At 44.0% G+C, this 72,089-nt stretch overlaps 1 protein-coding gene across 1 annotated transcript; it reads right to left on the reverse strand.

The window, feature by feature from the left end:
• Positions 1-18,423: 18,423 nt before the first annotated feature.
• Positions 18,424-39,378, reverse strand: CHRNA9 (cholinergic receptor nicotinic alpha 9 subunit). Its single transcript, XM_003898612.3, has 5 exons — positions 38,343-39,378; positions 37,903-38,048; positions 36,178-36,332; positions 24,203-24,735; positions 18,424-19,645 (listed from the first exon to the last, which is right to left on the reverse strand). Exons 1-5 carry the CDS (start codon positions 38,404-38,406, stop codon positions 19,104-19,106), a joined length of 1,440 nt encoding a protein of 479 aa, XP_003898661.1. The 5' UTR covers positions 38,407-39,378; the 3' UTR covers positions 18,424-19,103.
• Positions 39,379-72,089: the final 32,711 nt, after the last annotated feature.

The raw sequence follows: 72,089 nt of genomic DNA on the forward strand, positions 1-72,089 counted from the left end.
ACTTTTTTTTTCATTTTTTTATTGTGCTAGATGCTGTCTTGCTCTGTTGCCCAGGCTGGAGTGCAACGGTGTAATCTTGGCTCCCGGGTTCAAGCAATTCTCCTGCCTCAGCCTCCCAAGTAGCTGGGATTGCAGGTGTGTGCCACACACCTAGTTAATTTTTGTATTTTTAGTAGAGACAGGATTTCACCATATTGGCCAGGCTGGTCTCAAACTCCTGACCTCAGGTGATCTGCCTGCCTCAGCTTCCCAAAGTACTGGGATTATAGACATGAGCCACTATGTCCGGCCCATTTTAACCCCCTTTTTTTTTTTTGAGATGGAGTTACCCTCTGTGGCCCAGGCTGAAGTGCAGTGGCACGATCTTGGCTCAGTGCAACCTCTGCCTCCTGTGTTCAAGCAATTCTCCTGCGTCAGCCTCCCAAGTAGCTGAGATTACAGGCCTGCACCACCACTCCCAGCTAAATTTTTTTTTTTTTTTAAGTAGAGACGGGGTTTCTCCATGTTGGCCAGGCTGGTCTCGAACCCCTGACCTCAGGTGGTCTGCCCACCTCAGCCTCCCAAAGTGCTGAGATTACAGGCGTGAGCCACCACACCTGGCCCATTTTAATCATTTTTAAGGGTACAATTCAGTGGCATTAGGTACATTCACATGGTTGTGCAACTGTCACCACCATCCATCTCCAGAACTGTTTTCATCTTCTCAAGCTGAAACTCTTCACCCATTAAGCAATAACTCCCCATCCTCCATTCCCCCAAACCCCAGCAACAACCATTTTACTTTCTGTCTCTGTGAAGTTTACTCTAGGTACCACACATAAGTGGAATCATGCAGTATTTATCCTTTCAATGAATTACCTCTTAAATTTAAAAAAGAAAAAAAAAACCATTAGTATTTTAAAAATAAGATTAAGCTAATGAGAACCAGTTCAGCCTTGTTAAATCCCATGATGCACAACAATAAACCGTTCAGATGTGATTTAAGCAGCACACTGGATGTCTCAACATGACAAGACTTAGCAATGTCTTGGCAAAGACTGACTTTTTTACATCTTAGCATTCCCAAGTTTCCTCAAACCAGTTTGGATAGGAGTAGAGCAGAAGCTAGAGAACAGGAGGAAGGTTTAGGGATGTCAAAACATTGTGCCCGCCACCTCACCCGACTAGCCTTTGCCCTGGAAATGTTTATAGCAGAACAAGAACAACAATGAAACTACTAATGATTAATTATACCAGCTGCCATCTATTAAACACCTTCTGTGCGCTAGGTCCCATTTAAAGTCCATTATGTGTATTATCTCATTCAATCCTCGTAGCAGCGCTATGAGTTAGATATAACTATTATCCTCATTGGGCAGATGGGGAAATTGAGGCATGGGGAAGTTGGATAACTTTCTCAAGTTCACCCAGAGAGTGGGAAGGCAAGATGATTTGAACCCTTGGTGGTCTGGTTTATTGCCCACGTTCCTCACCAGTAGTTCTCAAACCTGAGTACATGTCAGAATCCCAGGAGGGCCTGTGAAAAACCTCCCTTTCGGGGTCTCTGATTCAGTGGTCTGGGGTGGAGCCCCAGAATGTGCAGCAGGGCATCCTAGCTATGCCGATGCTGCTGGTCCGGGGACCACACATTCAAAACCACTGCTCCCGACAAACTTAAAGATAGCTACTACGTCTTGAGGACCTACTGCAAATCAAGAACAGAAGGACTCTGAGAGAGGTTGCTTCCATTTTGCAACTGAGGATTTGAGAATTAACAAGACTGAGGACTCGTTCAAGTTCACAGCCTGTATTCCAGGCCAGCTTCCTGAGTGCCAAAGCCCGTCTCTTGCACCCCACTGCCACACTGATAGAACGAGGCCAGGTGCTCTAGGCAGGGTAGTAACAGGCCACCTCTTTAAAGCAATGTTCAGTAAATATTTGTTGTTATTTTAGTGGAGGCAAAAGAAATTGAATTTCTGTTAACAAAATTATATATCTCACACATATATCTTTATGTTCAAAAATAGAATGAGTGGGGGGCAGGAATGCTTGAGCCCAGTAGTTTGAGGCCAGTCTGGGCAACATAGTGAGACCCTGTCTCACTATGTTATAAAAAGAAAATAGAACTAATCACCAGCACTCAACATAGCCTAAGTTTTTAGCCTCTGTAGCAGTGTCTTTTGCTTTATTTTATTTCTGTCACTCATAGTTGAGTAGCATTTGGCCATTCACAGTCATTAAGTTTCAAAGTTTTGTTCAACATTTACTAAGTTTGCTTTGTCCTTTCTGATTCTGATGTTGGCGTAATAGCTCCTTGACTTTTTTTTTTCTTCTTCTTTCTTTTAAACAGATTCTCTGCCTCCCAGGCTTGAGTGTAGTGGCGCGATCTCGGCTCATTGCAATGTCTGCCTCCCGGGTTCAAGAAATTCTCATGCCTCAGCCTCCCAAGAAGCTGGAATTACAGGCGCCCACCACCACGCCCAGCTAATTTTTGTATTTTTTGTAAAGGCGGAGGTTCGCCATGTTGGCCAGGCAGGTCTCAAACTCCGGGCCTCAAGCAATCTGCCCACCTCAGCTTCCCAAAGTGCTGGGATTACAGGCGTGAGCCACTGCACTGGCCAACATCTCCTTGATTTCTAAAGTTCTTTTTCTGCCTTCTGTGCTGTTTTACAATTTATCAAACCAGACAAATTCTGAGAAAAACCAGTAAAGGATTTAAGTTTGAGACTTTCAGCCAGCTCTAGGAACCGACCGTATGTTACTGTTGGCCGCTTGACCTCAGAGTTGATGATGGGGCCTGCTACTTGCAGCATACATGGACCTAGAGAAGAGTTTTTACTCCCCATTCAAGGTTGATGTCTACTTTGGCAAGATGGGGACAAATTTGTATTTGTTCTGTTACATAAAGAGTCAGGTACAGATACCTGAATTAAATGGTCCCCTATTTTCTGCTTTTTTTTTTTTTTTTTCCAGTGTTGTTGCGGTCCATTCTGTTGCTACCTATCCAAAGTCTTCCTTGCCTACAGAGCCCTGCTGTTATTTAGGTATTGGGAGTGCAGCAATGTGGTAAGGCAAAGCAGAACCCTTAATCAATTTGATTGTTCTCAAGCGAGTCATGGTAGTCTACACCTTTGTCAGTGATTGATCTAGGAGTGCACATGTGACCAAACTTTGGCCAATGAGATACAGAAGGAATACTACTGGGGCCTCTGGGGAAGATTTTGCGCCCTGATAAAAGTAACAGAAGTTTAATCTACTTCTTAATTCTTCTTATTGCTGATCTTTTTTTTAATAGCACTGGTTTCTTTTGCAGAACATTGTTCAGGATACTATAAGTTACTACCTAATTCTTCTAGAAAGGATTGAAATAAATGTTAGAACTGTCCCCATGAAAAGAAAAAACTCCTGTAACTTTAACCCTATAGCAGTTGCCCAAGATGGGGCCAGAATTGGAATGCTCAGAGTCCATTCTTGGGGACAAGAACACCTGGATATCAGCCATCTCTCTCCTACGAGCTGGTCTCTGGACCTTGGCCCAGTTATCTAATGTGAGAATCTCAATTGCTATATGTTCTACAGCTATATTACCTACGAAGGCTCAGATAGTCTTACAGCTTAAATTACTTCCTGCAAAACCACCCATTCAGAATTCAATATAGCTGGTGCAGAACAAGACAAATCCCTTTCTGTAGGTAGGGATTTTCTGGGTTACAGGGACACCTGTGGGCTGTATCTGAGCCTTTGCAACTGTCCAATTATTACCAGTCATGTACCACTTATTAATTGAATTAACAAAAACATGGATGATAGCATCGACTTTGGTCTGGAATTCATTTCAACCTGGCCCAAGACTCTCAGGGGTAGAGACAGAGAGCCCTGCTTCAAATCTCCAAGATCAGAAACCAAGGCCATTTACTCACTTTGGGTTTATGTATCAACCTTTGAACCTTGGGACCTGCAAGAATAGTCACTATTCTGTAAATGACTAAACCCAGAAGGCTCTAACCATAGTCTTTGGGCCAGAGACGGAGTGAAGAAAACCCTTCTTTGGTTTGTAGCCAGAAAGGGGACCCTCCCACCGCCCAGCCAGTATTTGTCAAAATGCTTTTTTTCAGACCCAAAGAAGAATCAGGCTTTCATTCTTTCTATGAAAATATTGAATTGTTTTACAGTTCACCTTTCTGAATTACACCATTGTCTCTTCTTCCTGACTAGAATTTCTCAATTTTTTAAAAACTCAAGTCCCCTTCAAAGCTTTCTCACACTAAAGTCTATATATTCCTACCAGTCAAGATTGATGCAGCTTCATTTGCTGCAGTTTGGTTAATGTAGAATTTATTTTTTGAATCAAAGGCACTTCTTTGGTCTGCTGGGTCCCCTAGACATAGTGACCCTTCCATGATTTGAGAATGTGTGTTCTAGTCCTGAATAATCCTAATCTTTGCACTTTCAACCTGTGGTGCGTCATTTATTTCTAAATGCAATTAAGGTACAAACTGTGTAAAGCGAGAATTTTATTTTATTTGAGTTTCTGTAATCTGGATAAGGAAACGTAAAAAGAAATGAGATCTTCTATTTCATCTCTCATAACTCCCATATTTACTTATTTTATTTTATTTTATTTTATTTTATTATCTATATATATTTTTCGAGACAGAGTCTCAGTCTGTCACCCAGCCTGGAGTGCCGTGGCATGATCTCAGCTCACCTCAACCTCCACCTCCTGGGTTCAAGCAATTCTCCTGCCTCAACCTCCCAAGTAACTGGGATTACAGGTGCCCACCACCATGCCCAGCTAATTTTTTGTATTTTTAGTGGAGATGGGGTTTCACCATGTTGTCCAGACTCATTGCAAACTCCTGACCTCAGGTGATTCACCCGCCTCGGCCTCCCAAAAGTGCTAGGATTACAGGCGTGAGCCACCGGGCCCAGCCTACTTATTTTATTACTATTACTTCACTCCCTGTAATTGACATGAATTGTTGGCTACATAATTGGTGTCCATTTTGCTTTTAGTATACTTTCTCTTAGATCACCAAAATTTTATAGCTTGTTACAAGTTCTACAAATTTTTCTTTTTTCTTTTTTTTTTTTGAGACAGGGTCTCCCTCTGTCACTCATGCTGGAGTGCAGTGGCACAAGCATGGCTCATTGCAGCATCATGCTCCCCAGATTCAGGGGATCCTCCCACCTCAGCATCCCAAGTGGCTGGGACTACAGGCACGTGCCATCACGTCCCGCTGATTTTTGGTCTTTTTTTTTTTTTTTTTTTTGAGATGGAGTCTCGCTCTGTCTCCCAGACTGGAGTGCAGTGGCCCGATCTCGGCTCACTGCAAGCTCCTCCTCCGGGGTTCACGCCATTCTCCACACCGGGCTAATTTTTCTTTTTTTTTTGTACTTTTAGTAGAGATGGGGTTTCACCATGTTAGCCAGGATGATATCGAGCTCCTGACCTCATGATCTGCCCGCCTCAGTCTCCCAAAGTGTTGGGATTACAGGCGTGAGCCACCGCGCCCGGCCTTTGTATTTTTTGTAGAGACAGGGTTTTGCCATGTTGCCCAGACTGGTCTCACACCCCTGGGCTCAAGCAATCCACCCACCTCGGCCTCTCAAATTGCTGGAATTACAGGTATGAGCCACCATGCCTGACCTTAAATTTGCAGGTGTATTCAAGTTAAAATGAGGTCATGCTGTATTAGGGTGGGCCTTATTCAATCCTAATTAGGATTATTCAGGACTAGAACACACATTCTCAAATCAGGGAAGAGGCACTATGTCTAGGGGACCCAGCAGACCAGAGAAGCACCTTCAGTTGAAAAAGTAACATTCCATATGGCGATTGCTTTCGTTAACCAAACTGTAGGAAATGAAGCTTAGTCAATCTTGACTGGTAGAAATATACAGACTTATGAGAAGAGAGAGATTTGAACACATAGAGAAATACACACAGGGAAACCCCATGTGGAGACAGAGGCAGAGATTAGAATGTGGAGGAACACCAAGGATTTCAGGCGTCCCCTGGAAGCTGGAAAAGGCAAGGAGGGATTCTCCCCTAGAAACTTTAGAGAGAACACGTCCCTCCCAACAACTTCATTTTGGATTTCTAGCCTCTAGAACTGTGAAGCAATATGTTTCAGTTGTTTCGAGCCACTTTGTTTGTGGTACTTGGTTGCTGCAGCCCTTGGACAATGTCCACCGTGATGATGGAATGTGAAGATAAATAAGACACAATTCCTGTCATCACAGTGGCCACAATCTACAAAGCACAGCTGTGGACATTTTTAAATGACAGATTTTTAGTGTGTCATAAGTGTGAATATACAACTCTGTCCACAATTTAGAGACAATGCAAAGGAGGGGGTAACTAACACACTGGAAGTATACAGGAGAAGCTTTGTGGAAAAAGATAATTTTTTTTTTTTTTTTAAGACAGAGTCTCACTGTCACCCAGGCTGGACTGCAATAACCCAATCTCGGCTCACTGCAACCTCTACCTCCCAGGTTCAAGAGATTCTCCTGCCTCAGCCTCCCGAGTAGCTGGGACTACAGGAGTACGCCACCACGCCCAACTAATTTTTGTATTTTTAGTAGCCTGGGGTTTCCCCATGTTGGCCAGGCTGGTCTCAAACTGCTCACCTCAGGTGATCCACCCACCTCGGCCTCCCAAAGTGGTGGAATTATAGGCATGAGCCAACGTGCCTAGTCAAAAGATGAATTTTTCCAATTTTTTAATTTTTTTATTTTATTATTATTATTTTTTAGAAACAGGGTCTCACTCTCTCACCCAGGCTGGAGTGCAGTAGTGCCGTCATAGCTCACTGTAATCTTGAACTCCAGGGCTCAAGTGATTGGAACTACAGGCATGTGCCACCATGCCCAGCTAACTTTTTAAAATTTTTTTGTAGAGACGAGGTCTCACTATGTTGCCCAGACTGGTCTTGAACTACTGGCCTCAAGTGATTCTTCCACCTCAGCCTCCCGAAGTGCCATGATTACAGGCATGAACCTTTACCTCATTGTGAACTACCTTTTTTTAATGTTTGCTGATTATTCTTGATGAGGTTGTTTACTCTTTTGGATCAGTTTGTAGGAGTGTTTTGAATATTACCAGTATTTATGGTATATTTAAGTCTATCAATTTTCATTTGACTTTTTCATTGACTTTTTTTTTTTTTTAAAGAGACAGGGTCTCACCATGTTGGCCAGGCTGGTCTCAACTCCTGGCCTCAAATGATCCTCCCACCTCAGCCTCCCAAATTGCTGGGATTACAGGTGTGAGCCACCAGACCCAACTGATCATTTTAAATTATATCTTTTGTCACATGACATTTTGGGTTTTCATGTAGTCAAATATGTCTATCTCTCTTTTTAATAGTGTCTGGTTTCTGGTATTTGATAAGGGAAACTCCTCCGCCTCTTACATGTAGTCTCCTAGATTTTCTCATAGAATTTATATATTATTATTTTGTTTTTTACATTTCAGTTTTGATCTATCTTGAATTAATTTTTATATCTTATATAAAACAGGGGCCTGAAATTATTTTATTTTGTAATAGATAGCCTTTCCTCACTGATTTCAGCTACTCCCATGGCCATATATTAAATTCTCACATGCGCTGTGAGCCATTTCTGGATTCTCTATTTTCTCTATTCATTTCCACTGTTTTTTTCGCTTTTTTTCTTTTCTTTCTTTCTTTTTTTATTTTGATGGTGATGGTGAGTCTATTCCTAGCCCAGTCCCAACTTGATTCGCTTACCATGACCTCCAGTTTCCTCTCAAGCAAGAACTCCTCGCAGCCTTCTTTTGCATATTTTTCTAGGCTATTGGCATTTGGTATTCATCTTTCCATATAAACCTCAAGGCTTAGGGCCTCAGGTGAAGGTCCATGTCCAGCTCAGCAGGAGTTGAGTCACATGCCCAGAGAGGCAAGTCAGCTTTGCTTCTCCTTTCTAAACCATTAAACACCGAAGTTCTTATTTCCATACCCCCTTCCATGCTGAAGACGCTGACTGCTCTCGGGGCGTCTCAGACCCTTGCAACAGAACAGGTCTGATTACTTCACCTGAAAGAGGTTGAAGTGTGATTACTCTCTAAGCCAAGAACGTGATTTACACTCCTGGGGTGAACAGGGAGTGAAATACGCAAAGGCATCCTAGAACAGCAGAAAAGAAAACACACACACACATTTTTAATCTCTACTATATCATATTAAGGAAGTTGGATTTCATCCTGTAGGTATTTAGCCATTTAAAAGTTTTAGGCAAAAGAGTCACAAGATCAGTTTGGCAACGGCGACTAGGATGGAGTCAAGGGGGAGGCAGCTGGAGGCCCAGTTAGGCTGGGGGCTGCAACAGGCCAGGCAGAGAGGATAAAGATCTAGAATAAGGCAATTGTCAGAGACAAAATTGGACAGATTTGAAAACTTCTTAACAAGTAGAATTGTCAGGATTGGTGAGAGGTTTGATTTTAGGTTAGATAATAATCTAGGAAGACTACCCGATTTCTAGCCTGGTTGATGGAGGTGACAGTAATACAGCTAAATGACACGGAAAACACAGGAGGAGAAGGAGACCTGGGTGGCAATATAGATAACAAACTTAGTTTGGGATGTGTTGGGTTTGAAGGCCTGTGAGACATTCAAGTGGAGATACTCAGAGAACATGAAGATTCTATTGGGTTTGGAGCTAAGGGGAGTTCAAGATTGGACAAATGGTTTTGAGAACATACGTAATCATCAGGAGAGCTGAGGATGCAACACGGAGGGACACCAATCTTGACCAGAAGAGAAGGAGTCGAAGCCAGCCAGGGGTTCTGAGAACGTGCCACTGAAGAAGCAGAAAGGGGTAACACAGGCCAGGCGCAGTGGTTCCTGCCTATTCCTCCTCGGTAGCAGAGGTGGGTAGAACACTTGAGGTCAAGAATTCGAGACCATCCTGGCCAACATGGTGAAACCCCATCTCTACTAAAAATACAAAAATTAGCCAGACGTGGTGGCGGGCACCTGTAATCCCAGCTACTCGGGAGGCTGAGGCAGGAGAATTGCTTGAACCCAAGAGGCGGAGGTTGCAGTGAGCCAAGATCGCATCACTGCACTCCAGCCTGGGTGACAGAGTGAGACTCTGTCTCAAACAAAAAAAAGCGGGGGAAGGGGTAACACAGAAGATAAGACAGAAGTGTTTCAGGAAAGAGAAAGCAGTCAGCTGTGCTGAAGGCAGCAGAGAGGCCTCAGAGGTACCCAGTGGATTTGCAGTTACCAAGTCCGTGGTGAACTTGGTCAGAGCAGTTCCAGTTGACTGTGGAGAAAATAAATCAGGTTTTAAACACAGAGTGAGGACAAAGAATGAGGGAATGTGCCAGATGTCTCCCTTTTGTCCCTCCAGATTCACACTAAATGCTTTGCCGCTCTGCTCTCTGTCCTGGGCACACAGGCAGCACCAACAGATTCCCATGGCTGTTGAGTTTGGCCAACGGTGAGCCCTAGGAGGAGACTGGAGGGAAGGAGAGTGAGATGGGGATATACATATATCCCCCAACTCCTTCCCTAAGGCGTCTGCCACATTTGCTCAACCAGAGGTCATGACTCTCCTCCTGGGTCCAGGTAACCACTCCCTCCCACCTCCTCTCAGGCCTAGAGTGGTCACAGCTCTGCTTTGCTAGGCCTGGGATTTTCTGCCACCCCTGGTGTTTCTCTGCAACCTGCCCACACCTTTGCAGACAGTCCTTTATTACACCTTTCTCAAATTCTCTTCATATGAACACACCATCTGTGTCCTGCTGGAACCCTGAATGATCCAGGAGGGAACCTTGACTGAGAAGAGTAGAGAGACAGAAACACACCAAGGCAAAAGAGTTTTCGTCATGGGGTTTTATTTTTTGAGGGTTGGAGTGGCTTGGATATATTGACAAGCTCATGAAGTTTTAACAGTCAGGTCCTATTTCAAAGGCGTAATCTGAGAGGAAGGAAGAAATAGGTAGAGAGCTCTTTGCTCTCTGGAGTTGGTGATTTGACAAGTGGCCTCACCACAATTGCTTCAGATGTCCTAGAACTTGTGTTTCCAGTTTGTCCAAGACAGTCCATTTGCCAGTTTTGCCCCTGGCTGCATTGGTAAAGCATTGGTCTGAGCCCTAAGCTGACGGAAAAGGAGATACAGAGGGTAAAGAAGGAGAAAGAACAAAGGTCAGGACTTCAACAAACCCAGACACACCTCAGCACACTGCGGCAGTCAGACAATAAACAAAGTAGCTGGTGTTTCCTTAAACTTCACAAGGCTCTGGATCACCCAGCCCTACTCACCTTGCCAGTCTCGACTCTTACGTCCCCTGTGTCACCGATTTGATTTCACTGCTCTGCCTCAGGGGCCTCCTTTCCCTTTCTCCAATGTCAGGAGCCCTGTTCTGCCCTTGAGCCTGAGCTCCTACCTGCAACCTGGCACTTTACGCACCTCTAACCCCGGCCAGCTCCTTCTCATCCTCAGGTCTCATCTGAAACACCACTTTCTCCGCAGGCTGCCCACCCAACCCAAAGCAGTTCCTTGCTTTATCTCCACAGCGCCCTGATTCCTCTTCCATAGTGGCTACCACTTCTTAAAATGCATGGAGGTGAAGAATTTTATTTAGAAAGTCTAATTTTTGGCCAGACGTGGTGGCTCACACCTGTAATCCCAGCACTTTGGGAGGCCGAGGTGGGTGCATCACCTGAGGTTGGGAGTTCAAGACCAGCCTGACCAACATGGAGAAATCCCCTCTCTACTAAAAATACAAAATTAGCTGGGCCTGGTGGCGCATGCCTGTAATCCCAGCTACTTGGGAGGCTGAGGCAGGAGAATTGCTTGAACCCAGCGGGAGGCAGAGGTGGCAGTGAACCAAGATCGTGCCATTACACTCCAGCCTGGGCAACAAGAGTGAAACTCCATCTCAAAAAAAAGAGTCTAATTTTCTTACAAGCCTTTTATGGTTGTTTCTTTTGTTTTGACATCTATGTCTTTTACCTGTCTGAAACTTACTTTTGTATACAGTAGTCTGATTGCCTCAATAGCTATACAACATTTACCTTCCCGCTTTGCTGTAGTATTTTGTATTTTGTGTTTGTATTTTTACCTGCATTGCTTCTCCAGGGAACTCCATACCAAAGCATGGCTAAGAGCAGTCGAATGAAGCATCTCTTTTATTTCCCCCTTTTTCTGTCTTCTTTTGTGTTGGAAATAGTTTACTTTTCCTCTTATTTCCTTTTTCAATTTAGAAGACACAACTAATATTTCTATACTTTTAAGACCGTTCCTTAAATTTTTGGCATCTATTCAAATATGATATATTTTACTGATATTCAAAGTAATTTGTGGCTGGACACGATGGCTCATGCTTGTAATCCCAGCACTTTGGGAGGCTGAGGCAGGCAGGTCACTTGAGGTCAGGAGTTCAAGACCAGCCTGGCCAACATGCCGAAACCCCATCTCTAGGAAAAATGCAAAAATTAGCCAGGAATGGTGGCGGACGCCTGTAATCCCAGCTACTCAGGAGGCTGAGGCAAGAGAATTTCTTGAACCCAAGCGGTGGAGGTTGCAGTGAGCCAAGATTACGCTACTGTACTCCAGCCTGGGTGACAGAGTAAGACCCTATCTCAAAAAAGAAAAAAAAAAGTAATTTGTTATCTAGACAAAGACCTTAGTGTGGTTTAGGTTCCATCTTACCTTCCTCTTCTTAATTTCCACATCATTACGTAGTTTTTGTTCTACCTTATATGAAACATGTATTTTTATTATTAATAATACTATTACAATAATTACACTATATATGTATATGTGTGTATATATGTGTATATATATATAGTGTAATTATTGCAATAGTAGGTATATGTGTGTATATATATATATTTGAGATGGGGTCTTGCTCTGTCACCCAGGCTGGAGTGCAGTGGCACAATCTCAGCTCATTGCAGCCTCCGCCTCCTGGGTTCAAGCAGTTCTCCCACCTCAACCTCTCGGGTAGCTGGGATTACAGGGGCGTGCCACCATTCCTGGATATCTTTTGCATTTTTAGTAGAGACAAGGTTTCATCATGTTGGCCAGGCTGGTCTCAAACTCCTGACCTCAGGTGATCCACCCGCCTTGGCCTCCCAAAGTGCTGGAATTACAGGCATGAGCCACTGCGCCCTGCCACAAATTATACTTTATTGATGTTTTTCTCATTGTTGCTTTCTCTATTTTTCTTCTTTCCATTAAGTTCACTTTTGTCTTGTTGAAGTTATTTAAATTAAGCGTCAAGGGTGAGGGCAAGGTAAGTATTGTTATTTTTTTGTATGTCTACGTTTTTTCTGCAACTGTGAATAGTTCAGCTGGGTGTTTGAATTTTATGTTAACAGTCACTTTTCTTTGGCATTTTGAAGATGTTACTCCATGTTACTTGGCTTCTGTAGTTGCAGATGAGAAGTCTGTTGCCAACTCAATTGCTGTTATTTTGAAGGCAGTCTGTTGCATGAAATAGGAGCCTTTTCATGGTCAGCATTTCTGTAGTGATTTGTTGGACTCTCTAACAGCTCTTCTTTTTACCTGGTCATTCACTTAACAATTGTTTACTGGCTAATGATCAGGTACTAGGCCTGTTATTGTGCACAATGACTGAGAGAATAATGACAGAGCTTCTGGGTCCCAGGCCTGGAGAGGGTCTGAATATACTTGGGGAAGCAGACATGAAAATAAAGAAATGACCACATAACAAGATGAAGCGTTAATGATACAGGCTGATTGTGAGTTTCTAGAATTCTGGCAAGGAATGTGTTTTTATTCAATTGACTTTCTCACAGTTTGTAGCACTATGTCTTACCCACTGAAATCACTTAAAAATACTTTAACAATTAACCTGAGTATAACATCTCTTTAATACTTTTCATTTTAAAATTATTTTAGCTTTCACTTTTCTCCAGTTTCAAATGCATGGTCAACTACTTACTAGCTATCTCTGCCAAGATTTCCTGTGAGAATTTCCAGCTCAAGTTGCCCTACAAAGAATTCTTTCCTCCAATACCTGGTTCTCTTTTACTCTTCACCTCAATTGTCTGCATTATTCTCAATGCTGTCCTCTCCCTAAGCCCATATCCAACTAGCCTGTCTATTCTAGGTCCTAAATATTTTGTGATCTGTAATCTTTTCCATTTTCTTATTCCCACCGTCTTGGGTCAAGCCTTCATTATCACTTCCCTAAATGGGTGAAAAAAAAAAAAATCCCAACAGATCTCCCTGCCTCTTACCACTTTTCTCTACAGTCTTTTAATTGCCACCACAGTCTTATTTCTTACACATTGGATACTGAATTGGTTTTCTATTGCTGCTGTAACAAATTACCATACACTTAGTATCTTAACCCACGTTTGTTATCTTAGAGTTCAGGAGGGTCAGAAGTCTGGAATGGATCTCACTGGGCTCGAATTAAGATTTCAGCAGGGCTGCTTTCCTTTTGGAGGCTCTAGAGGACAATCTACTTCTTTGACTTTTTCGATTTCTAGAGGCTGCTTCTCACACTGTTGGTTCATAGCTTTTTTCCTCCATTTTTCAAAGTCAGCAGCATTGACTGAGTCCTTCTCACAATACCGTCTCTTTGGTTCTCTCTCTTCTGCCTCCCTTTCCTACTTAAAAGGATCTTTATCCACCTGGATAATTTAAAATTATCTCCCTACCTCAAGGTCAGTTGATTAGCAACCTTAACTCCTCATTGCCTGGTAACTTAGCACATTCACCAGTCCTTCACATTAGCACTTGGACATCTTTGGGGGACCACTATTCTGCCTACCACAGGTTCAGTACAAATTGAAGAACTCATACTTGTAATTCCAGAGTCTTTGGGAGGCTAAGGTGGAAGGATCACTTGAGGTCAACCACGGCAACAAAGTGAGACCCCACCTCTATAAAAAATTATTTAAAAATTGAATGCTGGCTGGGCAGGGGGCTCACACCTGTAATCCCAGCACTTTGGGAGACTGAGTGGGAGGACTGCTTGAGCCTAGGAGTTTGAGACCAACCTAAGCAACATAGTAAAACCCCATCTCTATAAAATATATTAAAAAAAGTAGCCAGGCATGGTGGTGCATGCATGTAGTTCCAGCTACTCAGGAGGCTGAGATGGAAGGATGACGTGAGTCCAGGAAGTCCAGGCTTCTGTGAGCCATGATTGCGTTACTGCACTCCAGCCTGGATGACAGAACAAGACCCCAACTCAAAAATAAAAATAAGGCTGGGCGCAGTGGCTCACGTCTGTAATCCCAGCACTTTGGGAGGCCAAGGCAGGCAGATCACCTGAGGTCGGGAGTTCAAGACCAGTCTGACCAACATGGAGAAACCCCATCTCTACTAAAAATACAAAATTAACAAGGCATGGTGGTGCATGCCTGTAATCCCAGCTACTTGGGAGGCTGAGGTAGGAGAATCGCTTGAACCCAGGAGGTAGAGTTTGCAGTAAGCCTAGAGAGAACCACTGCACTCCAGCCTGGGCGACAGAGCAAGACTCTGTGTCAATAAATAAATAAATGAATAAACAAATATAAATAGCAGGACAAAATAGTAAATACATAATGATTATAATTATAGCAAATAAACTAGACATATAAATATGATTTAAGGAAAATAATAGTAAATGAATAGTTGTTATTGCTATGATTGTGGAATTTGAGTAATTGTTATTCTTTTTTTTGTTTTGTTTTTTGTTTTTGCTTTGAGACAGAGTTTCACTCTTATTGCCCAGGCTGGAGTGCAATGGAGCAATCTCGGCTCACCACAACCTCTGCTTCCTGAGTTCAAGTGATTTTCCTGCCTCAGCCTCCCACGTAGCTGGGATTACAGGCATGTGCCACCACACCTGGTTAATTTTGTATTTTTAGTAGAGATGGGATTTCTCCATGTTGGTCAGGCTGGTCTCGAACTCTTGACCTCAGGTGACCCACCCACCTCGACTCCCCAAAGTGCTGGGATTACAAGCGTGAGCCACCATGCCCAGTCTGTTATTCTTTTATATCCTGCCCTTACTATAGTGTGACTGTATAACTGAGGCAGGAACTGCTTGCTATCTACCCAACATGTACTCTCTCCTTCCTTCCTATAAAGATAGCATTGATTGTCTTTGCGAAAACCATTCCAAGATTTTCTTGTATGTGATTCATTTCTAGGTAATGAGTTACAAAAGAAAGTCATGGATATGCTTCTGCTTCTAGAATTTTCATTTATTTATTTTATGTATTTATTTATTTATTTTGATAGAATATCTCGCTGTGTCACGGAAGCTGGAGTGGAATGCAGTGGTGCGATCTCAGCTCACTGCAACCTCCGCCTCCTGGGTTCAAGCAGTTCTCATGTCTCAGCCTCCCGAGTAGCTGGAATTACAGGCGCCCACCACCACACCTGGCTAATTTTTGTATTTTTCATAGAGCCGGAGTTTTGCCATGTTGGGCAGGCTGGTGTCAAACTCCCAACCTAAAGTTGATCTGTCCACCTCGGCCTCCCGAAGTGCTGCTGGGATTATAGGCATGAGCCACTGCGCCCAGCCTAGAATTTTTAAAAATTTTTATTATTGTTTTTTATTTTAAGAGGGAAGTTCAGCTGATATGTCCCTTTGGACTTCCATACTTTTTTCTTCATTTGGAATGTGGCTGCAAAGCCTACAGATGCAACCGCCTTTCTGTGACCATGAAGCACCAAGCCTCAGGCTGTTGGACTTCACTTCCAAATGAAGGAGAGGAAAGATGGGAAGATCCCCGGGCTTTGCAGCTCTGGATTTATTTTTGTGTGAGATGAGTAACCTCTGTTTGCTTAAGTTATGGCTCATTGGGTTTTCTGTTATTCACAGCCAAATACAACTCTAACTGATAACATTACTTCTATAATCAAAATAAAATTAAAGAAAAAAACTTGTCTGATTCCATTCTGTGACTAAACAAGGTTTCTTCCTTTGTTTTTTTTTTTCTTGTTTTTTTTTGAGATGGAGTTTTGCTCTCGTTGCCCAGGCTGGAGTGCGATGACGCGATCTCGGCTCACTGCAACCTCTGCCTCCCAGATTCAAGCACTCCTCCCAGCTAATTTTGTGTTTTTAGTACATACGGGGTTTCTCCATGTTGCTCAGGCTGGTCTCAAACTCCTGACCTCAGGTGATCCACCCACCTCAGCCTCCCAAAGTGCTGGGATTACAGGGCTGAGCCACTGCGCCCAGCCTGGTTTCTGTTCTTCTAAGCTCTGCTCACACTCTCCTTTCACCAATCCTTTCTAATCCTTACCCTCATTTCTTTCTTTGTCTAGCAAACTACACTCAACCTTCAAAAGTCCGCTTAAGACCGGAAACAGAGGCTCACGCCTGTATCCCAGCACTTTGGGAGGCCGAGGTGGGCAGATCATCTGAGGTCAGAAGTTCGAGACCAGCCTGGGCAACAGGGTGAAACCTCATCGCTACAAAAATACAAAAATTAGCCAGGAGAGGTGGCACGTGTCTGTAGTCCCAGCTACTAAGGAGGCTGAGGCAGGAGAATCGCTTGAACCTGAGAGGTGGAGGTTGCAGTGAGCCAAGATTGCACCATTGTACTCTAGCCTGGGTGACAGAGCAAGATTCCCTCTTAAAAGCAAACAACAACAACAACAACAAAAAACTTCAACTCAAATGTTGATGTTACACTCTGCAAAGTCTTTCCGAAACTTTCCCTCAAACAGATTCATCATGATTGTACCCCTGGTGTTTTGTCCGTGATTCTGTGATAGCACGTTTTACACCTGACTATGTTTGCCTATTTCCTTGGTATCTCTTCCACTGAACTGTGAGCAACATGTGAGCAACTGGAGGGTAGAAGCCACGTTTCACACTTGCTCCCTTCAAGGCAGCTGGCATACCACTAAGTGTAAGTCGGTGCACAATAAATGTTTTCTGGAATGAGTAAACACAAGAATTAAAAAACAATGCCAGCCGGAAGCGTTGACTCACACCTGTAATCCCAGCACTTTGGGAGGCTGAGGCAGGTGGATCACGAGGTCAGGAGTTCGAGACCAGCCTGGCCAATATGGTGAAACTCCATGTTTACTAAAAATACAAAACATTAGCCAGGTGTGGTGGTACACACCTGTAGTCCCAGCTACTCAGGAGGCTGAAGCGGAAGAATCGCTTGAATCTGGGAGGCAGAGGTTGCAGTGAGCCGAGATCATGCCACTACACTCCAGCCTGGGCAACAGAGCGAGACACTGTCTCAACAACAACAAAAAAAACGATGTCTATATGTTTAAACCAAACATTGTCCTCCCCTTCCTAGGTTGACTCCTGTTTTCTCTCCACCTCTGTTTGTTTGTTTGTTTTTAACTGGAAAAAGAATAGTTGACAAGTTGGAAGTTAGGGAATGTCTCACAGTGTCACCTAGGCTGGAGTGTAGTGGTGCAATCACAGCTCACTGCAGCCTCAATCTCCTAGGTTCAAGTGATCCTCCCACCTCAGCCTCCCAAGTAGCTGGTACCACAGTTGTCTGCCACCATGCCCAGCTAATTTTTAACTTTTTTGTAGAGACAAGTTCTCCGCATGTTACCCAGGCTGCTCTGGAACTCCTGGCTCAGGCAGTCTTCCACCTCAGTCTCCCAAAATATTGAGACTATAGGGCCGGGCATGGTGTCATGCCTGTAATCCCAGCACTTTGGGAGGCCAAGGTGGGCAGATTGCTTGAGGCCAGAAGTTCCATATCAGCCTGGCCAACATGGCAAAACCCCATCTCTACAAAAAATACCAAAAAAATTAGCCGGGTGTAGTGGCACACATCTGTAGTCCCAGCTACTAGGGAGGCTGAAGCAAGAGAATTGCTTAAACCTGGGAGGCAGAGTTTGCAGTGAGCCAAGATCATGCCACTGCACTCCAGCCTGGGTGACAGTGAGACTCCCTCTCAAAAAAAAAAAAAAAAGAAAAAAAAGAAAAGGGATTATAGATGTGAGCCACTGCGCCCAGCCTTGGATCATTTTAATCTAGGTGGGAATAGGGGGTGGATTTGAAGTCACATTTTATTGAAAGTAGGAAAGAAGTTGAGACATACAGGAAGTAAATTAGGGCAGAAAGTTCAGAATTAAGAACAAGAATCTCTCAGTCTCTCCTATGCTAAATCATAATTTGTCATGGCCTAAAGCAGGGTGACTTTAGCAGACGTAGCCCAACTCTGAGTCCCAGTGCTGAGGGCTGAGTCCCAGTTCCACTTACACCTTGTTGGATGTTGAGGAGGCAGGTCACTTATACCCGCCTTTTAAGCCACAGTTTCTTTCTCTGAGAAAGAATAGTAATACTCGCCTCCCCAACTCACAGAATTATTATGAGGATCAAAGTGATCAGACTTGTGCATAAGAATTGCTGTGACACCCAATAAAATGTGAATCATGTCGCTTTTATTACATGTAGGAAAAACGTGATCCATGTTTGGTGAAAAGTTCAGTGAATGAATGGATGAGCCCAGCTTGCTAATCACCTTATTTTGATACAAGACAGGAAGAACTTCATCTATCATATTTTAATCAAGGGGTAAATGCAGGAATGACTTCATCTTTTGGGTTTATATAAAACATAACCAACATATACAACCTCACCATTATGAAGCAAGCTCTTTTCTCGTTAAACAGCTGATGCTTAGACTTTCTTCACATGGGACAAAAGCTTTTATTCCACTATTTGAGATATGACTTCAAATGCACTATGCCTGAATAAGGTACCATTGAGACTTAAATCACACTAACATATATATGACTATTTCATTTTTTTAAAGCATGGTTTAAGGGGAACTAAGAGGAAAATGAGTTTGGTTTGTTTTGCCTTTTTTGTTTTAAATTTTACCAGTAAAGTGTATTTTGTTATCTGTACTGCCAAAGAGGTGAATAATTGTATAAACTAGAGGCCAGTCACCCACCGCTATGGTGGGCTATAAAAGGTCTCTTTCCCTATTTCTTCCATCTTCCTATTTTGGATCTCTTGCTTAATTTGACAGGGCAGATAGCTTCGACATTGATTTGAGGTTAAAAATAAAACGTACAGACAACAAAACCCCTAAATTATAGATGAATAAAAATCTTGGAAGAACACTGGAATAGATCACAGGGAATTGTATTAATTTCTACCGAGATAGCAAAGCCAATATCTGTGACTAATCCGCTCTTGCTATGATCAAAATAGTCATCACAAGCACCATAATGAAAAAAATCCACATGAAGAATCGGTCTATGACTTTCGCCACCTTCTTCCATTCACTCCCTTTGGAATTGGTGGCCTTGTAGTCTTTGAGGCATTTGGCGATGTACTCAATATTCCTCGTCAGCACTTTGTACTGTGCACAGTAACTCTCAGCCTCCTGAGGGTTCTCACCCTGGCAGCCCAGGTCGTTCTTTAAGTGTTTGTTCATGCCCTTCTTTCTGGAAAGGTCTTTGTTCCTGGCTGTTTTCAGGTTAGACTCTGGGAGTTGGCTGTAAACTTTCGTGAGGTGGTCCCGCTCTCTACTGTGGTGTGGGCTGAGGCAGCTTTCACCCACATCATAGACAAACAAGACCCTGGACATGTATTTCAGGATGACCACCCTGGCCCAGTGTGGCACCGGCCGGGCCTCGGCCCCACAGAAGTGGATATTCATCACCATGATGGTCAAGGCAGTGGAGGCTGTGATTAGGGCCATCGTGGCAATGTAGTATTTACCTGGAATTAAAATAACAACAGTAACTGAATTTGCTTTAAAATGGTCCTCATACAGCCATGACTCACTTAACAACAGGGATATATTCTGAGAAAGGTATTAGTCATTAGGTGATTTTGCTGTTGTGTGAACATCATAAGAGTGTATGTCCACAGACCTAGGTGGTATAACCTTCTACACACCTAGGTTGCACGGTATAGCCTGTTGATTTGAGGCTACAAATCTGTGCAGCATGTTACTGTATTGAATACCTCAGGCAATTGTACACATGATTATCAAACGGTTAAGTATTTGTGTGTCTAAACATGTCTAAACATAGAAAAGATAAAATGAAAATTGACATTATAATCTTATGGGACCGTTGTATACACGGTCTGTCATTTACCAAAACATTGTTATGAGGCACATGACTGTATTTGGCTTAAAAAGAAACAAACACCCTTTCTAAGGAAGTGTTTTACCCTAGTGGTTACTAGTATAGAATTTTTTTTTTTTTTTTTGAGACAAAGTCTCGCTCTGTTGCCCACGCTGGAGTGCAGTGGTGTAATCTCGGCTCACTGCAACCTCTGGCTCCCAGGTTCAAGCGACTCTCCTGCCTCAGCCTCCCAAGTAGCTGGGATTACAGGTGCCTGCCACCATGCCCAGCTAATTTTTGTATTTTTAGTTGGGGGGGGGGTTTCGCCATCTTGGCCAGGCTGGTCTCGAACTCCTGACCTTGAGTGATCTGCCTACCCCAGCCTCCCAAAATGCTAGGATTACAGGTGTGAGCCACCGCACCCAGCTGTAGTATAGACTTTTGAATCTGACTTCCTGGATTCAAATCCCAGCTGTATCACTCCCTGGACTTGTGGCCTTCAGCAAGGCATATAATCCTGCTAAGCCTCAGTTTCCCACTCTGTACAGTAGGCGTAGTAATAATATCTAACTCGCAGGAATATGAGGAGGCTTAATTGAGATGACACATGTGAAGTTCTCAGCACTGTTCCTGGCTCGAAATTAAAAAGTTTGGAAATATTTCCTGAGATCATGAGGTGGAAAAATTTTTCCACACTCAACAAACAAACAATTAATGAACTTGACCAGTTCTCAGAACTGTCTTCAGACCTCATTAATATGAAAGCCAATTGCTATTGGGTAAGAAAGGAGACTGTGTCACTATTAGTCTTCAAACTGTGATTATATAAAGCACACGTTGATGAAAAAGTGAAATTAAGGAAGGAAATAATTAAGATAAGGCTACAAATTTATGAAATATAGAATAAAAATCCAAGAAGATGAACAAAACCAAAAGCAAAGTTTTGAAAAAGTAATAAAATTGATAAACCTTTGATAAGACCACTTACAGGATAGAGAGAGAAATACAGGAAGGGAAAGAGAGAGAGAAGATGGAAAAGACTTATAAAATAGTACAATATTATTAATAACTGTGTAGTCGGGTGCGGTGGCTCACACCTGTAATCCCACCACTTTGGGAATCCCAGCACTTTGGGAGGCTGAGGCTGGTGGATCACTTGAGGTCAGGAGTTGGAGACCAGCCTGGCCAACATGGTGAAACCCCATCTCTACTAAAAATATAAAAAACATTAGCCGGCTGTGGTGGCAAGTGCCTGTGATCCCAGCTACTCAGGAGGCTGAGGCAGGAGAATCACTTGAATCCAGGAGGCAAAGCTTGCAGTGAGCCGAGATTACACCACTGCACTCCAGTCTGGGCAACAGAGCTAGACTATGTCTCAAAAAACAAAAATAAAAATAGCTGTATAATAACATATTTGATAATCTAGGTGAAACTGCTGGAAAAATGTCAGGTGTCAAAATTAGTGCAAGAATAAAGAACACTTTAATAGAAATAGGAATCAATCAAACACCATCCCCCCACCAAAGGCTCTAGGCCCAAAAAGAATTTATAGGTGAGTTTTACCAAACTTTCAAGGAACAAATAATTCCCATCTTATGCAACTTGTTCCAGAAATAGAAAAAGAGGGAAAACTGCCAAGTTCATTTTGTGAAGTCCATTTGACTTGATTCCAAAAGTGACAAGAAAAGAAATATTAAAGCCATTTCACTAATCGACATATTTGAGAAACTTCTACAAAATATTAGCTAACTGAATCCAACAGTGTCTTAAAAGGATAATGTATCATAAGAAAGGAGTTTGGTCCAGTTATACAAAAGAGTTCAACATCAGAAGACTTATTGATGTAATTCACGACATTGATGAGTAAAAGAGAAAACACACATTATTATCTTAATAGATGAAGACAAAGTATTTGATAATGTTTATCATCTACTTATTATTTGTCAAAATCTCTGAGTTAATATATGAGACATTTCTTAAAATGGTAAAGGTCATGGGCCAGAAACCTATATGAAGGGCTACATTTGATGCAGAAAACTTAAGCATATTTCTGTAATATTGCGAACACATTCCATGGGTGCTATGAATAACAAATTATAATTGTTAAATAAATGTTCTCAAGATCTGTGTGCACTTTTCCTAAAAAGATAAATTTCAGTCAGTTGCGGTGACTCACACCCGTAACTTTGGGAGGTCAAGGTGGGAGGATCACTTGAGCCCAGGAGTTCAAGACCAGCCTAGCCAACATAGTGAGATCCTATCTTTTTAATTTTTTAATTTTTTTCTACATATATATATTATTTTGAGACAAAGTCTCACTCTATTGCCCAGGTTGGAGTGCAATGGTGCAATCTTGGCTCACTGCAACCTTCACCTCCCGGATTCAAGTGATTTTCCTGTCTCAGCCTCCCAAGTAACTGGGATTACAGGCACGCACCACCATGCCCAGATAATTCTTTTTATAGAGACAGGGTCTCACCATGTTGGCCAGGCTGGTCTTGAACTCCTGACCTCAGGTGATCTGCCTGCCTCGGCCTCCCAAAGTGCTAGGATTATAGGCATGAGCTACCATGCCCAGCCTTCATTTTTAAATAATAAAAATAAATTAAAATAAAATTTAAAAATATAAATTTAAAAATATAAATTTAATTTTAAAAATATAAATTTCGTATTTTCATAAAAACAGAACAAGCAATTCCTGTGAGACATCTGTCTTTAGAAATTGTGCCAGCTTGCTAGATAATGTCACTGCCCAAGAAGAGAGTGGGACCGTCCCATGATCTTTCCTCGAACAGGGCTATGATCATCACTGCCAATCATTTCTGCCTCAGGAGAGGCAACAAAATGCCAATACATCTCCTTTTTATTAGAGGACGAAAAGCCTTCTGTGTTTAATTCTGAAAAAGAGGGCTGTGTGTGTGTGTGTGTGTGTGTGTGTGTGTATTTTGCAAGGACAGACATAAAAAGGAAGCTATCTCCAAATGGAGAAGCCACTGTAGTATCATCTCAATATTGGGTAACTGGACTCAGTAAAGAGTAAAAGGGCAAGGCAACATCTCTTGATATTGGACTCTAAGTTCCTTGGTGTTCTAGAATTTCTCCTTATTGCTTACTTTAAGGAACTCAAACTTAGATCTAGCTTGATTCTGGTAAGCATCTGTTACAACAGCAAGTCCTTGAGATGTAGATGTTGGATCTCAAGGGTATTGGAAGCAGAAAGTAGATGTTAAAGAGGATAGGAAAGCCCTCAGAACAAGCTAGGCAAGGATAGGGGAGGCAGGGGTGGTACCCTCAGTCTGCACTCCAGTCCTTGGAGGGACATTTCATTATTGTAGATTTTTGAAAATTCAGTCTGTTTTGGAATCACCTCAGATTCCCAAATCTCGGCCAAGTTGCTAAATCAAACTCTCCGGGTGTAGGAACTTGCATTTTAATAAGCTCTTCCACTGCTATTATACCCAAAGCAGATGAAATTTTTCTGTTAAGGGTAGACGTCAGGCTTAAAAAGCACATCTTTCTGCCATGTTTGCCACTCTTCCCAAGAAGAAAGCCCTTGTCACATGAAATGATAACAATAGTCACTGTTTACTCAGTACTTACCATATGCCAGGGCATGCACTAAGCAGTGACACACAAATTTTACAGATGATGAAGCAGAGACTAAGAGAACAAGTAACTTGCCTAAGTTTGATCAAGGAGTGAACACTGAAGTCAGCATTCAAATGCAGTTTCTTTGACTTCAAAATCAGGTTTTAACCTCTGAGTCATTGGATTTCAGACTTAAACGGAAAATGCATCAGAATCACTCAGAAGGCTTGTTAAAACAGGACGCCAGGGCCTTATCTCCAGAATGTCTGATTCAGTAGGCTTAGGGTGGGCCCTGAGGTTTTGTGTTTCTATAAGTTCCCAGGTGATGCCGATGCTGTACATCTGGGGACCACCACTTTGAGAGCCACTGCTCTAAAGTGTAATGCTTTTCATTGCTCTTTTGTGTAAACCCAGAAACCATAAGACCAGTTTTGATTCCAAAAGCCTTATCTATATTGAAAGATGCTAACTGCAACCACCAGAAAAATTTGAGACAGTCTGTATTGAGTCTGAAATTGGCTCCATTGTTTCAAGTTTAAAGGCATACACACAACCTTAAAGGCATGACCCCAGGCACTACAAAGCTGGGCTTGAAGTGGGAGACACTTAAACTCACCTATCAGGGGGACATTTTCTGAGGCCGGCATGATTTCTGCCACCATTAGTTGAAATACAGTCATGGCCAACAGGATGGTCACTCCCAGGGAGACCTTTTCTCCAGAGGCTGCTGGGAGATAAAAACTCAGAGGAGCCAGAAAAGATATGAGGACACATGGGATGAGGAGGTTGACGATATAGAATGAGGACCTCCTCTTCAGAAGGAGGGTGAATGTGACATCCGGGTAAGGCTCAGAGCAGCAGCCATAGGAGATCACATTCTTGACAGCAGGCATGCCATGGACCTCCCATTCCACATCTTCAATGAAGTCAGAGAGATCTCCGCTGTCCAGGGCGTTGAATATGTCTACCTGATTGCCATTGTAGGTCCAGGAACCAAAAGTCAGGTTGCACTGCTGGTTGTCAAAAGGGAAGTAGGTGACATCCACCACACAGGAGCTTTTGGTGATGGCCGGTGCATCCCAGGTGATCAGCCCATCATACCGCAGGACCACATTGGTATTTACAGGCTCTGAAGATTCATCGTCAGCCCTGGAGGTCAGATAAGGAAAATGAAAGCCACATGCTAGGAGAACTTGCCACCTTCCTTACCCCAGGCAGCTCACTGTGCCCATCACTTCAGTGTTTTGGCCATGGAACACCATTTTCCCTGTGACTGTGGCTTGGGAGTCTGGAATCAACTCTAATTTGTCCTTCTCCTCCATCTTCTGTAACTAGTCAGGGCCAAGTTCTCTTGGAGTCTTCCTTCAAAGCATCTCTGCTCTCTATCCCTTCCTGTCCATTCCCAATGCCACTTTCTTGGTCCAGGTGTAATGATTTGAACACACAGACAAAAAGTAGACCTGTCGATACCAAAATCTGCTTACTTGATTTGTTAACTTTAGGCACAAGAATATTCAAATAAGCTTTTTATGGCTATTATAAAAGCTATACATGTTTATTTGTAACATTTGGAAAACTCAGAGGAAAAACAGTCGTTCACCCATAACTTTAGAGATAGTCACTTATTCCAGATATATCTTCTTTTGCTTTATCAATATTTATGCCTTGTATTTTGGGGTACAGAATTTCTATTTTTCTCTAGGGAATTACTCTTTCTCCATTGCCATTGCAAGGCAGAGGAAATGTTGGTCAAGGTGCCCCAGTGTCCCTGGCCAAAGGATGGCTGGGTGGCCCAGGCTTGGTCCAACAGATTCACCCTTTCCAGAGTTTAGGTCTTAAGCAGAATGATCCAGAGACCAAAAACATCACCCTAGTGATGGCTCCCTATTCAGAAAAAAATAGACAGTCCCTCTTGTCTTGAATGCTAGGGCAGCCTTGGTTCTGTCTTTTCCAAGAGTTGGTTGTTTACTTTTTCCTTTATTTAAATGAGATGTGCCACATCCTTCTAACAAATTCCTATTTCACAAGGTTGCCAAAGTCAGTTTCTGATGCTTACAACCAAAGAGTCTTAATTGGTACATTTCTGTTAACATTTGGATGCATATTTTTGCAGTCTTCCTTACAATTTTTTCCCTGCAAAGTATATTTTGGCTAAATATAAATGTGGTATTCTGGATTGGATCCTGGAACAGAAAAAGTACATTCACGGAAAAACTGGTAAACTCTGAATAAAGTAGTTTAGTCAATAACATTGTATTTATTTTGATAAGTATATTATGGTTATGTAAGAGGTAACATTAGGGGAAACTGCGTGAAGGGTATAAGGGAATTCTGCACTATCTTTGCAACTTTTCTATAAATCTAAAAATTATTCCCCAATTTAAAGTTAACTTGCAAAAAATAAAAAGGAAAAAAAAAGATGAAACAAAATTTTTAAAAATACATGGTCATCTGTTCATACTCTTCTACAACATTCTTTTCATGTCTAAATAGCATTCTATTATATTCCACTATATTAGATACACCATAGTTATTTAACCAGTCTACTGAGGCTTGACATTATGGTTGCTTCCAGTTTTTGTATTTATAAGCAACGCTGCAGTGGACATCTCTGTAGCTGAGTCTTTACATTTATCCACTGACCCTTTCCTTAGGTTAAATTGCTGAAAAAGGATGTGCTGGGTCAGAACAGGCATGTTTTTGAAGGCGGTAAGGGATAAAAGACTACATATTGGCACAGTGTACACTACTCGGTGACAAGCACACTAAAATCTCAGATTTCACACTATACAATTCATCCATGTACGTAAAAAACACTTGTACCTCAAAAGCTATTAAAATAAAAAATATATTGGCTGGGCGTGGTGCTCATACCTGTAATCCCAGCACTTTGGGAGGCCGATCACTTGAGGCCAGGAGTTTGAGACCTGCCTGGCCAACATGGCAAAACCCTGTCTCTACTAAAAAAGTACAAAAATTAGCCAGGCATGGTGGCGCACGCCTGTAGTCCCAGCTACTCGGGAGGCTGAGGCAAGAGAATTGCTTGAACCCAGGAGGCGGAGGTTGTAGTGAGTCAAGATTGCACCACTGCACTCCAGCCTGGGTGACAGAATGAGACTTCGTCTCAATAACAAAAAAAAAATAATAAAATAAAATAATGCATGTCTGTATATATTTTTTAAAGAACAGACATGTTTTTAAGGTTTTTATTTTTTCCACTCATTAGAAATTGGGTGCCACAATATTAACTCTAATCTACTGAGGAGGAGGAGGAGGTATGGACCGAGTTCACTCCATACCCAAGGGGATGTTTAATTGTCAGTGTTTGTGAAGATAACAAAATAAATTTTTTGAAAATGCCTGAAGTTTCCTCCTGTAACAGTGAGAAATGTGTACAGTTAGCTATCTGAGAAGTGAGAACTAGACCTGAACTGAGAACACTGCTCACCCATCCTACTTCCTTGGTGCAAGAGGAGAGATCTGGGGATCAGAGAGAATCTGTGTGGGGCTAAGACAATTGCACTGGGCAGGGTCCCTGTAGGAAATAGATGGCCTACTCCAATTAGATAAACTGAGGAGAGTTTAAGAAAGGGACTGTTCACAAAGGTATGGATACGATGCAGAGAAACCATTCCTGGACACGAAGAGGTGAGGAGAAAGTGCAGTTACCAGAACCTGGAAGGAAAGATTTGCATGAAGAGGGTCACCATGATAGCAGTGATGACTTTCCTTCAGGGAACACATCCAGGCAAAGATAACCTCCCAGGAAGACAGCGAGGGAATATACATGCTAACCTCACTCTCTCTTCTCCCTGCAATTAACTGATGCTCCACATTGGCCAAACCCAACCCCAAGCCAAAGGGCAAGGGAACCTGCTGACCAAAAACATCACCCCAGCTACTTTGGAGTAGGTTGTGGGGTTTTTTGTTTGTTTTTGTTGTTGTTGTTGCTGTTGTTGTTTGTTTGTTTGTTTGAGACGGAGTCTCGCTCTTGTCACCCAGGCTGGAGTACAGTGGCACCGTCTCAGCTAATTGCAACCTCCGCCTCCCGGGTTCAAGCGATTCTCCTGCTTTAGCCTCCTGAGTAGCTGGGATTACAGGTGCCAGACACCATGCCTGGCTAATTTTTGTACTTTTAGTAGAGACGGAGTTTCACCATGTTGGCCAGGCTGGTCTTGAACTCCTGACCTCAAGTGACCCACCCACCTCAGCCTTCCAGGGTGCTGGGATTACAGGCGTGAGCCACCGCCCTGGCCGTTTTTTGTTGTTGTTGTTCGTTTGTTTGTTTGTTTGTTTGTTTGTTTTTTGAGACAGGGTCTCATCCTGTTGCCCAGGCTTTAGTGCAGTGGTACAATCTTGGTTCACTGCAACCTCCACCTCCCAGGTTCCAGTGATTCTCCTGCCCCAGCCTCCCGAGTAGCTAGGATTATAGGTGTGCACCACCACGTCCAACTAATTTTTGTATTTTTAGTAGAAGCAGTGTTTCACCATTTTTACCAGGCTGATCTCAAACCCCGACCTCAGATAATCTGCCTGCCGTGGCCTCCCAGAGTGCTGGTTTCACAGGTGTGAGCCACCATGCCTGGCCTTGAGTAGTTTAAATACATTGTATTAAAATATATATATTTTTTGTAGAGACGATGTCTCACTATGTTGCCCAGGCTGATCTTGAGCTCCTGGCCTCATACGATCCTCCTGCCTTGGCTTCCCAAAGTGTTCGATTACGGGTAGGAGCCACTGCGCCCAGCCAAGACATTATTATTTAATCACTTCATGACCAATATCTTATTGTTTATCTCCCTGGTTTTTTTGATCATATCACAGCTCAAAACTTGCAGTGGCTTCCTATAGCCCACACAATACTTCTACACTTCCTCAGTTTAGTGTTCTAGATATTCCATGATCTATTCCCACCTCACTTTCTAGCTGTGTGCCTTCTGCTGGTCTCCTTCACTCCCACTCCACCAATCAAGACTGAAATCCCAACAAACCCTGTGAGTTTCTCTCACTTAAACTCTTTCTTCAACTCATAATAGTCCCCCTTTTCCGCATGTAGCAGTCTAACACATCCTTCAAGACTCTGCTCAGAGGCCACCTCTGTGAAGCCTTCCCTGCCTCTCCAATCAGATATCTTTCCATCCTTGAAGGGCCACAGCACTTTACTTCTGTGTTATAAGAGACTTGCATTTTTACCTTGCATTATAGTTTTTACATACATAGCTTATTAGATTGTTCCTTGAGGTCAGAGATTGGGTCTTAAAATGCTCATTTACTTCTCATAAAAATATCATGGAGATTTGAGTTCAGAACCTGATTCAGGTTTCATAACCTTAGGTGGGTTATATCTCTGTCACTCACCTGTAAAAGTGGGCATTATAAAACCTTAAGGCTTCTTTTAAATTTTTATGTTAAACAAACTATGTACATTAATTTCTATTGCTGCTGTAGCAAACTACAACAAACCTAAACCTAATGTCTTTTTTTCTTTTTCTTTTTTTCCTGAGATGGCATCTCACTCTGTCGCCCAGGCTGGAGTGCAGTGGTGCCATCTTGGCCCACTGAAACCTCCGTCTCCTGGATTCAAGCAATTCTCCTGCTTCAGCCTCCAGAGTAGCTGGGATTACAGGCTCCCACCACCATGCCTGGCTAATTTTTTTGTATTTTTAGTAGAGATGGGATCTTGCCATGTTGGCCAGGCTGGTCTCAAACTCCTGACCTCAAGTGATCCACCCACCTCAGCCTCCCAAAGTGCTGGGATTACAGGCATGAGCCACCGTGCGCAGTCCCTAATGTCTTAAAACAACACAAATTTAGCATCTTAACAATTCTAGAGGTCAGAAATCCTAAAACCAATGTGACCAGGGCTGCATTCCTTCTGGAGGCTATAGGGGAAGATCTGGTGCCTTTCCTTTTCCACCTTCTAGAAGCCACCTACATCCCTTGACTCAGGGCCCCCTCCTTGCATCACTAACCTCTGCTTCCTTTGTGGCATTGCCTATTCTGACCATCTCATCTCCCTCTTAAAAGGACCCTTATGTTTACATTAGGCCCACCAGGATAATCTCCCCCATCTCAAATCTTTAATTCAATCATACCTGCAAAGTCTCTTTTGCCATGTAAGATAAATCTTACAGGTCTTGGGGATTAGGATGTGGACATCTTTGTGGGGGGCATTATTCTATCTATCATACTTCGTAAAGCCCCAACTCCATGCAGACACATAGTAAGTGGCCAATATGTATTAATTTCTTCCCCTTCCCTCTGTTTCTAACTGTGTTTCGTGTTCTCAATTAAAACATGAAAAAATTACAGGGACAAAAAGTAAGCTGGAGGTTGGGAAGGCATGTTTAATAATATAACCCTCACAGAATATTTAAATTGCTTTCCTCTTACCTTCCCTTTCCTCAGCCCCTCAGTGGCCTTCAGGCAGCGATATGGTTTGGCTGTGTCCCCACCCAAATCTCATCTTGAAATGTAGCTCCCAGAATTCCCACATGTTGCGGGAGGGACATGATGGGAGGTAATTGAATCATGGGGGTGGGTTTTTCCTGTGCTGATCTTGTGACAGTGAATAAGTCTCACGAGATCTGATGGTTTTATAAAGGGGAGTTCCCCTGCACAAGCTCTCTTGACTGCCACCATGTAAGATGTGACTTTGCTCCCCATTTGCCTTCAGCCATGATTGTGATGGCTCCCCAGCCATGTGAACTGAGAGTCCATTAAACCTCCTTCCTTTATAAATTATCCAGTCTTGGCCATGTCTTTATTAGCAACATGAAAACAGACCAATACAGGCAGCCCCTTCTCCTCCTCTGTATCTGATCAAAGACTGAGCTAACTTTAGTTGTTTTGCAATTGAGCAAAAACGACTTTCCCAGCGTTGGCTGTAAGAAGCCCATTCCTGGGAACTGGAGAGGAGCAGGCTGGTGAATGAGGGAGCAGGGAGAGTCGCCCCGTGTTTTCAGTCCCCAGAGTGCCTGGAACCTCAGCGTAGACTTGTCTGTTTACTCAGTCCCAGGATCCCTTCCTCGTTCCATCTCCAATGTCTCTGTCTTTCACATATTCACTTTTCCTTCCTTTCCATATCAAAAAGAAGTTCCCCCCTCTCTTGCTGGCTAACTTCCCTTCTGGTCCTGTGAGTCCTCTCCTTCCATGCCTCCTTCAGGATTTTGCCTCCTTTGGTCCCTCTTCTCTCTGGTCGCTCTAGCCACTTTCCAACTCTGTTCGCAAGTCTCTCCTGCCAAATTCCTTTTCTCCCTGACCCTTCTACCTCTCCCATCTCCTTCCACGCACTGCTTTCAAAAGTAACTGATACCTGCTGTTGTCCCGTTTCTTCTTGCTTTTATTTCTTGACTCCTGCATTTTGATGTCTTTCCGACAAGTACAACTAGGCAAATCTCAAGACTTCTCCTAAGTCTTCATCTTCTTTAACTCTTCCCAAACATTGGGATTATGGGTTGTTCCTAGACATCCTCTCTTCCCTTGGTTTTTATGACATGACTCTCTCAGTTCTTCTTCTACCTCTTTAACCACTAATTCTAAGTTTCCTCTATAAATTCCTTAAATGTAGAGGTTTTTTCAACTTTATCGTCAGCCATTTTCTTTCCTTCCGTGAGTAGTTCTATAGGACTTTAAGGGCTTTTGGCATCTCCATTAGCCCTGACCATTTCTCCAGGTTTCAGATTTGCCTCCGCAATCTCATTATTGGACACTTCCTTAGGGATGTTTCTTTGGTTCCCCAAACTGAACATCAAATTCATCCTCTTTTTTTCCAAACCTGTTTCTCCTCCCCCTCCTTTATTTCCAGTCTCATTTGGAAGTCTTGCCATTCTCTAAATCATCTTATATGGCTAAGGATAGCTACATAAGCTGGCCTTAAAGCTAAATTCTAGACAAATTCTTTTGAATACAATAGGGCACCCAGTTCCTCACCAGGTCTAAAATCCAACCATTAAAACTGCTCATTAAAATCCAACCACTGGGGCCAGGCATGGTGGCTCATGCCTATAATCCCAGCACTTTAGAAGGCCAAGGTAGGAGGATTGCTTGAGCCCAGGAATTTAAAACCAGCCTGGACAACAGACAATATAGTGAGACCTCATCTCTATAAAAATTTTTGTAAAAATTAGCTGGGTGTTGTAGTGCATACCTGTAGTCCCAGCTACTTAGGAGACTGAAGTGAGAGGATCACTTTGTTACCCATGGAGGGTCTCAACTACAGGTCATCCATGTTCTTGACATTTTGAACAAAGAATTGGACAAAATGCACAAATAAAGCAATGAAAATACAGAACAATGAAAGAAACAATAAACGCTCAGATTTATTGAAATGAAACTACACTCCAGAGTGGGTGTAGCTCAAGTAAGCAGCTCAAGACCACAGGTTACAAAATCTTCTGGGTTTTAAGTACCCTCTAGAGGTTTCCCATTGGTTGCACCCTATGTAAATAAAAACTTGGCCCACAACCAATTGGAGGCTGAAGTGAAGTTACACCCTATGCAAATGAAGATGTGATCTACAACCAATCAGAGGCTGAAGTGAAGTTATAACTCATGCAATGAAGACTTGGTCTGTGACCAGTTGGAAGCTGAAGTGAAGGCTCCCTGTCTACAGACGCTATTGAGGAGAATACTGTCTCAACTTGAGCCCAGGAGGTCAAAGCTGCAGTAAGCTACGATCACACCACTGCACTGTAGCCTAGGTGACAGAGCAAACCACCGGCCCCCCCACCAAAAAAAAAAAACCTGACCATGAAAACCCTGCCATAATGAATTCAAATTTAAAATTTCTGTAATCTGATTTTACCTAATCTAAAAATGTCAGTGGCCTTATATTAGCCACTATACTAACCATATACTAATAGTAAACATTCCCACCAGAATTTTGAGCCCCAATTCATTAATTTCTCTATTGATTTACTGAAAGAGCCAGTATCTACATGAACTGTTACATTGCTAAAAAGCTCACTATTTCTTGGGACAATTCGTTGCCGAAGTTATTAGGAAAATTTTTTTTTTTTGAGAGCTTATCTTCCCTTTGGTTTCTACCGATTATCTTGGGTTTTGTCTTCTGGAACATTGTTCTCTTTTTTCCACCCTACTTTCTCTCTGATTGCCTAAGGTAACCATCATCAAGTCTTCAAGGTCTTCTCTCTTCCAAACTAAGCATCAGCAAATTCAACTGTTCTTCTGTGAAGTAGCATCCAGGCCCATCTCCTTCCTGATCACTCCCTACCAGTCTAGCCCCATGGATTCGGGCACGAACAGTGACTCTAGATGCAAAGCATCTTCCTGCCTGGGTGTCTTTACTACACTGGACTGATTCACTTACTCCCTACCCCTATTTCTCCTTCTTGCCACAACTCAGGAAGCCCGTTGTGTTGCCTATGACATTCTCTACCTGCTTCTGAGAAGCAGTGATATTGTATCTGGCATCAGTAGATTCTACAGAGTCAGAGATTCAGCTAGAAGGACTGAGCTCAGGGAAATAGCCATGACTAAGGGCCCTTCTTTGCCGGATCCTGTAACACTCTTCCATTTTCATTTCGATTTGTTAAAGGCATGAAGATGTCATCCAACCATAGCTCCTTTTAGAGGTTCCTCTACACAGCAAAACTCTGAGAAGTTTTACTGAGAAGGAGAAGGCAAAGGAGAAGAGAGGAGCAGAAACAGAACTGTCCATGACAAGAGCACAGAGATGACTAAAGAGTCAACCAGAGGAACAAAAAAGAGATGATGAATCAGTGTGGTGAAAGGTTCTGTGTAAAGGAGTGGGGAGTGGGGAAGGGAGAATGAGGACAGAACCGACCAAAGCCACAGTAGGCTTGTTTGAGCTCACAAGTACATAACTGGCTTCTCTAATAAGGGAGCAGTGGAGTCAGCTTAACTTAGGGTGCCTTGTAAGCTTGCAAAGAAGCATTTCAGTAAGACATGGTCACCGCCTCAGCCAATCAAAACAGGAGGGAGAGGAGAACCACCATTCTGTTTGATTTCTGGAGAGAATTTTTAGAACTTACAGAATGCTTGCCGGCACAGCAGCTCGTGCCTGTAACCCCAGCACTTTGGGAGGCCAAGCTGGATGGATCGCTTGAGCTCAGGAGTTCAGAACCAGCCTGGGCAACATGGTGAGACTCTGTCTCTACTAATAAAAAATAAAAAATAGCTGGGCATGGTGGCATGCACCTGTAGTCCCAGCTACTCAGGAGGCTGAGGTGGGAGAATAACCTGATCCTGGGAAGTTGAGGCTGTAGTGAGCCATGATTACACCACTGCACTCCAGTGTGGGTGATAGGAGTGAGAGCTCGTCTTAAAAAAAAAAAAAGAGGCCGGGCGCGGTGGCTCAAGCCTGTAATCCCAGCACTTTGGGAGGCCGAGACGGGCGGATCACGAGGTCAGGAGTTCGAGACCATCCTGGCTAACACGGTGAAACCCCGTCTCTACTACTAAAAAATACAAAAACTAACCCGAGGCGAGGTGGGTGAAGCCTGTAGTCCCAGCTACTCAGGAGGCTGAGGCAGGAAGAATGGCGTAAAACCGGGGAGGGCCAGACTTGCAATGAGCTGAGATCCGGCCACTGCACTCCAGCCTGGGGCTGACATGAGACTCCGTCTCAAAAAAAAAAAAAAGGTACAGAATGCTATAAGAGATGCGTCTGTGTCCAGTAGAGTATCTCTTTCTTTTCTTTTCTTTTTTTTTTTGAGATGGAGTCTCACTCTTGTCACCCAGGTTGGAGTACAGTGGTGCAATCTTGGTTCACTGTAACCCCTGCCTCCCAGGTTTAAGTGATTTTCCTTCCTCAGCCTCCCAAGTAGCTGGGATTACAGGCACCTGCCACCACACCCAGCTGATTTTTTAATTTTTAGTAGAGACGGGATTTCACCATGTTAGCCAGGCTGGTCTTGAACTACTGACCTCAGGTGATCCACCTGCCTTGGCCTCCCAAAGTTCTGGGATTACAGGGGTGAGCCCCCACACCCTGCCTGTATCAATGAAATTACTCTCCTGCACTCTGCGGACTAGAGAGTGGTAATGGACATTGTGGCTTGTGTTCTTGCTCTCTCTGTGTGTGTGTGTGTGTGTGTGTGTGTGTGTGAGAGAGAGAGAGAGAGAGAGAGAGATAGATAGAGAGAGAGAGAGAGACAGAGAGAGTGAACACGGGCAGGGAGTGTAAACTGAAGGAATAAAGCTCAGTACTTGAATGCTATCTTCCTGTTATCTTCCTTGGGAAGGGATACAGACCACTCAGAGTGGGGAATGGACAGAAAGAACAGGGCTATGATTCCAGAGGTCATGACCCTTAGATGAGCTCTCTGAGTAAGGAGTGAGACTAAAATCCAGGCTGCAACCCACCCGTGTTGCTTCCTTAAAGGAAATCCATGCCCACTGGAAGCCTCTACCCGGGGAGCGCCCTGAGCTGCCCCTCATTCATATCCTTCTGAGCCACAGAGGAACCTTCCCACTCCACAGAAACGGGTCCAGAACAAAAAGAGAGAGAAGCTCCTTCGACAACAGGTGGGGCCACTGAGCTTGAACGGTGACCAGAGATCTGGTATTTTTCTCAAAATGCTGCCCATGGACCCACAGTACCTACGTCTTCCGGAGCTTGTAGAAATGCAGAATCACAGGCCTGCCCCACACCCGTGGAATCACAATCCGTATTTTAACAAACTCCCTGGGCGATTCATATGCACCTTCCAGCCTACGAAACATAAATCTTACCTACCCATTGTACACGCCCCTTGCTCTGAGACTGGGAAAAAGTCACTTTGTATCCTGTAAACTGGTTCATCCTCCACTCCACGCAAAACCCCAAATCCACAGGTCAGTTTCTAGATGGCCCATTCCAGTTTAATTAATTGTTGATACATGATCTTGGATGGTGCATGTCACTGTTAAGGGTTGAATTGTGTCCCTGAAAAATTCACATATTGAAGTCTTAGCCCCCAACACTCAGAATGTGACTTGATTTGAGAATAGCATGATGGAAGATGTGATTAGTTAGGTTAAGATGAAGTCATGCTGGAGTAGGGTGGGCATCTAACCCAATATGACTGGTGTTCTTATATAAAAGGGAAATTTGGACACGGAACACACAGGAGAACGCCATATGAAGATGAAGGCAGAGCTCAGAGTGACGCTCTACAATGCTAGGAACACCAAAGACTGCCAGCAAACCACCATTAGCTAGAAGAGAGGCCTGGAACAGATCCTCCCTCACAGCCCTCAGTGGAAACCACGCTGTCAACACCTGCATCTCAGACGTCTCAACTCCAGAACTGTGAGACAACATGTTTGTGTTAAGTCACCTAATTTGTGCTACTCTGTTACGGCAAAGTTAGTCCTAGCAAACTAACGCAGCCTCCACTTTCCCACCTGAAAAAGGGGCATGTAGATTGATGGTTTCCTTCCAGCTCTAAGTTTTTATGACGTATTATTTCCTGATCTAAGATTCTATGGCTGTTATTTCAGCCTAGGAACATGGATTAATATTTAATTTCATGCATATTTTAAACATTCCTTTTTCATTATGTTTAAATTCTATGAAATCAACATGTTCGTGCCTGAAAAGCCTCAGTTCTGAGCTGCACTTACTTGTTATATAAGACGATGTCCGGCCTCCACACGAGGTCACTGGGGATCCTGATGGAGTCTAGGCCATCGTACTGATCTCGGTCCCATGTGAGATAGGCATCGTGCCAGATTTGGCGGATCCACAAATAGGCGGTCAGAATTTGGTTTCTTTCATCCTGCACAATGAATGCAGATGTAACTTTACCTAGCAGACACTGGAAATGTCTTCCATTGATAGGACACTTGTTCTTCACAATAGGAATTTCACAAACACTCATCTATTTTCAATAAGTGAGAGCTTTATTCTTTATTTATTCTATCCCCTTGATTGACTACCAAGATCATTCTTTTCCTCCTAGATTTAGTGTTCAGAATGTAAAGTGGACAAATATTTAAGTCTTGATATCTTTGCATGGATCAACTGCCTATATTTCCTGAAAATTGATCAATGAATGACATACTTGAAAGCAAAAGTCAGGAAATAACAATGTGCAGAAGGAAAATCTTTCAAGTTTCATAACATTGTGTGATTAAATATAGATAAGCACTAAATTGGCCGGGCGCGGTGGCTGAAGCCTGTAATCCCAGCACTTTGGGAGGCCGAGACAGGCAGATCACGAGGTCAGGAGATCGAGACCATCCTGGTTAACACAGCGAAACCCCGTCCCTACTAAAAAACACAAAAAATTAGCTGGGCGTGGTGGTGGGCGCCTGTAGTCCCAGCTACTCGGGAGGCTGAGGCAGGAGAATGGCGTGAACCCGGGAGGCGGAGCTTGCAGTGAGCTGAGATCCGGCCACTGCACTCCAGCCTGGGCAACACAGCAAGACTCCGTCTCAAAAAAAAAAAAAAAAAAATAGATAAGCACTAATAAGCTATGCCATCTTAAAACACTACCTTTTTTTAAAAAAAAAAATTGAGATTGGCCGGGCGCGGTGGCTCATGCCTGTAATCCCAGCACTTTGGGAGGCCAAGGCGGGCGGATCACGAGGTCAGGAGATCGAGATTACCCTGGCTAACATGGTGAAACCTCGTCTTTACTAAAAATACAAAAAAAAATAGCCGGGCGTGGTGGTGGGCGCTTGTAGTCCCAGCTACTCAGGAGGCTGAGGCAGGAGAATGGCGTGAACCCGGGAGGCACAGCCTGCAGCAAGCCAAGATCCTGCCGCTGCACTCCAGCCTGGGCAACAGAGTGAGACTCCGTCCCCCTCCAAAAAAAAAAAAAAAAAAAAAAGATTGAGATTAAATTCACATTAAAACTCACCATTTTAATCATATTAGAAGGGAACAATGCACTGGCTTCCAGTATATTCACAATGTTGTGCAGCCATCACCACTGCCTAATTCAAGAGCATTTCTTCCCCCCGCAAAGAAACCCCATAATCATTAAGAACTCACTGGCCATTTTCCCCTTCCTCCCCGCAGACCCTGGCAACCTCTGTGCTGTTTTCTGTATCTACGAGTTTACCTATTTTGGACATTTTATATAAATGGCAGCATACAGTATGTACCCCCACCATTCCTTAGATTTTCTAAGACTGTTACGGTTAATGACCAGGATTAGGTAACATTTCGTGAAATTAATTAGTTTTGTAGAAAGCTTCCTTTTCCCGGCGTTCTCTTCTCCCACCAGCTTGCATACGGAGCTGTCATTCCCTCAGATTCCCAGTTAAGACATTCTCTTCAGAAAGCGTGGTTGTTTATCCTCTGAGAATCATTCCACAGAGTCAGCACCATGTATTACTCACCATATCCTTAATCTGAGAGAGCGTAATCTGCAGTGTGACATTCAGGACTTTATCTGTATCTTCCACCGGACGAAGAGCATTGGAATAATCTTCAAAAAGGTCATTAAACAACTTCTGAGCATATTTTCCATCTGCCGTCTCCACAGCTACTCAACAAGAGGGATCTGGATCAACCTTCAGAGTGTTGTATGTATTTCAAGACAAAGAACACAAGACTGAGGTCTAAAATGGGGGATGGCCCAGCACTGGCGAGGGACAAGCTTTGGGTGGATGGATGAGTTGTTTTTCTGGCATGCGCTACCAAGGTCAGAGGCAGTAGCAAGCACGGAGCCCTTCCATGCGGTGGAATCATCTGTTTTGTCTTCCCCGCCCTGCCCCACCTCCCACCAAAGCAATAGCCCCAGATGAGACAAGATGGTTACATGTCACCAGCCGCTCACCTCTCAGTCTGGAAGCAGCAAAGTAAATCCAGCAAAAGGAGATGCAGGAATGGGACCAGTTCATCTTTTTCCTGAGCCTCTATAATAAAGTCTCGGTCAGGCAGCGTGGTCTTCCGCTTCTCCCTGTGAATACGAAGGATCTGGGCACAAGGAGCCCACACTGCCGCAGCCTTATGGCTGCAGCTGGAGAGCTCAGGCTTGCATTGCACGCAGGACCTAGATCCTGAGATCCAGGCCTGCCCTCCCTCCCCTCCAGTAATTTGAGACTGGCAACTCCAGTGGCTGAGATGCCGGAAACCCAGGGTGCGTTAGGTCCAACAGTGCTGTTCTGGGGGGCCATCTAGGGTCCCTAGCCACTCTCAGCAGAAACAACCAGACAGAAGAGGAGGTAGATGCAGGCAGCAGGGGTATGCCTGACACCCCAGAGACTCCACCTAAGCAGAATGGGAGCTTTCTACACCCACCATGAGCAGATTCAGCCTGAGTCTGGGGACTAAGGGAAGCCTAACGGATTGAGCCATGGGGCGGCTGTCCAGAAAGACTCTACGCGCTTTTAGCAGCGTTTGAAGAGGGAAAGAGACACGGTTCTATGATCTCCAGAATGTATTGGCATTTTGGTTTTTCTCTGCCTCAGCTTCTGATCCCTCCTGCAGCTGTCCCTCTGGGCACGGATCTTGCATAGTAAATGTTTGTGAGTATATGTGTGAGGGGGTGTGCTGGATGGGTGGATATTCACCCACTTAAGAAGCAGCAACACTGTGAGTTGGATTTGGACTTGACCCCCTGGGTTCGGCTGCCAGCCCAAACCCTGACGAGCTCTGTTATTCTGGATAAGTCACCGAACCTCTCTGAGCCTTCCAGAACTTCCAGACTGGGGAAAATAATATTTCCTCTCTCTAGAGCTACTGAGGTATCTGTATGTGAAAGCACTTTCTAAATATCAGTAATTTTCATATTTGATCAGCTTTGCAGATCCAGAATTTCTATGTTTACCAAGTCACACAGGATTTACCAGCTCAAAAAAAAAAAAAAAGAAAAGAAAAGAAAAACTGGCTCAAAGGCTGACCAAATCAGCATGAGAATAATAACCAATGGTGATACTACTAATGATGATACCCTTTGCATTTGAATGCTACTTCATATAAAATTTCAGTCATTTCTCGTATGTGATATAATTTTACTCCTTCAGAAAAATGTCAATTTTCAATTGCTCCTTACTCTGTAAACTCATGTCTGCCCTTCCTATTGCCTGGAGAATCTGCTTTGGAAAACCATATTAAGATAATTTGGTTGCCTGGAATCGAAGTGAGGAAATTGGATAGCTCTGTTTCATCAGGTTACAGCCGCCTGATGAGTCACCCCATCCCTCTTCGGGAATGTATCCTTTGAGTGGAACAGACACTCCAGCCAACGGCAAAGTGTTTCTTAATTGCCTGTCCCCTTGTGTTGATTGTGAAGACATTATTTTTCTGACGTCCCTAGTCTGACTCATTCATCAAATGACACAGTTCCGGGTGCCCACGCTCAGTCCTCCTTCAACAAACCATCCACTTTGGTATCTCAGAGGTGGAAGGTACTTTTGAAATTGAGTTTAATGCCTCACTTCCATATGAGGAAACTGAGGCCCAGGGATGCAGAGTGGCTTCCCTCCAGCAGTGATCGGCCAGAGACAGGATCCAGGCCACCTGCCCCAATCCACTGTGCTCCCTGCCCCGTTAACAATGCATCTCTTCCTTCTCATCGTCTTTCATCAATATGGCTTTTGATGCCAGCTGGGTGGTGACTTCCTTGTGTGTAGAGGATCTTTACCTTATATGTCTTTGATTCCTTACAGCACTCATAGGGTTGAATTGTAGTTGACACAGGGCCTACCTTGAATAGTGTCCCCTCCCTTCCTATCCCACTCCCCTCCTTTCAGGGTCTCTTCTCCCCTCAGGGACCTCTTTTAGGTTGAAGTTGCTGAGAACCTTTGCCCATTGGCGTCCAGTGTCCTGGGGGGCATCCCTGACTCCATTCCAGGAGGATGACGGCAGTGCTCCCATTCTTTAGAATAGAGTCCTGTCTGACAAAGAATCCTAGTGAATTCTATGGTTAAAAGATCCTCTGCCCAGCAGCAGCGTGGGGATGGGAAGAACAAATACCTTCATTCTGCTACATGTGTTTTTTAAAACAAAAATTACAAGAGTCAAACGTCATGTTTTGCAAAGAATGTTTTTCCCACAAATGAATATGGCATGAATACTTTCTCCATTTCATTAAATACAGGATCAGAGCATTTCTAACCTGTAAAGAGCTCTTCAAGGACCATCTAGCTGAGGTCACTCATGTTACAGATAAAGAAACTGAGGACTAGAGAAGTCAGAAGCCTTCACAAGGACATAACCCATTGCCCTGACTCTCAATACAGTGCTCCCTACACAACACCAGTGCAGCTGGTGAGGAAGTTCAGAGGAAATCAAGGTCGAGTGCGCCTCTAGGAGGTTTGGGAATGCGCTTCCTTTCAGCCAAGGGCAGGTGGGACCTCGATCTGCCCCACAGGAGGGTGGGTAAAGGATGCTGACTCTCCACCGAGAACCATGCCAGAGACCCTCAACCTCTCCAGGAGCCTGGGCTCTTTGCAGAGGAGTGCTGTCCTAGGTACTCAGAGCCATGACGCCTGCTAACCAGTGCTTCACAACTCACTGAAACGACAGGAGACACCTCAATGGGACGCCATTCCCAAGGGCCCTATTTCACTGCTTTCTAAGTTTGCTGGATTTATCCTGGATATATGTCTTGAAAAAAAAAAAACTCTCAAAGTTGCTTTAAAAGAGAGCTATATGAATTCCTTCACCTTGCACCAGAGTTTAGGATAAGCGTTGGTAGTTAGGACGCAAAGTCATGCTGAAAGGGCTGCCCATGGCACCACTCTCCAAACATTTTGGGGTTTACTTCTGTCTTTGTTTTCTTTCTTTCTTTCTTTCTTTCTTTCTTTCTTTCTTTCTTTCTTTCTTTCTTTCTTTCTTTCTCTCTTTCTCTCTTTCTCTCTTTCTCTCTTTCTCTCTTTCTCTCTTTCTTTCTTTCTTTCTTTCTTAGAAGGAGTCTTGCTCTGTCGCCCAGGCTGGAGTGCAGTGGCGCGATCTTGGCTCACTGCAACCTCCACTTCCTGGGTTCAAGCAATTCTCTGCCTCAGCCTCCCAAGTAGCTGGGATTACAGGCACCTGCCATCATGCCCAGCTATTTTTTTTTTTTTTTTTTTTTTTTTTGCATTTTTAGTAGAGACGGATTTTCACCATCTTGGCCAGGCTGATCTTAAACTCCTGACCTCGTGGTTCACCTGCTTCAGCCTCTGAAAGTGCTGGGATTACAGGCGTGAGTCACTGTGCCCGGCCACTTTGTTTTCTTGGTCAAAAGCAGCATAATGTAGAGTTTAAGAGCACAGACCCTGGAGTCAAACTGCTTGGATTCAAGTCCGGCCCCACCACTTACTAGCTGTGTAAGCTCAGCCAGACTATTCGAGCTCAGCTTCTTCATCTATAAAATGGGGGCAATTATAAATAGTGCCTACCTCTTGGGGTTGTTTTGAGGACTGAATCAGTTAATGCATGTAGAACCCTAAAAATAGTGCTTGACCATAAAATGGCTAGACAAATGATTATTAAAGGGGAAAATGACATGCTAAGCATGTCATCTGTAGCTCAATGCCACTATTTATGTATTTATTTATTTATTTTTCCTCCCCTCTTCCTCTCCCTCTTCCATCTCTCTCTCTCTCACTCACCCAGTCTCTCTGCCAACTTCTTGATAGGCCTGGTTAGAGGATAATTGTTTTATGTGACAAGCAGCTTGTACTGTGGGTGGGAGAATATCAGTCCTACTATTTTCGTGTTGCCCTTTTTTATTGTGATGTTAATACTATTGTCAGTACACCGTGGATTTATTTATTTGCTTCCTGATTTCTGCAGTAGTCTTTTTAATCCTCTTATCCACTTTGTGAGAGTTACCCAATCTAACTCTGTCACAGAGATTGGCAAACTCTTTGCAAAGAGCTAGATAGTAAATATTTTCATCTTGGCAGGCCATATGGTCTCTGTACCAACTACTCTTCTCTGCCATTGTACTATGAAAGCAGCTTATGGCAAAATGAATGTGTGACTGTGTTCCAATAAAACTTTATTTATGAAAATAGGTGGCAGGGCATAGTTTGTTGACCCCTGATATAGATAAACAGATTCATAAATCCACTTTGCTCATGAAAATTGCAATAGGGAACAGTGTTCTAGATGAAGAAGGGGCAAAGCCTGCAGGGAAAAGGGCTTGACGTGCACAGATGCATGGCAGGGCCAGGGCAGACTCTGACTGCAGCTCAGCCAGTGAGACTCAAACTGCCTTCCAGCAGAGGCTCTGGGCATGGAAGACGCCTTTCTAATAAGGAGTCAGAAATATAAGAGAACTGGAAAGAGTAGGAAGCAACCCAGTTGGATGTCTGGAGGCGGGGCAAGCCTCCTCACTTCCACAGGATGACCATGAGAGTGTCGTGGGCAAGGAATTAGAGTTTCCAGATATAGGTGATGGTGGGAACTGTGGCTACAGCCAGGCCAGGGGCTGGCAGGGTGAGCAGCAGGTGAATGGGCCAGAAGTTCAAGTGAGTCCCTCTGGGGTCCCCATGAATAAGGACAGGCCTGGAGGGCAGAGCTCTGGCAGTTTCACTGAGAGGTACAGAGTCCCAGAGCACTGTTTTGTTTCTAGATTGCTAGAAATCCTAGCAACTCCCTTCCCCAGATGTACTGAAATCCATTGGCCTGGGGGAGTGCAGGTTAGATCAGAACAAAAGGGATTCAGGAAGGGGAGGAAGGAACAGTGGGCCCGGAGCTCATGGTATGGGCACCAAAAGGCAATCACGCTGGGCGTGGAGCTGATTCTTCTTTTGTGACTGCACGTCTGTGTCTCACTCTTGTCGCACTGTGTTCTGGCTCTGCCAGCGGTGTGTAGTGGACTGGAAGACTCTTCTGAGTAAAACCCAGCAGGACAATCTGTCTTGGTGCTTCTGGACGTCGTGAAGGAAATGTCCAGCTCTTGAACTTTCCCAACCATGACTTCAAACAGATCCAGCTCCTGGGCATCATCCTCGCCTCTTCTCTCAAACCCCATGTATTAGTCTACTGGGACTCCCACAGCAAAATACCACAGACCAGGTGAATTAAAAACAGAAATTCGCTTTCTCACAGTCCTGCCTCCGCACCTGAGGACCAGCTCATCCAAGAATCAGCTGGAAGTCCAGACCAAGGGGTGGGCAGGGCTGGTTTCTCCCGAGGCCTTTCTCCTCGGCTTTTAGATGGCCGTCTTCTCCTTGTGTCCTTACAGGGTCTCCTCTGTGCATGTCTGGGTCCTAATCTCTTCTTCTCATGTCCCCATGAATAAGGACGGGCCTGGAGGGCAGGGCTTTGGCACTGCCCTAAGAGATACAGAGTCCCAGAGCACTGTTTGGTTTCTAGGTTGTGACCCCGTTCCCCGATTGTACCCAGACCCATTGTCTCCTCCGATGAAATTAGTCCCACCCCAATGACCTCACTTAACCTTAATTACCTCCTTAAAGACCATATCTCCAAATATGGTCACATTCTTCAGTACTGGGGGTTAGGACTTCAGCGTGTGAATTCTGTAGGATGCAATTCAACCTGGAACACCCCACGTCCAATCTGTGAACGAATCCCGGCAGCTCCACCTTCACAATATATCAGGAATCCAGCCACCTCTCCCCACCTTCCCTACTGTCTTCCTGGTACAAGCCATTGCTGACTGCCATCTGCACCAACTGTACTTGCCTCCTAGTAGCCAAAGGTGCCTCTGAATTCCCTTCTCCAGGTAAGGGCCAGATGGTCATTTTATTCCATTTCATTTTGTCTATTTTTTATTTTTATTTTTTTAATTTTAATTTTTTTTTTTTTTTTTTTTTTGAGACGGAGTCTCACTCTGTCACCCAGGCTGGAGTGCACTGGCGCGATCTCAGCTCACTGAACCTCTGCTTCCCGGGTTCAAGGAATTCTCCTGCTTCATCCTCCCAAGTAGCTGGGATTACAGGCACCTGGCACCACGCCTGGCTAATTTTTGTATTTTTAGTAGAGACAGGGTTTCTCCATGTTGGCCAAACTGGTCACAAACTCCTGACCTCAGGCAATCCGCCCACCTCAGCCTCCCAAAGTGCTGGGATTACAGGCGTGAGCCACCGTGCCCTGCCTATTTTTAAATAATTTATAAGATGGGGGTCTCACTATGTTGCCCAGGTTGGGGTGCAGAGGCTATTCACTGCGCTCCCTCATGATCATTGTGCACTGTGGCCTCCAATTCCTGGACTCAAGAGATCCTCCTGTCTCAGCCTCCCAGATAGCTGGGACTACAAGTGCACGTCACCAAGCCCAGCCAGGTGGTCATCTTAAAACACACGTCTGATCATGTCACCCCTCTGCCCAGTGGATTCTCTCCAGTGGATTCTCACCTTATTTGGAATAAAAACCAAAATCCTTACTGGCGACTACAAGGCTTTACGTGATGTCTCCCCCGACTTTCCTTCTCCAACACTCTCCCCCTCACTCACGTAGCTCCAGCCTTGCTGACCTCCTTGCATTCCACATGCACACTGTGCCCCTCCTCTGCTCCTTCTACCTGGGGCACCGTTGGCATCTCCTCCTGACTCCCTTTCTTCTTCCTGGGTTCTGCCCAGTGCCTCCTTATCAGAAGCCCTTCCCTGATGATGCTGCATAGAGTAACATCCCAGCCCTCTCTCCATCTCCGGGATCCACTCTTCCTTGCACTTAGGACCAGCTCACGTGTGTGTGTGCATTGGATTTGGTAGTTATCATCTGTCTCCCTACTAGAAATTAAGTTCCACAAAAGTGGGGGCTTTGTCTTGTTCTGTGCTGTTCTCCCAGCTACAGAGAGGATATTAGAGGATATTTGTTGATTGTACCAATGAGTACTATCTAGGATGAGAAATCTAAGAAATTAAAAAGGGAAAGGCCAGCTTTCAGACAAAGTATGGTGGGTATATTTCCTATGATTCATAAGCTTACCTGATTTTTTTTAGCATTCACGGCCAGGGTGTTATTCACAGCCTTACATTGTCAGTCTACTGCTGTGTTATATTTTAACCTACATCAGAACAAAATTCCTTGAGAATATGGACCATAATTTTTCCCTTATACATAGTCCTAGCTCAAGGGAAACAACCACCAAGTCCAGTTAGCAGCATCGGCCACGGATGCAGGGGGAGGGTGTGGAGGCATCTCCCCATGTCTCTGCTGACCTGATGCAACAGAAAGAACCTAAGGACGCAGGAGGAGTCCTATGGCCCTGGTTCAAGTCCTAGGACCACCACTTGCTAGTCATGTGAGTAGTAATTATTTCTCAGAGTCTCATTTTCTCATTTGTATAAATGAAGATTGTAATATTTTACCCAAAAGGGTTACTGTGAGGATTCAAGAGAAAGCAGATAAAGTACCAAGCACACACCTGGAACACAGCAAGACCCTCAGTGAATGCCACGAAGATTCCCCTCGCCGAACCACACAGGCTACAGTAGTCAGAAAGCACCCACTGGTAAAAAGAAACTCATAAAGTTGCCAACAGAAGAGCCAAGTTCATGAAGAGACATGAGTGGGTGATAAGAGACATGCAGTTTTCTGGGTCAGGAGAGCAGCTGATATATGATCCAGGGTATCGGGTATGTCCAAGTGAGCGATCTGGGGACTACAGCGGGCTCTGATGTCTGTGCTTTGTCAGAGGGTACATACTATTCTCCCTGAAATCCCCTGAGGGAATATATTTGAAAGCTATAAAACTGTACGGTGTGGCATAGGGTATCTCCTGGCTTCCTCCTGTTTCTGGGGTCTTTCTTCGCTGCGCAGAGGAGACCTTATCCATGGGAAATTTCTGTCCTCAACGGTAGCCCACTTGCTCCTTGGGACTTTTCAGACATTTTCTTTTGTTCTTAAGTGTCTGACCCCTTCTCATCCCAGGAGGTTCTCACCCCACTGGCTCTGCTTCCTCTTCTCATAGCAGACCCTGCGGTCACAATTGTGCAGTATTTCCCTGCTCATAGCAATCACCGTCTCTCTGCTAACATTGTAAGAGTTAGGCAAATGACAAGCCTGGGAAGAGGCACAAGGGGCACGCTCTGCTCTTCTGTTAACAAGTAGCACGCTACTTCAAGGATGCTAATCGTAGAGAACGGGAGCTGGGAGATTCGGAGACAACACTGTGCAAACCCAGCGGATACCCTTCCCAGGCTATTCTGAGAGCTACCGGCCGCCAACCTCTCCCACAGCTTCTGCCCCCTGAGAAGCAGCATGGCCCCATGGCTCCAGGACCTCACTCATCTCCCGCTCCCCCATCCTCTGCCCTGTCCTGGCATGTCCCTAAAAGGGACATGTTAAAACCGAAAAGAGGCAAGGAGGTGCTTTCTCCCAGGAAGCAACGCACAGCTCCATCTCCCACCCCACCTGCCCTCAGCGTCTCTTTGGCTAGGCCTACTTAGCTGAGAGCAGTTCCGTGGGTATGAATGACCTAGGCTCCTGCTTCTGGAAGCGTGTTTGGAAGGAAGCAGGGAAGGTATTGAAAGGTAAAGCAGGAAAACTGGAAGATTTTATTCCCAAGTTTTTTCCTCGAAGACACTTTAACTTTCTCCATTTCTTCTTCTCATTTACCTCACCATCGCCATGGACATAGGCTCTGTACACCAAGGAGCTGAACGAGAGGAATCCAGGAGAGCCACAGAAAGGACAAGGGAAACCGGTGCAGGGGGGATGGACGCACATCCGCTGACCACGTAAAAGCCAGGCCAGAAGCTAGGCCCTCAGATACGTTAGGTTTTCTCGGTGCCTTTCAGAGCCATCTTGGAGCCTGAAAAAACAAAAAGAAAAAAAGAGAGAGAGAGAGAACATTGGCAATACTAATCCTGTTTTGTTGTTGTTGTTGTTCATATTGGTTTGTTTGTTTGTTTGTCTGTTTTTTTAGACAGAATTTGTCTCTGTCGCCCAGGCTAGAGTACAATGGCGTGATCTCAGCTCACTGTAACCTCCACCTCACAGGTTCAAGCGATTCTCCTGCCTCAGCCTCCCAAATAGCTGGGACTACAGGCATACATCACCACGCCCGGCTAATTTTTATATTTTTAGTAGAAACAGGGTTTCACCATGTTGGCCAGGCTGGTCTTGAACTCCTGACCTCAGGCAATCCACTCACTTCAGCTTCCCAAAGTGCTAGGATTACAGGCGTGAGCCACTGTCCCCAGCCACTAATCCTGTTTTTAAACTTTGGTATTTTTATTTATGATGAAATATTTTGCATTAATTTTGATGTTTAGAAATATTGTATTAAGGCCAAGCATGGTGGCTTACACTTGTAATCCCAACACTTTGAGAGGTCGAGGTGGGTCGATCACTTGAGGACTTCAAGGCCAGCCTGGGCAACAAAATGAGACCTCATCTCTACCAAAAAAAAAAAGGTTCTTTTAACCAGGCATGGTGACGCATACCTTCAGTCCTCCCCACATGGGGGAGGCTGAGGCGGGAGGATCACTTGAGCCCAGGAGTTTAAAGCTGTAGTAAGCTATGATCACACCACTGCATTCTGCTCTGGGTGACAGATAGAGACCCTGTCTCAAAACAAATTTCTATATTCATTACTAATATTTTTGGCTCCCCCTTAAATGTGCAGTGGAAGCAAGTGCCTCCCTGCCTCACTCTGGTCCTGGCCCTGATGAGATTTTGCCTAGCTGATGGAACTGGTCAATTCACCTGGTTGATGATTTTTTTTTCAGAAAGAAAGAGTGAAAACTCTAAAAATAATCTTTAAAAATCAAAGTCTTTTTTTAAAAATGTGCAATTCTGCTAAAATAATTAAGAAAAGAGTGAAAGTCTCAGTCACAAAAAGAAACCAAATTTAGACACAATTCAAATCCTTTATCTTCTGACAAAGCCAAGGTACTTCACCTTCTCAGCCACCAGATGTCTCTGTAAACTCCCCGCAGGCCACTGCACAGGGCACTGCAGATAACGTCATATGTGAAATCGGCTGTTTTTAACCAGCTCTAAAGAGACAGCACATACAAAGAAAAAAAAAAAAACAGTTTGAAATGTAACAGCTTCAAATACCAAATGTACAGTGATCCGCCCATTTATCCAGGATTTCTGGCTAACAGCCAAGTGCTTATGATAATAAAATCTATTAACAGATTTAAGCTAAGAAATAGATTATTAGAGTCAGGTTGTCCTAATCAATACACTTTCTAGAATGTTCCTACTTTATTGTTTTCTCATACCTTATCCGGATTAATTTCTAATGGAGTATAATTCTGCAAGATCAAAATAGAGCATTCCAGGAACTAACTCTTTCCCTGGTTTGGAGGACTAGATTTTACCGAATTCTTTAGGGTAGGGAATTTTTTTGTTGTTTTTGTTTTTGTTGAGGCAGAGTCTCACTCTGTCACCCAGGCTGGAGTGCAGTGGTGTCATCTCGGCTCACTGCAACCTCAGCTTCCTGGGTTCAAGTAATTCTCCCGCCTCAGCCTCCCAAGTAGCTGGGACTGCAGGTGCGCACCACCATGCCTGGCTAATTTTTTTTTATTTTTTGTAGTTTTAGTAGAGACAAGTTTTCACCATGTTGGCCAGGCTGGTTGTGAACTCCTGACCTCAAGTGATCCATTCGCCTTGGCCTCCCAAAGTGCTGGGATTACAGGCGTGAGCCACCACACCCAGCCTAGGGTAGGGAATTTTGAAAACAATACTTAAACCATTTGTATATGTTTTTTAAAAAATCAGTGCATGAAGTGCTATGGGGGGCCCAGAAAACAAAGTAGTGGGAAGGTTGTACTATTCGTTCAAAGTAAGTTTACCTCGGCTTGTGGTCATCCTTTCCCTTCACATCCTCACCTCCCCTCTCAGAAGAAAATGTAACACTTCAGTGAACAGACCATTTCCTCTGAATTTAACTTTTTTGTGAGTTGTTCTGCAAATAAGCACTTCGTTCGACACCGCGGGGGACCATCGATCCTTCTTCCAGAGGTCCGGGAAAATGACTCTTGGGAGAGGCCTCTGTGATAAGACTCCATGAGCTTCTCCAGCTCCTCTAACACAGCATTTGTTCTTCATTTTAAAATTGCTAATCATAACAGTCACGATAGGAACATGGCCGATGTTCACAATGAGGTGCTCACTACTCATTTTAGTACAGTCATTTCTCTGGGTTTCCACGGCAGTAAAACTGCAGCTTTTCTTCTAATTTCCTGGGCAGTTCCTCCTCATCTGCTTCTTCCCTCAATGTTGGATTTCTCAGGATTCAGTCCCAAGCCTTCTTCTCTTGGTCAAGGTAGAAGAAAATCTTAGCAGTTATAATGAAACCTCAAACTATCCATGATGTCAAATTAGTTGCATGTCCTGAAGAGAATTGCCAGCCACAGGCTCCATCCCTCATATCTAGGTAGCTGCATTCTTTCTATGAGTCATCTGGGCTTTAAACAGCCATCGAATCACAGGCGGTTTTGTTCAAATGCAGATTCTGAGTCAGTAGGACTGACTGAGGCTGAGATTCTGCATCCCACATGATGCAGATGCTGCTGGCCCATGGAGCACACTTTGAGTAGCAAGGTTTAGATGATCATATAATTATAATGAGATATTGATAAAACATACCTAAATTATCAATCACACCAACAGACCAAATCAATATATTATAATGGCTGAACTGGGATAGGGAAGTTGATTTTGAAAAATTTAAAGACTACATGCCTCTGGTTTCTAAAACTCAAACTCTATTCAAAGAGAAAAGGGACCTGAAAGTTCCATGACATCCGAAACGAAATTCTATTTTTCCAAAGGGCCCAACCTAAAGATTGATTGTGCAGATTTGAATGAATAGGTCCAGTACCAAGAATCAATTCTTTTGTAACTCAGAATCTGCAACTTGAGCCAGTCTGAATTTGGGGGGAGAGGGAGAGGAAGAAGGATGATCATATTATTTTTGCAATCCTAAACTGATATAGAAATAGGAAATCCAGAAAGGTATAAAATAAAATAAGAATTAAATTTATGCATATTTATCATCAACGTAGATGATGAACAGTCTTAAATTCATGATACTAGCAATTTTAAAAATCAATGATGGGCTGGGTATGGTGGCTCATTCCTATAATCCCAGCACTTTAGGAGGCCGAGGTGGGCAGATCATCTGAGATCAGGAGTTCGAGACCAGCCTGGCCAACATGGTGAAACCCCATATTTAGTAAAAATACAAAAAAATTAGCTGGCTTTGGTGGAGCACGCCTGTAATCCCAGTCACTCGGGAGGCTGAGACAGGAGAATCAATTGAACCCAGGAGGTGGAGGTTGCAGTGAGCTGAGATCACACCATTGCACTCCAGCCTGGGCTATAGAGCAAGATTCCATCTCAATAAAAACAAACAAATCAAAAAACAAGTAACAAAATCAATGATGGGCCAAGTGCAGTGACTCATACCTATAATTCCGGCACTTTAGGAGGCTGAGGCAGGCAGATTGCTTGAGGCCAGGAATTCGAGACCGGCCTGGCCAACGTGGTGAAACCCCGTCTCTACTAAAAAATACAAAAATTAGCTGGGCATGGTGGTGCACACCAGTATTCCCAGCTACTTGGAGCCCGAGGCAGGAGAATCACTTGAACCTGGGAGGCAGAGGCTGCAATGAGCTGAGATTTCCCCACTGCACTCCAGCCTGGGCAACAGAGCAAGACTCTGTCTGGAAAAAAAAAAAGTTACAACGTTATATCATAATTTCTGTAATCTTTGTGATAACTAGTGTATTTTACCAGTTTTTAAAGGCGTTTAATGTATTGAAGATCCAGTGGATTTGTGTTGTGATTTTAATTAAGAAAAAAAAAAGAGCTTAATTTAGGCATGCATTTAACACTTAAATGTTTGGGAAAAAATATTTTCTTAAAAGCTTGTTTTACTTTATTAGTTATAAATGTACTGCATACACAGAGAAATGCTGACTGTTGACTAAAAGAATGCTAATTGCTTCACAAATTTATGAGAAGGTCTTGCCGACCTTGTAGCATATCAAACGTGTCAAGTCGCTGCCAATGCAAGATTTCTGCGGTTCCTTTCTCCTAGAATGTGCTTCTCCAACCCTTGCTTGCCTATTTGTGTGTCTGTGTGCTTAATGACTCTTTTATCTTGGATTGTGAATTCCGTGACCATGGAAACAGTTTGCCATGGTCATCTTTATACCCCTGCAAAGGTTTCTGGTATCATCCCATTTACAGAAGGCAGGCTTGGAGAGTTTTAAGTAGCATGTCCAAGTTGCAGCACTGGGGTAGAACCGAGGTCTCTCTTACTTGTGAGCCCATGAACATTATTGTGACACTGAGTTTAATAAACAGTGATCACTGATTGAATGCTGCTCAGGTCATCTGCTGTGTTCTGTAGACACAAAGTCACAGAATTATGGGACCTCCCAGAGGTTTCCTTGAAAAGAACATTTGGAGCAAAACTTTAAACACTAATCCTTTGAAGAGCCAAAATCATAGAGAACCCAATGCAAATACACATCTGTCATTTAGGCCTTAATCTAAATTATGCCCCTTGCTCTTTACAAAACTCCATGGACTGATAAGAAAATGAAGGCTGTGCAAAGTGATATTGCCCAGCTTTTTGCCTGGAAAGGCAGCATAGCATAGTTAGGAGTAGTGAAGAGTCCCTGAAAGGATTCTGGGTTCAGGCTGGCTGGGTTCAAATCTTCCAACTGCCACGTTTTAACTGGTGGCCCGGGGAAAGTTGTTTAAACTCTCTGCGTTCCGTTTACTCATCTCTAAAAGGGGCAAAACAAAGGCTCTACCATGAGGTTGTTCTGAGGATTGAATGAGATAATACGCATAAAAAGCTTACAACATTGACGACATCTCTAAAAGTAGATAGCAAACGTTTGCTTCATGTCTGATCATCTATGACAGACGCTCAACTCTTACTCGAACCCAGGACTTTAGACTTGAATTTCTTTTCCACCAGATCAGACTATACTGCACCATCCATTTTGGCTAGAACGTGCTAACATTTTTGCCCTGCAGGCACAGTCTGCCCTCTGCATAGCTCTCTTCCTCGTTTCCATGGCTGCATTTCTTTTTCCTGCGTAATTGAAAACCCCAACTGCAGAGGCAGGTTTATTTATAGCTGAAAAATTAGTGTTATTTAGCTTGAGCTTTTCTGCAACCATCAGTCCATTACTGTAAGAACATCCACATTTACATTGCAACATCCTTCTGTTTTCCCAGTGCCCTATAATTCTTAATTAGCTACTCAAAACAATGTTTATTGAATGTCTATAGAGAAAGAAACCTGATCCAGCCTTTTTACATCCAAAACCAGTATCTACCCAGAGCTCAGACTCTCACATACCAACCACTTCCTAGACAGCTCTGCTTGGAGGTTCCATAGCTTTTCAGATGTGGCCAAAGTGGAACTCACCATCTTCCCCTGGCCTGCCGTGGGTTCCTGGTTTTGCTGAAGGAAGCCACCGTTTCTCAGTCCCCCATGCCAGATACTGGGAGTTGTCCCAGATTCCCTTCACATACTACTACATCCCATCCACCACCAGGCTCCATCAGTCCTGTCTGCTAAACCCACGCCATCCCTCTCATCACCCCAACTCCCTACAAGGTAGTATCTCCTGGACTATTGAAAACCATCTTGGGGCTGGTCCTTCTTCCTTCAGTCTCCTTTTCCTCTAATCCCCACTCACATTGCTGTTACATCGAAGTTTTGGATTCTGACCATGTTACACTCCCCTCCCCATCTGAAATCCTTCCATGTCTCCCATCATCCACAGGATGAAGGCCCTGCTCTAAGTCATGGCATAGGAGACCCTTCACACTCTGCCCCGCCTTCCTCACCAGATGCATCGCCTGTCATCCCACATAGCTTTTCTTCTTTTTTCTTTTCTTTTCTTTTATATTTATTTATTTATTTATTTGAGATGGAGTCTGGCTCTGTCGCCCTAGCTGGAGTATAGTGGCACGATCTTAGCTCACTGCAACCTCCACTTCCTGGGTTCAAGTGATTCTCCTGCCTCATCCTCCTGAGTAGCTGGGATTACAGGCACCTGCCACCACGCCTGGCTAATTTTTGTATTTTCAGTAGAGACGGGGTTTCGCCATGTTGGCCAAGTTTGTCTCAAACTCCTGATCTCAGGTGATCCGCCCACCTCGGCCTCCCAAAGTGCTGGGATTACAGGCATGAGCCACTGCACCCGGCCCCACATAGCTCTAATAGCAAGGTGATTTGCTGCACTCTCTCGGGCCTCCATGCTCTTTCCATGTTGCCCTCAGCCTGGAATAGTTGTACCCTCCATGCCCAACCAGTGAACAGCTTCTCTTTCAAGACTAATCAAGAAAGCCCTTTCCAACCTCCCAGGCAGAATTCTGTGCTTCCTCTCCTATGTTCTTGTGGTTTCTGGTACATACTTCTATCATAGTGCCCATTCCATTACTCAGCTGTTTACCTATTGTCTCCCCGGCCAGACCGAGCATCTCTCAGATGCTCTATTTGTCTTGGTATCCCCAGTATTTGCTATACAAGAGGTGTCCAATAAATGCTCATGAAATACATGATTGTGGTGGTGAGAGCCAGGCCTGACAGGGGTCTCCTGATTGGCAGTGGCCCTTCTCCCATCCCACACTTCCCCAGGCAGTCTTGGCTGACATTCCCTGGGCAGTGACACTTCCTGGTGTCCGCAGTGAGAGGATGGTGACAGCTGAGTGTCTTAACTTGGGTCTTAACCTTACTGTGCACACACCTGTGCCAAGCATGGCTCCCTAGAGGGTAGCCTTAAGAGCAAGATGAAACAACCCTGGGTGTAAATGCACCTGGCAGAGAAACTAGCCCCATTGTGACCCAGCTTGTCAGAGTGGATCCCTGTTGCAGAAGGGATGTGCTGTGTTTGGGAGCTGACAGATTCCAGTCAAAATGGAAGGACCTAAATGAATTTAGATTCCACCTTTGACCTAGCCTGGATACAGTAGCTCATGCTTATAATCCCAGCACTTTGGGAGGCCAAGGCAGGCAGATCACTTGAGATCAGGAGTTCAAGACCAGCCTGCCAATATGGTGAAACCCCACCTGTACTAAAAATATAAAAATTAGCCGGGCATTGTGGCGGGCACCTGTAATCCCAGATACTCGGGAGGCTGAGACAGGAAAATCACTTGAACCTGGGAGGTGGAGGTTACAGTGAGCCGAGATCACACCACTGCATTCCAGCCTGGGCGACAAAGAGACTCTGTCTCAAAAATAAAAATAAAAATAAAGGAAAAAAAAGATTCTACCTTTGACCTAAATCCAGTGTAGTAATGGCCAAGATAAGTACAAGCTCAAGAGTTAAGCGTCTGGAGAAAAGAGAACTGTATTTAACTTACCTTAGGTTGTAAGCCCCTCAGCAGAGGGGAGTGGGTCACCTTTTTGATGAGAATACATGTTTTAAGATAAAAATTAAAACCACTTCTGGCCAGGCACGATGGCTCACGCCTGTAATCCCAGAACTTTGGGAAGCCAAGTCGGGCAGATCACAAGGTCAGGAGTTCGAGACCAGCCTGGCCAATATGGTGAAACCCTGTCTCTACTAAAAATACAAACATTAGCTGGGCATGGTGGTGGGCACCTGTAATCCCAGCTACACGGGAGGCTGAGGCAGGAGAATCGCTTGAACCCGGGAGGCAGAGGCTGCAGTGAGCCAAGATCTGGCCGCTGCACTCCAGCCTGGGTGACAAAGCAAGACTCCGTCTCAAAAAACAAAAACAAAACCAAAAATATTTCCTAGTTTCCCAGCAGAAAGAGGCACTGAGAGGTGAGTTCTGATCAGAACAGTGCTGCAAAATCCACTCATCCTGCAAATATTTACTGAATGCTGGGCAGAGAGTTCACAAGAGTTAACTACACATCATCTTATCCTTCAAGGTGATTATGGAATATTTAGAGGAAAAAGACAAATTTCTAACAAAAGGTGAATAACAATAACAATAAAAGTTAAATAAGTAATGCAAGCAAGAAGACTATTTCTTTTTTTTATTTTCTTTTTCTTTTTTTTTTTTTTTTTAAGAGAAGTCTCGCTCTTGTCCCCCAGGCTGGAGTGCAATGGCGCAATCTCAGCTCATGGCAACCTCCGCCTTCCGGGTTCAAACGATTCTCCTGCCTCAGCCTCCCAAGTAGCTGGGATTACAGGTGACTGCCACCAGGCCCGGCTAATTTTTTTGTATTTTTAGTAGAGATGGGGTTTCACCATGCTGGCCAGGCTGGTCTCAAACTCCTGACCTCAGGTGATCCGCCCACCTCGTCCTCCCAAAGTGCTGGGATTACAGGCGTGAGCCACCGCACCCAACCCCCCCTTTTTTTTTTTGACAAGGTCTTGCTTTGTCACCCACTACAGTACAGTGGTGCAATCTGAGCTCATTGCAACCTGCCTCCTGGACTCAAGCAATCCTCCCACCTCAGCCTCCAGAGAGCTGGGACCACAGGCACTGCCACCACATCCAACTACTTTTTTTTTTTTTTTTTTTTAATATTTTTAGTGGAGACAGGGATTTCACCATGTTGCCCGGACTAGTCTTGAACTCCTGAGCTCAAGCGATCTGCCCACATCAGCCTCCCACAGTGCTGGGATTATAGGCGTGAGCCACTGCAACCTGCCAACTCTTCCTTAAAGGCGTGACTCACTGCCAAATGAGAGGTTTGAACCAGAAGTTCAGAGAAGGGAAAGAGGGTTGGGCCTCCAGGGTGGACTGATCCATAGGAGGCAGAGACCAAAAACGAGACTCTCACTTGACAGACTGAACCAGCAAGATGGAGTGCATGGTGAAGGCGTGGGGGTGCATCTTGAGAGAAAGAAAGCCTTTGGAATTTGGGACTGGAGTTCGTCTGTTCTGTCATTTATTAGTGAGAGATCTCAGGCATTTAAAAAAAATCTTCTCTGCACCTCAGTTTCCTCATGGGTGAAAGGAATAATATTATCTACCCCACTGGGCTCCATGTATCATTCAGACCACAAGCATCTGTGGAGTCTACTTATACTAAGCCCTTTTGATAAGCCCTGGAGTACAAGATGAAAACAGAAGGGCCTGCCCTCAAGAGCTGCCAGATAAGGAGGGGCAGTCAATGTTGGTCCCCCTCTTCATTTACCTTCCAGGGGTCTGTCGTGTGTGTGTGTGTGTGTGTGTGTGTGTGTGTGTGTGTGTGTGTGATGGAGTCTTGCTCTGTCGCCCAGGCTGGAGTGCAGTGGCACGATCTCAGCTCACTGCAAGCTCCACCTCCCGGGTTCAAGCAATTCTACTGCCTCAGCCTCCTGAGTAGCTGGAACTACAGGCGCCGGCCACCACATCTGGCTAATTTTTTTTTTTTTTTTTTTGTATTTTTAGTAGAGACAGGGGTTTCACCGTGTTAGCGAGAATGGTCTCTATCTCCTGACCTCGTGATCCGCCCGCCTCGGCCTCCCAAAGTGCTGGGATTACAGGCGTGAGCCACCGCGCCCCGCCCAGGGGTCTGTCATTTGAAAGGACCAGTGGTCAGAACCATAAGCCACATACATGGAATGCAGGATATTGGTTCAGAAGTTTGAAGACAGAACAAGCTCTCCACCATCCACAGCGGAAGGTTCCTGCCTTCCTGTCCCACTTTCTGTGAGGAAATGCGTCTGTTCCTCTGGAGCTCCTGATTTTCAAAGCTTCTCCCCTGAGCTTTGATGAAGTCTGGGGGAGCCAGTGTCAAAGGCAACACACTCTAGTCACCTGCGATCGTTACCCAAAGAGCCTGCTGCTGACTTCAAGTCACTTCATTTTTTTAATTGCAAAAGACAACCACTAGGGGGCCTAGGAGCGAGACGCAGAGCTCCGATTCCATTTATCAGGCAAAATGCCTTTCGTTCTTGCTGAAAAACGCAGTCAAGGTCAACAAAACACACACCCTGGGCTGAGAACAATACCTTCTGCACCTTCTGCAAACCCTTAGTGAGGAACGCATCTCCCTTGAGGCTAAAAAATTCTTAACTCAGCCCATCCTCCACAGTCATCAGGCTGGGCCAAGGGTTTCTTAGCCCTGATTCCATTTTTCAGTGTTTCCTTCTGATTAAAAGCCCTTTAGCACAGCAGGATTGTCTATAATAATAGTAAATGACTCACATGATGATGAGGCAATCTTTTCACATCCTGAGTTACAATCCATCTTGTAAAGCCTTGCAGTGGCCTGAATTACAGCCCTGGATTCTCAGCAAGGGCACAGAGTGGGGATTTTTGCTTCATCCTCTCTCCCCTCTCAGTTTCCCACACCTCATGCAGAGGCTTGAATGTCTAATGCACTGTACCTACCTATGGCAATCCTCATTAAAATCAATCACTCATTTGCAAAAAAAAAAAAAAAACAAGCAAGCAAGAAAAAGAAAGAAAAAAGAAAAAAGAAGAAAGAAAGAAAGAAAAAGAAAGAAAGAAAGAAAGAAAGAAAGAAAGAAAGAAAGAAAGAAAGAAAGAAAGAAAGAAAGAAAGAAAGAAAGAAAGAAAGAAAGAGAAAGAAAGAAAATTCTCAGGCCCCTAGGGGCCTATGAGGTCACAGTAACTCAAGTCCCCATGACCAAAACTGGGTGGCAAAGCTTGTTTTTCCTTAGCAGGAGTCTGCTTTTGCAAAGGTTCATCTCTTACATTTTCTGAGACACTCACGTACACTCCAGCAACAATGGAAATGAACATAATTTCCCAAGCAGGTTGCCTAGAAACCACTCCTGTGTTTCTGAAACTAATTTAAACATGAAAATTCAGCTCCTGACTCATGCCAGAAATGCATGTCATAATTTTCTCAGTATTTTACTTTCTTTTTCTCTCACATTACAAAATAATGCATGCTCATTGCAGAAAGAAATGAAAAGAATATGAAAATATAGAGGTCCAGAAAGTAAAGAATTTCCTGTAATCTCACTATCAGAGGCAACTTCTGTTGTCATTTGGGAATATTTTCTTCTAGGCTTTTTTTTTTTCCCCTATGCATTTTTAACATCATGGAGATTAATAAAGGTTTTACACTGAGATTAATACTGAATTTAATTATCATATTTCAGCATTTCTCCATCTGGTGAAATTTTCAGAAACTTGATTTTTAAAAGACTGATTTTTAAGACTGCATGATTTTTAAAAGACTGCATTATATTATAATTATATAATTATAATTATATTATATTCATTTTCCCAATATTAACCATAAATGCTAGATGTTTAGGTTATTTCTAATTTTTCACCATTATAATGTCACAATGATCAACTTAGTACAAAATAGTTATTATATCTTTATTTCTTCAGGATAAAATCATAAAAGGAGTTTCAAAGAGGATAAACATCTTAAAACTTTTTAAATATTGAACTGATACATGTTTATGTTTTTTTAAATTAAACAGTACATTAAAAACAAATTTCTTTCTCCACTCTCTACAGGTAACCCCTGTTTCTGTGAATACAGAGCACATGTGCATCATTTGTCTATTTGACACTGTACATTGTTCTATCACTTGCTTTTTTGACTTATTGTGTCTCAGACATCTTTCCATATCAATTCAAATTGATCTATTCTTTTTAGAACTTGCAGAATATTCCATGAGATGATGTATTATCTTAATGCACTGGATACATATGCAATGAGCTGGGGTCCCTAGCAATGGGTCTGAATCTATACTGTTCCATCCACACCATACCCTTCCTGGGAGGGAACAGATGATGGCAAAGGTAACCACCTTATCTGGCTGGAATTCGTATTATATTCTAACCCAAAGGTCTCCAGACTTTTCTGATCTCTCCATTTACTGGTTCAAATTTTGAGCATTTATGTATTTTTTAAATTTATAGATTACATACAGATATGACTTTATGAAAATAGAGTCACGTGCTACAAAACATTTCAGTCAATGTCAAGTGACCACATATACTGTGATCCCATATACTGTGTAACCATCATGTTACAATTGCCTACAATATTCAGTACGATAACATACTGTACAAGCTGATAGCCTGGGAACAAAGGCTATACCATTTAGGTTTGCGTAAGTACTCTTTATGACGTCCACATGATGATGAAATCACCTAACAATGCATTTCTCACAAAATGTCCACATCGTTAAATGACACATGACGGAATTATTGTTCATATCACAGGACAGACACAAAAAAGTGAATATCCATTTTGAATTAAAGATGAAATAAATCTATTAAATTATTTATTTCTATAATAAATTCTATACAATATAATAAAATATTTTTGCTCTTTTTGGCAAGCGCAATGTGATTGAATATGTTTCATTATATTTTAAAATATTGGTTTAACATCTTGTATTACAGTTATTCTGGGGTCTGATTTTAAATTCAGCATATTTTAATCATCAATGTGAGGTTGCCATCACAGGAAGAGACCCCTCACAAATATACATAGATCTAAACAAAGAAGAGTTTTGTTCACCATTCTTACAGTCTCACTGACCAAAAATGCAGTAGTTTGGAAATTCACTGTCACTTGCAGTATTCAGTCTATCTTTGATCTGTAGTTACTTTGTAGAAATCTTTTGAAGCTAAGTATCCATTTTATGCACTTTAGCTTAATTAAAATTAGATTATATGCTCCCTGAATCCACTTACCCAGGCCCACGTCCCAAAGCAGACTCTCAATCTCCCACTTCAAGTCTGCATCTCCCTCCACTTCTCCATCCCAGTTACTGACAACTCCAGGCTCCAGTTGCTCGGGCCGGAAAACTTGGGACTCTCCCTTGCCTCTTCCCTTTCTCTCAACTACACATGGAATTAATCAGAAAATCCTAATAGCTCTACCTTCAAGACATATCCAGAACCTGAATGCCCCCTGTCCCTTTTCCTGTCACCGTCATGGTCTAAGCCACCATCTTCTCTCACCTGAATTATCGCAGTGACAGCCTGACCATGTGGCCGGTTCCTGCCCATTCCCCTCCATGGTCTCTGCACCACAGCAGCGTGTGTGGGCCCTTTAAGAGTTGTATTCTTTTTAATTATTTTTTATTAGGAAAAGATTTAAACTCACAGAAAGTTACAAGAATAAAAATACTACAAAAAAATCCTGTTCCCTTACACCATAGCCACCTATAGTTAGCATTTTGCATGTCTTTTATCTACCTACCCAGCTCTCTCTCTCTCTCTCTCCTCTCTAAATACTAATATTTCACGGCCCTTTACTCCTAAACACTTCAGTGTGTATTTCCTACGAATATTATCTTCCATAACCATAGTACAGTTACCAACCTCAGTAAATGTAACATTGATAAGGCCGGGCGTAGTGGCTTAGGCCTGTAATCCCAGCACTTTGGGAGGCCGAGGCGGGTGGATCACTTGAGGCCAGGAGTTCAAGATCAGCCTGGCCAACAGGGTGAAATCCCATCTCTACTAAAAATACAAAAATTAGCTGAGCATGGTGGCACATGCCTATAATCCTAGCTACTCGGGAGGCTGAGGCAGGAGAATCGCTTGAACTCAGGAGGCAGAGGTTGGAGTGAGCCGAGATTGTGCCCCTGCACTCCAGCCTGGGCAACAGAGCGAGACTCTACATTTAAAAAAAAAAAAAAAAAAAATTGATATAGTAATTTTATCTAGCCTACCATCTGTTTTCTCGTTTTCTAGTTGACCCAATGATGTCCTATATATCATTTTTTTCCCGTTTAGTATAGAATACAGTCTAAGGTCAGGGTTACATATTGTATTTAGCAGCCATGACTGTTGTCTACTTTAATTTGGAAGATTTTACACTGCCTTTCTTTGTCTTTTACGATACTATCATTTTTGGAGAATACTAGTCCCCTCTTTTCTATTTTTAAACAGAATTTTCTCATTTGGGGTTTTTTGATGTTTCCCATCACTAAATTCAGGTTATGTGTTCCTGGACAGAACATTAAATAAGTGATACTATGTCCTTTTTGGAGCATCACATCTGGAGGCACACAAGGTCCATCCGCCCTTTATTGGTGACATAAATTTTGATCACCCAATCAACATGTTGTTTGACTTCTCCACTGTAGAATTACTATTTTTTCTCTTGTAACCAATAAACAATCTGTAAATAGGTACTTTAAAATCATGCAAATATGCTGCTCCTCATCAGAATTTCCAATTCAATGTAGCAACTATTAATGATTCTTGCCTGAATTAGTTTTCACTTGGATGGTGACAAATGGTGATTTTCCAACTCCAGCTCACCCTGCACATTTGCCAGTTAGCATTTTGCAGCATTCTACTGTGAGCAAGATCCCTCCACCTCCTCCTTATCTATTTATTATCAGTATGCACATGTGGATTTCAATTTTTCCTCCCTTGCCCCCTTTTTTTTTGAGACAGAGTCTCCCTCTGTCACCTAGGCTGGAGTGCAGTGGCACAATTACAGCTCACGGCAGCCTCGACCTCCCAGGCTCAAGTGATCTTCCCACCTCAGCCCCCCAAGTAGCTGGGACTACAAGCATGCACCACAACACCTGCCTAATGTTTTAAATTGTCTGTAGAGATGGGGTCTAGTGATATAGCCCAGGCTAGGGATTCCTATTTTTCCATAGTTCCACATCCCACTGCTGTCCTTAATTACTTTGGTGCTCAAATTGTGTCCGATTTGGCCAGGGGTGGCCCCTTCACACCAGCTCCTGCGTCCCTGCTTTAAAATCAGATCACATAACTCCTCTGCTCTGAAGCTTCTAGCCTGGCTGCCTCTCCAGATGAATTGACATTTCTAGCTCTGGTTTCAGAGCACTCAAAGAAATACCACGCTGCCCTAGACAGTCTTACGATATAAGGAAGGATTCACCCTGAAATGCTCTCAAGTATAAGGTCTCTGTTAAAGATAACACGGGGCCTGTGTGTACACTGGCCCAATTACTAAACCCTCCCAGGGCCAGGCACTGTGCACTGGGCGTCAGGCCCAAGTTAGAAAGAGTGCTGCCAGCACACAGGCTAGTTGGGAAGGCTGATGTCTAAATGCACACAGCCAAGAGAGGCAACGTGGTTAAGAGCACATACTCCCAAGCCAGTCTGGCTGGATTAGAACCCAGTTCTTTCGCCTCATAGCTGTATGACGTTGACAAGTTACCTAACATGGCTGTGCCTCAGTTTTCTTCAGCTGCAAATTGGGGATAATTATGGTACATCTCTTTCTTTTTCTTTTCTTATCTTTTCTTTTTTTTTCTTTTTGAGACAGAGTCTCGTTCTTGTTGTCCATGCTGGAGTGCAGTGGCACAATCTTGGCTCACTGCAACCTCTGCCTCCTGGGTTCAAGTGATTCTCCTGCCTCAGCCTCCCAAGTAGCTAGGGTTACAGGCGCACACCACGACACCCAGCTAATTTTTGTATTTTTCGTAGAGATGGGGTTTCACCATGTTGGCCAGGCTAGTGTCAAACTCCTGACCTCAGGAGATTCACCCATCTCAGCCTCCCAAAGTGCTGGGATTACAGGCATGAGCCACCATGCCTGGCCAGCCAACATATTTAAATCAGTGTCTGACACACAGTAACATCTCAATAAGGGTAGGCTGTTGCAAAAATAAAGTCTGGTGAGTAGCTGTGCTGTCAAAAGGAAGGAGTTGTCCTCCTGGAAGTTTTGAAGGAAGTAACAAGTGAGCTACACTAGCAAGAGGAAAAGAAGAAGGATTTCCAGACAGATGGGGGACCTCTGGCCATGGAGGCAGCATTATGTTTATTTAATGAATATTTCTTATTCATACACTTTTTGTTTTGACTCTGTCTCCCCTCCCCTCCAACTTCTTGTTTCCCTCATTTCTTTATTATATAAAAGAATGAACCTATGGCCTTGTATGATGGCTCACGCCTATACTCCCAGCACTTTAGGAGGCCAAGGCGGGTAGATCACTTGAGGCCAGGAGTTTGAGACCAACCTGGCCAACATGGTGAAAACCCTGTCTCTACTAAAAATACAAAAATCCGCCAGTCTTAGTGGCACATGCCTGTAGTCCCAGCTACTTGGGAGGCTGAAGCAGGAGAATCACTTGAACCCAAGAGGTGGAGATTACAGTGAGCTGAGATCACTGCACTCCAGCCTGGGAGACAGAGTGAGACTGTCTCAAAAAAAAAAAAAAAAAAAAAGAATGAACTTACCAAAGTACACCATATCCTGTGACACAGTGACAGCATATCACAGTGTTATATCTCTTCTAATCTTTTATTTCAGCTCAGACAGAATAAGCTCTCTGCCCTTCTGATCTCGCCTCCCCAGGCTCTACATGTCCTCACCAGGCCTGTCTTGATTCTTTCCAGGCCTAAGCATTGGGAAACTAGGGAGCCAGTCCAGGCCCTGGCTTGGGCTGATGCAGAGATAAGGCAAGAGTCATAAACTCAAATGCAGGAAAGTACCGAAATGAGTGAAAAGGCAAATAATAAAACAACAGCAAGCAATGGGGACTATGGGAGCTGGTGCACTCATGACCAACTCAAGGCATTCAGATTCATTTTTTGAAAACACTGCACTGGCAAGGACGCTATTAAAAGTAATTAACAACTGGTATGACATGGCACCGACCCATCAGAATAGAGAGCCGCATAAACAGCCAGCAGTGGTGTGGACCAGCTGAATGTCAGCCCCATACTCTGGCCGAGTCAGACTTCCTGAGTTGAGACTCTGGAGCTACCCAGCTGGTCTCCAGGTTGCTACCTCTGCCCTAGTCAAAGTCAGAACAGGAACAGGTCTCAAAACCAGAGTCATAAGTAGCACCAAGCACAGTTCCTGCACACAGTAGATGCTCAGCAAGTATATGTTGAACAAAGAGGCAGCATGGTTAGAATCATGGGCTCTGTAACTGGATGCATCAGTCGGAGTCCTGGCTATGCTATGAACTGGCCATGTGGCCTTGAACAATTGACTAAACTCTGTGCTTCAGTTGCATTAGTTATGAAGTGGGAATAATAGTAGACACGAGAGTACATTAGAAGATACATGCCAGCCAGGCACAGTGGCTCACACCTATAATTCTAGTACTTTGGGAGACCACGATGGGCAGATCACTCGAGGTCAGGAGTTTGAGACCAGTTTGGCCAACGTGGCAAAACCCCGTCTCTACTAAAAATACAAAATTAGCTGGGTGTGGTGGTGTATGCCTGTAGTCCCAGCTACTCAGGAGGCTGAGGCAGGAGAATCACTTGAACCCAGGAGGTGGAGATTGCAGTGAGCCAAGATCGCACCACCACACTCCAGCCTGAGCAGCAGAATGAGACTCCATCTCAAAAAAAAAAAAAAAAAAAGATACATACTAGCACAGTGCCTGGCACATAGCAAGCACTCAAACATTAACTATCAATATTGGCTGTAGTGCATTCAATAAACAAGTGTGCTGGGCACCCATGCCAAAGTGGGCAGTCCTCAAAGCTGACGTGGAGGATCTAGGCCACTAGTCACGCAGAAGAAGGCCAAAACATTGGGCAGCCCCAGGAAGGAAATTGCTCTCACTTAAATGAAGCCAGACAGTTTATTTTGTTCTGTTTTGTTTTGTTTTAACCAGAGTTCCAGATACACTCTGCTTGCTCCAGAGCTTTCTGGATCCCTTCTCCTTTGATTCAGGCTTGGTCTGCCTGATGCTGAAAGTCATCCTAGGAAGAGGGAAGATGGTACCCCGGATGCGACTACCAGGCGTACCTGTCCTCGTCACAAGGCCAGTTTCCGGGAAGTCTCTGTCAAAACAGGAGCAAGGCTCAGCTTGGGATGGAGACGTGCCACCCAGTGCCCCATTTCCTAGTTGGATGTTTGATTTGTCCTCTTCCTGCCACCACCCAGCTCAGCCACTGTATCACACAGAACTAGAAAAGTCACATCTTGTAGCCATGGTAACCAACTAGCACACAGGTTCGCTCTCTGGCCGCAAGCAGCAGACAAGGTAGCTTTTCTGTTTGCAGGTTAGCTGTTTATTAAGGCCCAGATGCTAGGGTTTGCTGGCTATCTGTAAGGAACTGAGCAATTGCAGGTTATATTTTTCTTTCTTGGGTGTGGTTGGGGGTGTTTTTTCAAACATGGTGTGTCTTAGCAACTGAAAGGAACTGTAAGAGGGCTCCTTTGGTTTGCGGCTAATCCAGGTTTCTTGGGATCCCCATTTCCTCGAGATTAGCGTGCTCACAGCTGATACCCTCTTTATCAACTGGCTCCATATGCTTCCTGTCCCCGCAGTTTGAGATGGGTGAAGGCAGCTGCTACTGCTGGGTATAAACAGAGACTTCACAACTGCGAGGGTCTTTGCCGGTCCCTTCAGACCTTCTGCTTCCAAAGCTCAATGGGAACATAAAGTGGATCTCCCAGCCAAAGACTCTATTTCTAGCCAACAGAAAGGAGTTTTGCAAGGTTAAAAGGATAACTGGGAGCCAGAAATTTGTTATCTACTTTTTTTTTTTTTTTGAGATGAAGTTTCACTCTTGTTGCACAGACCGGAGTGCAGTGGTGCAATCTCAGCTCACTGCAACTTCCGGATTTAAGTGATTCTCCTGCCTTAGCCTCCCGAGTAGCTGGGACTACAGGCGCATGCCACCACGCGCAGCTAATTTTTTTTTTTTTTTTTTTTTTTTTAGTAGAGATGGGGTTTCACCATGTTAGCCAGGATGGTCTCTATCTCCTGACCTCGTAATCCGCCCCCACCTGGCCTCCCAAAGTTCTGGGATTACAGGCATGAGCCACCTCGCCCAGCAAGTTATATATGTTCTTAATTATCCACTACATTTAATGTTCACGATTGGAAGGAAAAAAAAATACATTCGTTTTCTATTTAACTGCTGATGCCATAACAGAAGTATATAAAGTCATAATTGTAGAGCAGGAAGTAACCTCATTTGAGAGAAACTGAGCTCTGGAATGTTCAGTAGCTCTCTCAAGGGCATGGCAGCGGCGAAAGGCAGAGCCAGACTACAATCTCCGCATCCTGGCCGAGGCTTAGAGCATTAGCCCTTGTTCCAGCAGGATTTCCTCGATGGCAGGAGAGAAATGCTGGAGCTTCTTTTTAGTTCTGGGATCTGATCCTTCTTGGGTCTGAACATTTTTCACAACCCCAGCCATCGGCTTATAGAGGAGATTGCTGATTGTCTCCAAAATCCGTTCTCTAATTCTTCAGTAATAAAATGTCAAATGTTACCAGGGCCCATGCTTGCTCTGCCTCACTCCCCAGTATACCTGACAGTGAGCTCATGTCTGAGGCCTGGTCAGCAGGATGTAAGGGAGAGTGATGAGCACTTACCCGTTTTTTTTTTTTTTCCTTTTTTCTTTTCTTTTTTTTTTTTTGAAACAGAGTCTCGCTTTATTGCCGGGGACTGGAGTGCAGTGGCACGATCTCGGCTCACTGCAACCTCTGTCTTCCAGGTTCAAGTGATTCTCCTGCCTCAGCCTCCCGAGTAGCTGGGACTGCAGGTACGTGTTACCACGCCTGGCTAATTTTTGTATTTTGAGTACAGATGCAGTTTCACTGTGTTGTCCAGGCTGGTCTCAAACTCCTGATCTCTGGTGGTCCTCCCACTTTGGCCTCTGAAAGTGCTGAGATTACAGGCATGAGCCACTGCACCTAGCCAGTGAGCACTTTAAAGAGCTAGAGCATACCCTTCTCTGGTCCTTTCCTCCTGACCAGTGACTGAAACGCTGAGCCAACCTTGGGGCTGGAGCAGCCATTTTGGGCCACGAGGTAGAAGCCATGTGTTGAAGAGAATGGAACAAGAAGAAAGAAACCTGGTGATCAGGGAGCCTCTATAACAGTCTTGGGTTGTCTCTGTTTACATGAGAGGTAAATAAATTTTTATTTTTTATTTATTTAGTTTTTTGAGATGCAGTATCGCTCTGTCACCCAGGCTGGAGTGCAGTGGCACGATCTCAGCTCACTGCAACCTCCACCTAAGTGATTCTCTTGCCTCAGCCTCCTGAGTAACTGGGACTAGGGGTACCCACCACCAGGCCTGGCTAATTTTTGTATTTTTGGTAGAGATGGGCTTTCACCATGTTGACCAGGCTGGTCTCGAACTCCTGGTCTCAAGTGATCCGCCCACCCCAGTCTCCCAAAGTGCTGGGATTGCAGGCGTGAGCCATCGCACCCAGCCTTTATTATATCCAGTGGTTTAACAAAAGCCACTGATATTTGGGGTTTTCGGTTATAAGTATAATGTATAATAATGCCGTTCGAACACAGAAAGTGAAACTATTTGAAATTTTCATGTAGAATTGGCTGGGAAGAAAGGCAATTCATTCCCTTTGAAGGATTTCATTCCTGGGATGTGGCTGCCTGCTTTAAGAGCAGGTTCCGTTCTGTAGAGAAAGCTGGGAGACAAGGAAAGACCCTCATCTCAAAAATATAGCCACTTCACTTCCTGCTGACTTGAGTTTATTTGGTTAAACTGGTTTCTCTTTTAAAACAAATGTCCCCTGAGTAAGCTAAGCTCATTCGTTGCGCACACCTGAGAACCAGAGCATCCTCTGCTGATTAGTAAGGAGTTTGGGGGAAGAGGAGTTGCGACTAGGCTGCAGGAGGAAGTGACACTTGGGGGAGGATAGGCCAAAGTTGGTGGGATTGATGGGACTCGGAAAGTCCCTGAAAGCAGGGAAACAAAGAAGTGGGAGAAGGGCCAGAGAGGGTGGTGCACATGCTCTAAATCGCACTGGCTCTGCTTTGACTTGGTCTCAAGACACTAGGAACAGCCCGTGACCACGAGAGGGCAGCAGCACAAGATGAAATTACAGGGACTCTTCACAGGGCTGCTAGCTTCAGGTCCCGGGGAGAGCCAGCCTTCCCATCCAACCCGGGTCTCCCTGGTTTTCTTTATCCAAAGTCAACCAGGGTGGAAGACATCAACCACAGTGGGCAGGGCCTACTTTCATACACATTCGTTCAGGGATCCCTGGTGGTGGTCGTTCCCTGTCTCTAGTCCACTGATGCCATCTCTATCACACATTTAACATGGTACTAAAATAGTCTTTAACGTGGGTTATATATGTTTTTTACCTAGCCATACCCTAAGCAATCAGACCGGTGAAATGATGATTTTGGTGTGCTAGTGTGTGTATGTTATAATTATTACATTAGAGTATCTATATCACCAGAAAATCACCTCACTATCACCTATAGTATGTATATCACACTTGGAAAAACATTGCATTATTTCATTAAATTCCCCCCAATGACCCAATGAAGAAGGTGATATTATTCTCCCCATTTTCTAGATGAGGAAACCGAGGCTCAGAGAGGTTAAATATCTTCCTCAAGAATTTTCGCCAAAGAAGTGGTCCTTGCTTTCTTCCGAGGAGAAAGGAGCAGAGATACCTAAAGATGCCTGACTCACAGTTCCACACGAGTATGCCCCCTGCGGCTCACTTCCTCTCTTCTTTGTCTTCAATTTCTAAGAATGTCTTCTTTTCACTAAAACAAAACACTACAGAATGCATTTTGCATGAATAAAGGCTGCCAGCTCCGTGGCAGAAATAACATTCCTTTTGGGAATGTTTATCACTTCTAAAATGATGATAAAGAAATTCAGTTTGTATTTCTGGACGAACTAGGGGAGAAGAGGAAATAAAGTTTCTGCAGAGTATCACAACACACCTACAGGAAGCTGAGCAAAGTAGGCTAATCGCACTGGGCCCGGAGGACGGCTGGTAACAGAAACCTTGACGTTTATCTGAAATGACTGCTCATCCCTGGGCACCACGGTGACAGGTGTGATAGGAAGAGAAAACCCTAGACTCTGCCGCTCACCCACTGTGGGCTCTTGGTCAAGCCACTTCTCTCTGAGCTTCAATTCCCCCACCTGTAAGAGGATAACAATTCCGGTCTCAGGGGGTCATCATAGCAACAAAGGAGGAACCTGTAAATTAGTGCCAAAACACCCCACTTATTACTACTGTTTTTAAATAATTGTGAGATTAAAAAGGGCCTTCATGTTCAGAGCCCAATCAGCTTAAAGTGAATTGTAGCACTTGGCAAATACTGCCTTTTCTGCTTGGAAACGTCACTTAAAAAAAAGAGAGAGAGAGGTCAAAGAGCGATTCCTAAAGCAAAAGAAAATTGCTAAACTTTGAACTATTCCTGATCCCAAAGTCCTCCTTCAGACCATGTTTCCCCTTTTTCTCTTGTATCTAGCCCAACATGTATAAATCCTTGCTTCTACCCGAGGGCCACACAGAGGAACGGACAGACAGGAAGAGTCTTTGCCAGATTAGTTTCACTTCCTCCCAGGCACCCCATGGTCACAGCCATGGAGAATTGTTTTCTGTGGCGCTGAGGGCTACATTTTCGTTTTAATCAGCGCAAGGTAGGCGAGATACTTAAGTCAGAGAACTTGATGATGTAATGAATTTGCCAGCTGCCAACTACACTAGGACCTCATCACATTTCTTTGTTTTCCTTTCTAACCCCAAATCTAGCAGGCATCCCTGTTTTCATTAACAAAGCCTCCTATTAGCACCATTGTTCCCTAACTACCATCAGACATCACAGGAAGAAGTTCTGTTTCAAGAACAGTAGAGCAAAAAGACAGGAAGAAAACAAGTGCCTAACATCATGCAGCCCACATACCAGCTCTGGATGGCTTATGTATGATGAAATCTCCAAAATGCCTTCCAGAAACCAGATGTCGCTGTCCTTTCTGGAACCACCGCCATCCCCTGTAACTCAGTAAGCCTCATCTCCAACTTCATCCTGCTGTAACTCGTGCACAAACGTAAGTCTGTAGAACCACAATGCCTTGGAGACATCATTCTCTTTGCCTTGTCAACATTTCTATTTTACATCCCTCCCTGCTTCTGTCTAGAGGATGGTACTCAGTCACCTGAGACTCATCTTGTAGATAGAGCTTGATGGATCACAGGGAGAGGGCGTCACTCCTGCTGCAGTCTGAATGCACACACCTGGGGGCCATCTGCCCAACCTTCCACCACTGAAGTTCAAACAGCCACATCTTAGACAACTCCTCCATTCCTAATCAGCCCAGCATAGAGGGCGTTCGCAGCTGTCAGACACCCATCAATGGCTGAGAGAGAAAGAAATATATTAAAAGATCTATTAGCAGTCACTTTGTGTCCAACAGAACTCCTGTTTGTCTTATGTCTAAAAAGCTGGTCATGGACTTTCAACAGGATTTCACTGATGCTATTAGAAAATATTTTACCACTAAATGAAAATAAAGATAAACTGCCTTTCTGAAGATGCAAAAGGTAAGAGATAATAAATAAAAATGCAAGTTGATCCAATTTCACTTGATGTTTGATGACATTCAGCAGCCCCGAACATTGGTTTGGGAATTATTTTCTCCTTTGATGTTGCAGAACCGTGCGAATGGACATAGAGGCCATTTATGTAAAAGAAGAACCTGAGGACGTAGGGGAAAACAAAAAAATTTGCCAGGGATGGGAAAAGCACACCCATTTAATTGTGCAGAAACCTAATGCCAGTGTCTGGCTAGCTTTTAAGCAGTAATTCCTTCTCTATCCCTTATCATATCTGAGTACCAGTTACTCTGCAAGATTCTTCAGTGTAAAGAGCACTGTAAAATGTATTTTTCAGATTTATCTCATCTTTTTGCCAGATCAGCCCACCCCATACATATCTGCCAGCTGCCTCTTGCACAATCCTTCCGAGCCCACAGGGCTGCACTGTGGGCCCTCAGATGATCTGATGCAGGTATAGAACCCCTCTCCAACGTTCTTTTCTTGCTAGCTTGCCTCCGTTACAAACTGTCCTCCCCACTCAGATATTTTCTATCCTGGTAGTTTTTGCTTATTTGTTCAAGAAAGGGTCTCACTCTGTCACCCAGCCTGGAGTGCAGCGGTGCAGTTATAGTTCACTGCAGCCTCGACCTCCTGGGCTCAAGTGATTCTCCTTCCTCGGCCTCCCAAAGTGCTGGGATTACAGGCGTGAGCCACCACACCTGGCTTCCCCAGCAGTTTTGACCATGATCTCATTTGCCTCCTTCTCCTGAGCAGGCCAACAGTAGAGCATCCAAGATGCTACATAATATGGAATAAACATAGGTCATTAGATTTAAATCAAAATTCTGGCTTTTTACTTCCTAGCAAATGCAAACTTTGTTGAGTTCCTTAACTTTTCTTAGCATTTCTGCTTTAAAAAAAAAGTTGTTATAATACTAAATCACAGGATTTTTGAGATAACTAAATGATAAAATGTACATAAGACTTGCAACACCTTAAGTGCTCAGTAAATAGCAACTCTTTTTTTCCCCGCTTCTATTTCCCAAAGAGTCCTGGCTGGGAAGATTCGTTGTCACAGGCTACACTAAATAGTTGGGTATTATTATTACTCAGATTTCATTCAATACTTTCATTCATCATTCTAAGGAACACAATAACATGTCATTTTTGGCACCTGCCTCTGGGGAAGTAACAGCGTCTTGCCCTCATGTAATACTGCAGGGTGGGCTCAGATCGAAACTGTCAAGATCCTCAATGGTTTCGCGCTTAGCACTAGGAAGCCTCCGTTGGTCCCTTGGAAACCGGAACAGTACCAGCCAAGAAGTTTCTACTTCGCTTCTACTCAGTTGGCACTGCCGAGAAAAGGTGGGAGGACTGCCTGCTCAAGTGTGGCCTTTAAAGATAAAGTGGAGAAGAAAAAGAGGTGAGAATGTGGTGCAGTAGTCTGTGAACCTGAGACCTGCAGCGGTGGGAAACAGTGGTCCCTAAGGAGCCATTTGTATAAACTGGTTCACAGCTACCTGCAATGTGCCACCTGCAAACAGAGCCTCTGAG

Source organism: Papio anubis, chromosome 3 (assembly GCF_008728515.1).
Source record: "Papio anubis isolate 15944 chromosome 3, Panubis1.0, whole genome shotgun sequence".
In the NCBI taxonomy this organism is placed as follows: Eukaryota; Metazoa; Chordata; class Mammalia; order Primates; family Cercopithecidae; genus Papio; species Papio anubis.

What these genes read in the sequence shown, in the direction of transcription:
- CHRNA9 (XM_003898612.3), bottom strand. Translation starts at nt 38,406, where the DNA reads ATGAACTGGTCCCATTCCTGCATCTCCTTTTGCTGGATTTACTTTGCT. An exon ending in TGCTGCTTCCAGACTGAGAG is followed by an intron (nt 38,049 to 38,342) that starts GTGAGCGGCTGG and finishes CTTGTTGAGTAG; the next exon opens with CTGTGGAGACGGCAGATGGA. An exon ending in AGAAAATGTCCCCCTGATAG is followed by an intron (nt 19,646 to 24,202) that starts GTGAGTTTAAGT and finishes TTTTAATTCCAG; the next exon opens with GTAAATACTACATTGCCACG.